General features: G+C 46.1%; 1 pseudogene; it reads right to left on the minus strand.

Annotated features, from left to right (window-relative positions):
- Positions 1-19,600: 19,600 nt before the first annotated feature.
- LOC147980636 (small nucleolar RNA Z247) lies at positions 19,601-19,739 on the minus strand (annotated as a pseudogene).
- Between the last annotated feature and the right edge of the window lie 52,350 nt (positions 19,740-72,089).

A 72,089-nucleotide genomic window follows, 5' to 3' on the forward strand; every position in this document is an offset into this window, starting at 1 on the left:
CCACAATCTTAATTCTAAAATATGCTAGAACTAGGATCTACGCAAGGGTGCCAGCCCAGCCAGCTTCCAGCCAGGCACCATGCATGCACGCGCTCGAATCCACTGACCACTGCCCGTTTGCTTCGTGCCGAGGTTTAGAGTAGTACTCCTTCCATTTCATAATATAGTGATTCCTCTATCCACATGTTTCAACTTTGACAGTAAATTTAACTACCAAGACCGATTGCGGTGGGAGCAAAAATTATATCAGTGAATTCATATTTGAAAGAAGTTTTCAATTATATAATTTTTTCTCCCGCCACAGTTGGTCTCGTTGATTAAATTTAAGGTCAAAGTTGGACTTCAGAAAGCGTGGGCGCATTATATTTTGGAATGGAGGCTGCAGGTCACCAGGACGGACAGGGAGTGAGTGGCGAAAGCGACTGGACATCCAGTTGATGAGAAGCCGAGCAGTAGAGGAAAACGGATAACGGAGCTGTTAAGAATAGAATAGTTGCTTATTGATTAAGTTAATTAGGATTAAGTTAATTGTTACATAGGTTGCTTGGTTCTCAAGTAACATGTACTTCCTTGACTCTCAAGGCAACTATGTAATTCCTTAACTCTCAAATAACTATGTGTTTACTTGATCGCCAAACACCATATGTACTTCCGCCTGAATATAAATAGTCCACTTCTATCATCAATAAAGACTGATGGATTATGATTTGCTCCTTCTCTCTCATTTTACTTTCACACGTTATCAGCACTTTGCACTAACCGAGAGCGATTAGGCCAACGACAGGAAAAGACGGGCAGCGCAGCGGCGCTCGCGCATCTAGGGCATCGCGCAACTCTCGGCCGTGGGCTGCACCGGCGCTATCCGGCGTTTTTGCGGTGAAGCAGCAAACCCCAACGCGGATGGCGACATCAGTCGCGGTAGCGCTCGCGTCTGTCGTTTGCGCCTGTACGCGCAGCGTCGACTCGCATCCTCGCGACCTCGAACTCAAGGCGTGGCCCTCGATGGCGCTCGGCGAGACATCGGCAGAGAAAAAGACGAACAAATAGAAAGAAGGAACATGAGAATTGGCACCCACGATCGATGGATTGAAAATCCAAACCAAGAAACGGAAGCACCCACATGGTATTTCTTTAGTTCGTCATGTTCATACCTCTAAATTACTTTGGACGCGGAACTGCGCGCTTGTTCATATAGTGCGGCGGTCCAAGCAGCCATGGCCTTCGGCCTCGACATGGATGCGCTTCCACGCGTGATGGGCGGCTCCCGCGGAGCGACCAGCCATGACGCGGTTCCTCTCCTGTACCAGGCTGCGGCGCGAAGAGCTTCTACCGGCAAGGCGGCACCCTCCGGCCGGCGATGCCTCCAGGCGCGGTCGCGGAGGCCGTCGATGTCCGGCTCGCCGTAGGCGGCGTGCCGTCGTTCTGCAATCGGCGGCGACGGCTGGGTGAATCCCTAGCCGCACAGGAGAATTGGGGATTCTTATCCTCTTCGCTATTGTTTGATTAAGTCCTCAGACTTTATCTTGACTACGTATAAGTCCCTGTAAATTATGATACGGCCCTCAGGCTTACTATTTTCAGGATTTTAAACTTCAGGTTACTATTATTCACTTTTTAAGTCTCGGTTTTTTCAACACACGTTCAGACTAGACCATAGGTCCTATCCAAATGACATAAAAAATAATTATACATCAATTTGCATCATGTAAAGATACCTTTTGAAGCTCACATTTCTTCACATATTACATGAATGTGTATAATTTTGTATTTACATGTATTACCTCAGTAATACTATTGCAAACAGAATATTTTGCTTATATCAAAGATCTTATTCCTACGGAATTTAAGACATCATCTATGTTTTTACCCCTAGCATTACATGCGATTTGTGACAACAACTACGATTTTGCAATAGAAATCAATTTTCTTGCAAATCTGAATGAAATTCTAATAAGAATTATAAATTGTCATACTTAATATGACAAGCTCAAAGTTTATTTGTGAATCACAAGATAATGATGACATCTACTGCACAATTTGCAGATTATTCATCAATACTGTGAGGTCTACGTCTTGTCATTTTAACAAGATGACTACCTTCAATGTGCTCTTCCAAATATATTAATGTAACTACCCAAAATTTATTCGAGAATCACAAGGTATTGGTGGCATCTACTGTGAACTTTTGCAGATTATCCACTACTATTGTGAGGTCTGCATCATGTCATCCTGACATCTGACTACCTTCAAAGTGATTTTCTTAAATATAGCATAGCATAAGGTAATAGAGATATGAACATCTATTGACAAAAGTCAGATTATGTTTTCTATTACTGTGAGATCTACACCATATTGGTCATATTGGTGATTATCTTCAAGTGTTATCCTATATAAATTGAGGTCTGCACATATGGTTAAAAAGCATCACATATGGTTAAAAAGCATCAGCTATTCCAAGATTTGCTCTTCTGAAGCAATTGTTGTTGTTCACTAAAATGATTTACTATCATAGTAAATTCATGTATGATCATTAGATATTGCATGTATTATCTACCAAATATCAGTTATCCAAGCCTCATTCTGCTTGAATAAGTCTTAGAGAATTACGCAAATATATGCATACCCTGATAATTACCTTCTATTACATTGGTTAAATACATGGCAGTTGAGCCTATGATATGTCACTATTTCTAATAGTAGTGTCGCCCATCAATCAAGATGGATACCATAATTTATAGCAACAAATAAGTGTCTCAACACTGTTGCAAGGTCCACATCTTATTGTGGTTATACTGTCATAGTGACTAACCAATGATAAACATGAAAAGTTTGTTTTGGCAGTGATTCCGAAGTCACATATTTTCTCAAGAGTGAAGTCCAAAACATTAGCAATGATTTCATCACATGTGTTGTATTGAAGGATACACCCAGGTTCACCAAGGATCAGCTTGGCCATATGATTGTTCTCAAACAAATCATTTTATCCATAGATATTAAATAAAATAAATGCATGAGTATTTTCATGTAACGCATGCTTGACATTTCCAAATGCAACAAATTCATGATTAGGTGGGAGTATTTATTTTAAGATGATTCATGACATCAGTCATTCCACATGTGGCATTGCTGCCACCATAACCCCACGTTGGAAAAATGACATGGCTATTCTAGCCAAATATGTACATATGCATTTTATATGTCACAAACATCACATAGTTCTCAAACTAAGTACATAATGGATGAATATTTATTCATCTCAAATATTTTCCTTTAGAGAAAAATGTTACTATGAGCACACAACACATGATCACCCATTTGTCTACCACTGCTCACAATTCTGTCACTTAATCAACTTCAAGTTGAAATCCTGTGATCAAATATTTCCATATGCAGATCTAGTCGAGATGCCTTAATACACTTTATGTCCTCTTATGATGGTACTATAATTTTACATGATGAAGAAACATAGAATTTCTTAAAATCATCAGATTCACCCAACAGGTGATATACCATTATTTGAAATATTTGCTGGTACTGAGAATACTATGCAAGACAATGGTCACAAACTAGAACCATGAGGAATACGAAGTAAAGTGGAGGATAATAGACAACCAAAGACAAAATTACCTCTTAATAGGGAATATATCGTTTTCAAACTATCACAAAGACAACTCTCAAGTTTGTCAAATGTGTGGTTATATAACTATTGTACCTATGATTACCAAACCCTCAAACATATGGTCGAACCACACCACAAAGTTATTAAAAGGCCAATAAGTTCAATGGGATAAATTTGAAAATTTGCAAATAACAACCAGATTCTGGTAAAGGATTGTTCTCAGAATCTTCATCAGAAGGAGGACCACAATCTAGTGCAAAAAATGGAGGATAAACTCATTTGCACTCAAGAATATTGGAGACCTCGGGTAATCTCCTAATTATCCCAACATATTATTAGCATATACTTGTACTACTGCATGTAGTAAAATTTCCAATATCATATCCATTGGATACAATATTCGATAAATTTGTATGTATGTTTCAATTCGTACTCAATATTGTTGCGTACACAATGATTTTCTAAGTATTAATGAATTAAATATTATGCTTGATAGCCTTAGTCATCCTGGTTTGGAGATGATTAGAAAATTATTTGACAATTCTGTTGGTCACAACTTAACAAGTTGCAAAATATTCCCCATATCATCAAATTATATGTGCACCACATGTGCCATAGGGGAATCTGTTTTAAGGAACTCTCACCTTAAAATTCTAAATGAGCCAATTATTCTTTCTTGAACACATTCAAAAGATATATGTGGAATGTTGAACCATTATCTGGGGTAATTTAGACACTTCATGGTACTCATATACACACTCATAAAATGTTTTAAGTGTGTGTTATCACACACAATCATGATCTTACCCGATAAATTGCTTAACTTATCAAAGTAAGAGCAAATTCTCCTGAACAAAGGATAAAACCATTTGAATGGACAATGTCATTGAACTCATTTCACGAGAATTTTCTGATTGCATTTAGTACCCTATGTACATACCCAGAATGGTTTAACTAAATTTCTTATCAAAGGTAGTAAATGAATTACATGACCACTTTTAAAGAATTGTAAATTTACCAGCCTGTTGCTGAACACATACGGCCTTACACACCGTAAGTATGATCTAAATCATACCAACTACATATCATACTACTTCCCCCTTGTAGTAACTATGTGGAAATCAACAAAGTATTTCACATCTGTGATAATTCGGTTACATACCGATATCACCACTCCAGCGTACATCAATGGGCACTCACAGAAAATTAGGGATCTATGTGAGGAATATCAATTTATCCGTCAATCAAAATTATTCATAGCCCGTATGCTGATTGCATCAGCAATAAGGATATTTTCCGGCATTAGGGGGAGATAAGTACCACAAAGAATGCCGAGAAATAAATTAGAAATGTTATTGACATTCAATCCTTATATCCACATACTCAAAGAATCTGAACTAGAAAGTTTAGAGAATCATATATTTGCAACACATTGCAAATCTGCCACATACATTTACTGATGACAAGGTGTCACTAAATTCTAAATTCCTGCATTAAAGTATCGGAAAGAGTGGAGGTACCTGATAAACCACTCTTCTCCCCAAATGAGAGCAATAGGGGGAGAAAATCTGATAAGACGAGATATAACTTCTCATATACTTCCGCGGAAACAGAGGAAATCAAATCCTCAACCAGTAAATGTAATTCAACATCAACTTGAAAGACACCTCACTGGATGCTCATAATCCAAAGCCCGACATAAATGTGCACACATGTTTTGGTGCCGGGACATCGAAACACCTTGACTCCATTTGGCCCAAGGAGTTAAAATGGAACAAATATTTTATCCACAAACTTCAATGATTCCATCAGAATCATATAAACTAAAGACTACATTTGTCGACATATATTTCTTCTCAATATTGCTAAAACCTTTTGGGCCCTGAACCAAAATCCATGGTAGAGTGCCTCTTGCATTCATATTGGTTCACATAAAAGGAAGCAAGTAATGAAGAATAGCACTCGCTATGCAAACAAGTGGTATTTACCGCAATAATACCTACTCCTCATAAGTATCTTCCGTATGGAATATTAAAAACTTCTCATTCATAAACAAAGTCAATGAGGCGGTGAGAAAGCGAGCCTTGTAGCAAAAGGGTTCATGCAGAGACCCGACATCGATTATGATGTAACATACCCTCTTGGTATGAGTGGAATTATGTTTCGATACTAAATATCATTGGCAATAAAAATATAATATTATCCATGCAGTTAATGGATGCAGTGACTACATACTCATATGAGTCACTCATTTCGGAAATCTCTATTGAAGTCCCTGAAGGGCTTATACTTCCGAATCCAAAAGTAAATTGCAACAAGTTTTGTGTAATACTTCATAAGTCACTCTATGACTTGAAATAGTCGGAAATCATATGGTACTACTGACTAAATGAGTTCCTTCTTCAAAAGGATTACTCGAATAATGATGATTATTTACATGTTTAATAAAGGAATCCCAAATTTAATTTCCTTTCATCACCTCAATGTATATTGACGACCTGTCTATACAAGACCTAAACATGCACAAAATTATCTCAAGACGGGAAATTTGGATTAAACCAAATTTAGCTTAAGTTTACAACTTGAGCATTCTCTCAAGAATACATATCAGTCTACATATATCCAAAACATATATGAGAAGTTTAATATGGATATATCATACCAACAAAAGGTATATGGTCCATATAAGAAATATTAGCTTATATCTCAAGCTCACAATAAGTCTTGGATATTTCCATCAGGAAATACAAGATATGACCATGATATAATATAATGATATTGGCTTTTTCTCTGATCCCGACAATGCCATATCAATGACTGAATTTGCGGGAATAGCCTTCATATGGAAGTCATCTAAATGGGTTTTAATGGCTATTTCCAGTTATCATTCTGACATAATTGCTTTATCTAAAAGCATTGCAAAATATGCATAGTTTAGCAGAATGATTAACCACGCTCAAATCATATGGTTGAGATTCATCAGAATCACATAACTTGATTTATCAAGGCGCTACCACTTGTGTTACTCAAAGACTACAGGTTATATGAAGAGCTATATCGTAAATTACATTGCTCGAAAATTACTTATCCTCGCGAATTATAGAAAGTGAGTAAACTATATGAAAACAACATACTTTGAAAACCCTACAGATTATTCATAATGTTATGATCATATAAATGGAATTTGTATTACACATTCTCCATGTTTGCAAAGTTCAGGGGGAGTAATTTCCCAAAATCTATAACCTATTAACAATCCTAAGATTGCATATATTGTACTCTTTTTCCCTTCATGAGTTTTCCCTAATGGTTTCTCATAAAGGTTTTTAACGAGACACTATAAACACAAGTGCCTGTATATGTCATACATTTTCTCCTTATATTTTTTCCCAATGGGTTTTAAAGGAGTTTTCAATGGCATATCATATCACACTTTTTTCCCTTATGAGTTTTCTATCAAAGTTTCTCATAATGGGTTTTAATGAGGCAATATCTTATCAAAGATTATACGCCATGCTTTCTATTTTCCCTATCAGGGTTTTTAAAGAAAGTACTCAAGATATATTAATTGTTCTCTAAACTCATCGATGATTTTTCACCTTCTTCAAAGGTTTTTCTCATATGAGTTATCAAGAGACAATAATCATTATATGTTGCATCGTTTTCTCCTTATTATTTTTCCTACTGGGTTTAAAGGAGTTTTAGCAACATATCTGCACTATTCTCCTCATATTTTTCCCACAGGTTTTTGGAGGAGACATTCAAGATTGTTCAAAGAATTTGTCAAGATGATGGATGTACCAAAGAAGAGGCGTTGTACAAGGGGGAGTGTTAAGAATAGAATAGTTGCTTATTGATTAAGCTAATTAGGATTAAGTTAATTGTTAGATAGGTTGCTTGGTTCTCAATTAACCATGTACTTTCTTGGCTCTCAAGGCAACTATATAATTTCTTGGCTCTCAAGTAACTATGTGTTTACTTGACCGCCAAACACCATGTGTACTTCCGCCTGGGTATAAATAGCCCACTTCTATCATCAATAAAGACTGATGGATTATCATTTGCTCCTCTCTCTCTCGTTTTACTTTCACAGGAGCAATCCAAGCGCGGGGGGCGGGGGGGCAGGTGGTCACTGGTGATGTGGCCGGCACCACTGGGCACGTAGAGTATATGCTGAAAGTTTTCCCGCTCGCTCGTGTTGCTTGGGAAGGACGGTGCCGATGGAGATGCACGGCAGCCAGGTTACAGCACGCGCGAAAGCTCGACGCACAGCCCGTGGCTCGTCCCATGCGTAAACTTGACCAACAGAATGTACGCAGTTGGCTCCAACACATGATTGAATCGAATCCGTACCATCATGTGCATGTGTGTGGATGTTTTTTTAGAGTGAATTCCGGTTTTTACCCCCTCTTTTGACAATTATGACACTAATTACTCCATTTAGCGGGATTTCATCCGTTTTACCTCATTTAGCAAAAATGTTGCCACCATTTACCCCGTTTAAAATTTTATGAGTTTACTGACCTATGGGTCCCAATTGTAAGGTCCAGCTAGTGCCAAATCGATGGGGTTTTTCCTTCTGGTTTGGATCGCCATAGCTTATACCGACCAGCCAGGCTCGATATGATCGCAAACAGCTCAGGGAACATATACTAACACTCTACCGGTTAACATACTCCCTCCGTCCATGAATAAGTGTACATCTAGCTTTTGTTTTAAGTCAAAGTTTTAAAACTTTGACCATCTTTCTAGGAAAAAGTAAAAGCATTTATGACACCAAATTAGTATCACTAGATTCGTTTTGAAATGTACTTTGATAATCTATCAATTTGATGTCATATATGTTACTATTATTTTCTATAAAGTTGGTCAAAATTTTAAAACTTTGACTTAGAACAAAAGCTAGATGTACACTTATTCACGGACGGAGGGAGTATTTGCTAATATGGGAAAGCAAAGTTCTAAAACATCATTTACATAGTTCATTCTTGACTAGGTATTCAGATATGTACATGCATTAAAGTTAGTGAAGCAATATATTTACACCATTGTTAATCTAATCCACAGAATCATGCATACTTAAGGTTGTATATGATAATACTGAAGAAAAACATACTACCTCCATTCCACAATGTAGTGTACATGGTTTTTTTCTTAAAGTCAAAGATCACAAAGTTTGACCATCGTTGAGAAAAATATCTACAATAGAAATACAAAATAAATATAATATGAAAGTCGATCTTGTGTTTTCTGTAGTGAGATGAATTGAAAATATAAATATAGATACTTTTTCTCTATAAACTTGATTAAAGTTGACGAAATTTGACTTACAAAAAAATTTATATGCACTAAATTATGAAACAAAGGGATTACATAATTTCAGATTATACCAGTAACAATTTTTTCTTTAATTTATTCAATAGGAACATGTTGTAGGTGGTTTTTTTTTCTGATGGTTTTTTTCCTATGTGGCATGCCCTGGACCTTACAATTGACATCCATCGGTTAGAACCATTGAAAAAAATAGCGTGCTATAGCATCGCTATAGCGTATTAAGAATTGTCTCGCTAAATATATCGGTATACAACATCTCACTAATAGCACGCTATAGCATGATATAGCACGCTAATAGCACATTTTGAGGTCGCCGCTATTTTACTATAGCGCGCTATTTTTTTTCATTGGTCAGAACACTCATAAAATTGTAAACAGGATAAATTCTGACAATAATTTTGCTAAATAGGGTAAAACAGATGAAATCCGGCTAAATAGGGTAATTAGTGTCAAAAATGTCAAACTAGGGGGTAAAAACTGGAATTCACTCTTTTTTTAATATATGGTTTGTGCATGTATTGTATAGTCCGATCCACCTCCTAATCACTGTATAGTTGAAGTTGTAGTCCACCTTGCACTCCATATATACGTGCGCTATGCACCGATCAATACATCGAGTTGCATTGCCAAAATATTCGTTTCCAACATGGTATCATACCTACGATCCTAACCCTAATTCCTGCCACCACCGCCGCAATCCCATCGCCGCCGCCGCCTCCGCCACGTCGTGCTGCCGCCGCCGCGCCTCCTCGCCGCCGCCCCCCTGTGTGTCGCCGCCGCCTCGCGCTTCCGCCCGCAACCCGCAGCGTCGCCACCCGCGCCGCGCCGCCATCCCTCCCGCCGCGCCGCTTCACCACGCGGCGCCGCTCTCCCCTCTCGGCCATGGCCTCCCCCGGTTCCACCGGTACCACCCGCAGCCGCCGCACCAACCCCTTCGGCGGTCCCGATCCCATCGTCATCCGTGATCTCAATATCCTCGCTCGGGTTCCCGCCGTCCTCGATCAACTCACCTCCACCTACTATGTCTGGAAGACGTACTTCTCCTTTGTGTTCCGTGAGTACAATCTCCGGGATCACATCGATGACTCCGTGGACTCCCGCTTTATGGAGGACGATGAGGAGTGGACGTCCATCGACGCCACTCTTATCCGCTGGTTCTACACCACCATCTCGACGCCACCCTTTGCGGCGAAAGTCGGATTCTGTTGCCACTCTCACCGCATTCTACTCCTATGTCTCCACGCAGTTTGGTCGCCCCATTCATGCATTGCAAACAGACAACGGGAAGGAGTTCGATAATCTTGCAATCCGCAACCTTCTCGCCACACACGGCACGATTTTTCGTCTCACTTGCTCGTACACTTCGCAACAAAATGGCCGCGCTGAGCGCGTGCTTCGCACTCTTAATGACTGTGTTCGCACCCTCCCCTTTCACGCCAACGTGCCACCACGTTTCTGGCCTGACACGCTCGCCACCGCATCACTACTCCTCAACATCCGTCCCTGTCGCACTCGCGGGAATTTTGCTCCTCATCATCTTTCGTTCGGCACGCCACCTTCCTACACCGAGCTTCGCATTTTCGGTTGCTTGTGCTACCCTAGCATCGCTTCCACTACTTCTCATAAGCTCGCACCACGGTCCGTGGCCTGTATTTTTCTTGGCTATCCCCCCAACACCAAAGGCTACCGCTGCTATGATCCTATCTCACATCGGGTCATCACTTCCCGACACGTTTACTTTGATGAGATGGTTTTTCCATTTCAGCAGGTACCTTCGGATGTTGCGGCCTTGCCCGCTCCTGGTGATGGCCGCTCGGGCGCTTCTCTCGGGCCGCCTCATGGCTTTGAGGCTGCCCCCCGTGCCCCGGGTCGAGTTCCTCCCCGGCCGGTTTTCCTTAGGGGCTGCACCCCTCCCGGCGCCTGTGATGCCCCCTGCACCACCATCGGCGTGGGCCTCCTCGGCGCCCCCCGCGCCCTCGCCGGCGGCCTCGCCCGCGGCGGCCTTCCCCGCGCCCTTGCCGTGGCCTCGCCCGCGGCGGCCTCACCCGCCGTCTCACCCGCGGCATTAGTGGCGGCGGGCTCTTCTTCGTCCTAGCCCGTCGCCCCGGACTCGCTGCCCCGCCCGATGACTCGCTCTCGGGCCGGTACCTTCCGCCCGAGTACGCGGTACACCAGCGATGAGTATCTTCTCGCCGCTTCCATCTCCGAGCCGTCCCCTCTCCCATCGTCAGCTCGAGCCGCCCTTCGGGACCCTCATTGGCTCGCTGCGATGCAGGAAGAGTTTGATGCGCTCCAACGGAACCGCACCTGGCAGCTTGTCCCGTGGCCACCTCGTGCCAACATCATCACGGGCAAGTGGGTCTTTCGGCATAAGACTCGTCCCGACGGGACTCTCGAGTGCTACAAAGCTCGCTGGGTGGTTGGAGGCTTTCGACAACATGCGGGCATGGACTTCACCGACACTTTTGCTCCGGTTGTTAAACCGGGCATGATCCGCACCGTGCTTCAGCTGGCCGTCTCCCGAGCCTGGCCCGTGCATCAGTTGGACGTCTCCAACGCCTTCTTGCACGGCCACCTCGCCGAGCAGGTGTTCTGTGAGCAGCCAACCGGCTTCGTCGACGCCACACATCCGGACCATGTGTGCTTGCTCTCCCGTTCTCTTTACGGGTTGAAGCAGGCGCCTCGGGCCTGGTACTAGCGCATCGCTGCCTTCCTACAGACGCTCGGATTTACATCGACCCGCTCCGACGCGTCCCTCTTCGTGTACCATCACGGGGTTGACACGACCTACTTGTTGCTCTACGTCGACGACATCATCCTGACGGCTTCCCCTGTCGCGCTTCTCCAGCGGCTTACTGCTCGTCTTCACGATGAGTTTGCCCTGAAGGACTTGGGGCCCCTCCACTACTTCCTCGGCATTGAGGTGGTTCGACGGCCAGATGGGTTCTTTCTGCATCAGCAGCGTTACGCCCCTGAGCTTCTCGATTGTGCCGGCATGCTTAACTGCAAGCCTGCTCCCACGCCTGTTGACACCAAGGCCAGAGTTTCAGCTCTGGAGGGCTCTCTCGCATCCGACGCGGCCTTCTATCGCTCCATTGTGGGTGCTTTGCAGTACCTCACTCTGACGCTCCCCGACTTGCAGTATGTCGTTCAGCAGGTCTGTCTTCACATGCATGCTCCGCGTGACTCTCACTGGACCTTGGTGAAGCGTATCCCCCGTTACATACGTGGCACTATGTCCATGGGACTTACACTGACAGCCTCCGCCTCTACCGACCTCGTCGCCTACTCTGATGCGGACTGGGCTGGCTGCCCGGACACACGGCGCTCCACTTCGGGTACTGTGTCTACCTTGGGTCGTCTCTGATCTCTTGGTCCTCCAAGCGACAGCCCACAGTCTCTCGCTCGAGTGTCGAGGCAGAGTATCGGGCAGTGGCTAACGCCGTTGCCGAATGCTCTTGGCTTCGTCAGCTGCTCCAGGAGTTGCTTTGTGATGTTCACAAGGCCACACTCGTCTACTGCGACAACGTCTTCGCCGTGTACCTCTCCGTCAACCCGGTCCATCATCGACGAACGAAGCACATTGAGCTCGACATACAATTTGTTCGTGAGCAGGTGGCCCTTGGGCGCATCTGGGTCCTCCACGTCCCGACGGCGCAACAGTTTGCCGATGTTATGACAAAAGGACTGCCTACTTCTGTTTTCGAGGAGTTCAGGTCCAGTCTTTGCGTCTCCGGCGACGCTTCGACTGCGCGCGGGGGGGGGGGGGGTGTTGAATATATGGTTTGTGCATGTATATTGTATAGCCCGGCCCACCTCCTAGTCATTGTATAGTTGAGGTTGTGGCCCCCCTTGTACTCCATATATTCGTGCGCTATGCACCGATCAATACATCGAGTTGCATTGCCAAAATATTTGTTTTCAACATTTTTGTTTACAACAACACGCTAATTTTATTAGCTTAAGATGAAACATCAACATAATACAAACATAATGAGCACACATCTAGTTACTGCATAGCTATGATGCATGATCAATGCACGAACACAAAAGACACGCTCGCAAATAGCAACGGTACGTAAGACCAAAACTATACGCATGCGAGGAATAAAAAAAACAAAACGATCAGATCCACCGTGGATATACTCCGGTTCTTCTAGTTCCACTTCACGAAAATCTCCGGTCAAGTTTCTACGCGGTGGCAGCCAGGAATCATGCATGCGTGCATGCACGCACCAGAGTCGCTCGAACGCTGGGCGTGCCCGTGTTTCGACTATGGACACTGGAGACTGGCCGATCCAATGGACGGACACCATTGCCCCAGGTATTCTTTTGTCCGCGCCAAGCGGCCTACCGTGCACGGCTCTGGGGAACGCGACGACGCCCACCGGCCCCGGGTCCGGCGTCCGACCTACGCACAGCCCACAGGAGTCGTCGGCCGCGTGGGCGGAGAAGCGAGGTGCAGTGCATGCATGCGCATCTACCGCTGGCATGCATATGTGTCGTGTACCAGCTAACTGAGGATAAATTTGATATGAATGGAACGATGCAAAAACCTAACAGCATATTCTGCTGCTCAACTTAGCATCTCTTTCCGGGTAAACTGCTTTTGATCGACAGTGAAGCCCCGATTAGCACTGTTGTGCGGTGCCACTTTTCGGCAGCATTGTTGTGCGGTGCACGTATGCATGACCTCATTGAGACTGCGTCACGTACACAGGTCTCGTTTACTGCAACGTTTGTACATTAGTTATCCCGATTAGCTCAACTCGAACCTCTTCATGCAAGGCACATCTGAGATGCCACTCGCTTAATTGACAAGTGGAGCATCTTCTGATCACAAACTTCAGCGGACCAGAAATTGGATCTAAGTTAACGATCAAACGCTAGAGTGTCTGTGCCTCTCGCCGGCTCCACCGCAGGTCTCCCTCGTTTTCGGTGGTCCTAGGCCCATGGGGCGTGATGGATTCTGCCAAAGAGCCGGAGGGAGGATTCCGTTGTTAGTCGTTTCTTTGAGATTTGTTAGGGTTTGTGTCATATTCAGAAAGGCGAGATGGTGGCGGCTTCCAGAAAATGGAATAAATGTCTCCCTGTCTAGTCCTCATTTCAATGGTGCGTCTAGCATCGTTGGTGGACGTGTGGAGGTGTGTCTCCGACGGATTTATTCTTGGTGAATTTGCTCGGATCTCGTTGTTGTACGTCTATGTTCGTGTGTCTTCGAGTTGGATCCTTTCGATCTACGTTATTCTTCATCGGCGGCTGTTGTTGTTCTGGTGCGCTGGTCCTATGGGGTCTTAACACGACGACTTCCTGACTGTCTACTACTCCCTTCGTTCCAAATTACTCGTCGCAGAAATGAATGTATCTAGAACTAAAATACATCTAGATACATCCATACTTGCGACAAGTAATTCGGAACGAAGGGAGTGCAACAAGTTGTGCCCAACTCCGGAAAGGGATGGGCGATGACGGCGGCGCGTCTTTAGCTTACTTCAGTGCTTGTAGTCGTCGCTAGGTGGTCTACGAATCTGGATGTAATGTTAATTATTTCTGATGTTCGTCGTACTATCATGATTAACGATGAATAGATCGGAAGTTTTTTTCCAAAAAGAAAGTGAAGCATCTTTCGAGTTTTTCAAGCGACGGTGGTTTGGTACGAGATACTCTACGGAGCTTCTCTGCAGATATTATTAACTTTCAGCCAAACCCGTGATCCTAATCATCGTGCGTATCATCCCAAAGATCTAGCTACACTTTGTTGGTCACCAATTACGTTCACCAGGTTATCTGTAGTGGCATTATGTGGCGATGTAATGCGGCTTAGTGGTCTGCTAACAAATTATGCTTGCGGGGATGGATGCTCGTCTGTAAACGCCCCGTGTTACTGGCTTGTTTGAGATCTAGCTCCGATTTTTTAATGACTCGTGCATTCCACATTAGATAGCACGACTATAATATTGAACAAATCTGGAAAGAGCAACCAACTTAGGGATATTATTCTGGTCGTTGAGATGCAGGATATCTCGTACTTACTGATAGTTCGCTACTGAAGGCAGAATCTGGAGTAGATTGATTAGCATCATGCAAAGCTATCAAAAAAAATGATACATCCATCTGCTTTTGACAAACAATTATCTCTTGGCAGCAGTGGTGTTGTATCCGTCAGTGGTATCACTGTCACTTGGCAAACTCGGCTCGTGTCAGTGTGTGACGGCTCTACGTCTTGGAGCATCTCTAGCTTTTCTACTAAAGATGAATAACTTCAAAAAAAAAAAATCTCAACCCCTCAAGTTTTGACGAGTTATAGACTTTTCAAACCTAGTCATCTTTTTCCAAATTCTAAGTTGTCAAAACAAAAAAGTTTGCACAAATAGCCATTTCAAACTAGATTTGATAACTCAGTGATTATTTACACATAATACTTCCACACTAAACATAAAAAGATACTGAAATAAAACTATAAATAGCTACTCCTCGGTTGAAGATGTCGATGACTGGGGCGGACCACCTGCTGCCTCTCCATGCCAAAGTCGTGTTGTTGGCGGTGTCCTCATGCTCAGACTTGATGAGTTCAGCCTGCATTCACGCCCGCACCAGGCACATTCATGCACCCGCGAGGTTATGCTGCTGAACTGCAGGCTAGGCTACTCACGTACGTGCCGAGGCCCGAATTAGGCGTCGTTAGTTGGCGGCCGAGCCTGTGACTGTTACCACGGTATTCAGTTCAGAGTTGGACAAAGTTAAGCAGATTGTTTTGCCGTGGTGATTACCTCCGGCCTCTTCTCTATTTATATTCACGTACATGGTACATGATAGATACAGGTAGTTAGGATTATAACGTGTGCTGGGATTAGATAACAATGACTCACACAACAAACTCAATCTAATCCTAACTATACAACTTGACGTACACGTTTAACATTCCCCCGCAATCTCACCCGGTAGTGACGTTGAGATTGGTGCGCAGGCGCTCGAGCATAGTCTTGGTGAGAGGTTTGGTGAATGCATCAGCTACTTGATCAGCCGAGGCGATGAACCGTACTTCAAGTGCTCCCATGGCCACCTTCTCTCTTACGAAGTGAAAATCAACCTCGATGTGCTTAGTACGAGCATGGAACACCGGATTAGCAGTCAGGTACGTGGCACCGAGGTTGTCACACCATAAGACGGGTGCTCGAGGTTGTGAGACGTGCAGTTCTTTCAACAAGGACTGTATCCAGGTAGCTTCAGCTGTACCATTTGCGAGGGCCTTGTACTCAGCTTCAGTCGATGAACGTGAAACAGTTGGCTGTTTCCTTGCACTCCATGAGACAAGGTTGGGCCCGAAGAAGAGCACAAAACCTCCGGTTGATCGCCGGTCGTCGCTACACCCTGCCCAATCGGCGTCAGTAAACACGCTAATGAGCGTTGATGAGGAGCGTCGAATGGTCAGGCCGGTGGTGACTGTTCCCTTTACAAAACGCAGAATCCGCTTTACAGCTTCCCAGTGCACATCTGTGGGCCGCGACAGGTACTGACAGACCTTGTTCACCACAAAGGAAAGATCTGGTCGAGTCAGAGTTAAGTATTTAAGTGCGCCAACTGTACTGCGGTACCTGAACGCCTCTTCCTCATTCAGACTATGACCCAACTCATGAGACAGCTTCTGATGTGTGCACATAGGAGTAGAAACTGGTTTGCAATTCGCCATATTTGTGCGCTGCAGCAAATCTAGAGCATACTTCTGCTGTGTGAGATTTATTCCCCCTGGATTGCGAACCACTTCAACTCCAAGAAAATAATTCAGAGTACCGAGATCCTTAACAGGAAAAGTGGCAGAGAGCTGGCGAAGAAGAGAATCCATAGCCTGGGAGGACGAGCTGACAATGACAATGTCATCCACGTATACCAGCATATAAATAGTCACACCATCATGCATAAAAATGAAGAGGGAAGTATCAGCGGCAGAGGGAACAAAGCCGAGTTGTTGCAGTCGATCACTGAGACGAGCATACCATGCTCGCGGGGATTGCTTTAAACCATAGATGGACTTGTGGAGCTTGCAGACATGGTGTGGCCGAGACGGATCCTGAAAACCAGGAGGTTGCTGCATGTAGGCGTCCTCTTTGAGAATCCCGTGAAGGAATGCATTGCTTATGTCAACCTGAAGAAGATGCCAGCCTCTGGAGATGGCAAGGGAGAGCACAAGACGAACCGTAGCAGGCTTAACAACAGGGGAGAAAGTCTCAGAATAGTCAATACCATGCTGCTGTGTGAATCCACGAGCGACGAGCCGAGCCTTGAATTTATCCAGCGAGCCATCCGACTTGTGCTTGACCTTAAAAACCCACTTACAGCTGATGATGTTCTGCCCTGGCGGCCGAGGAACGAGAGTCCAGGTGTGATTCTGCTGGAGAGCATCGAACTCAGCATCCATTGCCTGACGCCAATGAGAGTCGGCGAGGGCATCACGATATGTGCGCGGCTCAGCATGAAAGGCGCGACGCCGAGGATCATATCTCACGGTGCCGTCGGACGGGACCAGTGTCTTGACAATGTTGTCACGGAGCCGGGTCTTCATTGGATGTGTCGTAGCATCAGGAACAGCTGCAACCGGAGACGACGCGGCTGGAGACGGCGTCGCTGCCGGAGCGTCCAAGTCCAGCGGACAGGTAGGCAAGCTCGCGTGGGGACTCGGCGGAGACGAGCACGCAGGAGAGCTCGCTCCAGGCGAGCGTGCGGAGGGGTCCCTCACAGAGGAGGCGAGCGGACCGTCGCGGGAGCCCTGCCCAGGCGTGGACGCGGCCGGGGATGCAGGTGACGAAGATGCCGGGCTACCGGGGCCAGGCAAGGGAGGCTCATCTGCATGGCGAGGCGCGGACGTGCATGGCGACGTCAGTGTTGAGGAGCTGCTGGGTGGCGTCCGATCTACACAGGTCTCATAGCTGCTCGAGGCAGGGTTAGTCAACAGGGAAAAATCATATTTTCTCATGCGATCATCAACAACAGCAGGCTCAGAAACAGGAAACAGTGAAGATGATGGCGTAGGTAAAAGTGGAGCCGAACTGGATGTAGCAAATGGATATACGTTCTCATCGAACACAACATCACGTGAGATGTAGATGCGCCCACTCGACCGATCCAAACATTTATAGCCTTTGTGCATTGAGCTATAGCCAAGGAAAACACACTGCCTAGATCGGAACTCAAGTTTTCTATTGTTATAAGGGCGCAAATTAGGCCAACAGGCACATCCAAATGCGCGAAGAAAAGTATAGTCTGGGCGCTCATTTAAAGGACTGCTGATGGGTGTAGCATTTTGGAGAACTCGAGTAGGCATGCGATTAATAAGGTAACACGCGGTGAGAAATGCTTCGTCCCAAAAGCGCACAGGAAGTGAGGAGTGGGCGAGCAAGGCAATGCCCGTCTCGACAATGTGCCGATGCTTGCGTTCGGCAATCCCATTTTGTTGGGACGTGTGTGGGCAAGAGACACGATGGTGTATACCCTCACGCTGAAAATACCGAGATAAGCGGTGGTATTCACCACCCCAGTCGGATTGAACAGCTCGAATTTTAGTGTTAAGCATATGCTCGACATGTTTCTGGAAATTGTAGAATGCTTGTTCTACATCAGATTTGCGTTTGAGCAAAAAAATCCAGGTGAACCGGCTGAAATCATCTAAAAAACTCACATAATACTTAAACCCGCCGACAGAGGTAATGGCAGGCCCCCATACATCGGAATGAATAAGTTCAAGAGGAGTATGAGTTACATGAGTTGAATCTCGAAAAGGTAATTGATGAACTTTCGCACGTTGACATGCGTCACAAACACCAGACTCGGAAGGTGCACAAGCAAATTTATTTGATCTAAGAACAGACTCAATGACGTCTTTGGACGGATGACCTAATCTTTGATGCCAATGTTCGATGGAGAGCTTGACACCAGAGAGAGCACGATGACTGGACACAAAGGAAGTGGACTTGAGGCTTGGCACTGGGTAGAGACCTCCACGGCATCTACCTTGCAGAAGAACCCTCTTCGTTGCTCGGTCCTTCAAATAAAAAAATTTAGGATGGAATTCGGCAAAGGCATCATTATCAGAAACAAGCTTGTTTACGGAAAGAAGGTGTTTGCTAACATGTGGGACGTGCAAAACATTACGTAAGTATAGAGGTCTAGATGAGCCAGCAATAGTTGAATGACCAACATGAGAAATATGCAGACCTGCACCGTTGGCGACGTGAACCTGGTCCTTGCCGCCGTAATGCTCCTGGAACGAGAGACGATCGAGGTCGCTCGTCAGATGGTCCGTCGCACCGGTGTCCGCGTACCAGTGAGAATCGACGGAGTATGAGCCAGTGTTGGCCGAGTTGCCGGAACGCTCCCTGTTGTCCTCCGGCTGGAAGGCATGGTTGAAGCGATTGCGGCAGTGAAGGGCGTCATGGCCAAACTTGCTGCACACCTGACACTTCAAGTTGGAGCGGCCGTTGCCGCGGCCACGCCCGCCGCGGCCACGCCCCTGTCCGCCGCCTTGTCCGCCATGTCCGCCGCCTTGTCCGCCATGTCCACCGCGTGCACCATTGCCGCCGCGGTCATTGCCACGAGCAGCAGCGTTGGCGGAAGGATCGATTTCACCTGACGAGTTCTGCTGCTCTAGGCGAAGTTCAGCGCTAAGGAGGTACGCATAGAAACTGTTGAGACTTACTGGATCATCCCGCGCCGTGATCGACGCGATGAGGGGCTCGAACTCGGAGCCCAGCCCGGCGAGCATGTAGCCGAGCACTTCATCGTCAGTGAGGGGCTTGCCGATGGAAGCCATTGCATCAGCGAACCCCTTCATCTTGCGGTAGTAGTGGAGGCAGAAAGGTCCTTCTTCTTCAGGTTGGAAAGCTGATACCTGAGCTGCATGATGCGGGCGCGATTCTGCGAAGCGAACATGTCGTGCAGTGCAGTCCAAACGGCGGCGGAGGTCGTCAGCTGGGTCATCTGGCCGAGGATGTCCTCGGTCATGGACCCGAGGAGGGCGATCATGACAAGCTGGTCCTGCTGGTGCCAACGAAGAAACTCTGGATTGGCCACATCGACGGCTGCATCACCAGTTCCTTCCTTGATGGTGTGCGGCGGGGCTGCGTTGGTGCCGGCAACATAGCCGAACAGGCCGTTTGCAGCAAGGGCGGGGACGGCTTGGGTCTTCCATAGCAGGAAATTCTCGCGTGTAAGGCGCGGAGTGATCAGGCTACCGAGCGAGGTGACTGAGATTGGAGCGGAAGTGGAGGAGCCGACGGACAGGGTGCCGGCGTTGAGGGTGGTGAGGGCGCCAGCGGTGCCGGAGGGGGAAGCAGGGGTGGTGCCCGTCATGGTGGAAGAAGGGAGATTGGATCTTTGGCTCTGTATACCAAGTTAAGCAGATTGTTTTGCCGTGGTGATTACCTCCGGCCTCTTCTCTATTTATATTTACGTACATGGTACAGGATAGATACAGGTAGTTAGGATTACAACGTGTGCTGGGATTAGATAACAATGACTCGCACAACAAACTCAATCTAATCCTAACTATACAACTTGACGTACACGTTTAACAGACAATACAACAAATGAAATGAGAGACCCATCGATTTCAGCAACAGAACAAGTAGTAATAGATATCACAAATTCCATTAGCATCATCAAAGTGGAGTGTATTACACATTGCTAGCTACTCCGAACACGAAACTCCATCTCCGTCTCTTCAGTTTAACTGCCGAGCAAGCGAGATCTAAGCAGCAAACCCGCAGAGCTACATACCTCAAAAACAAGCAGAAAGTGGGACTGGGAATGGAAAACTCGAACGAAACCAGCAAGCACCTAACTAAAACCACTCTGCTTCAACTTGCACACAATACCTTTGCATAACAAGCACCACACCACTCTTCTAGCTAGATTGATCGAGAAACTGCTGCTCGGCCTGGCCGGCCATCTCATCTTCTGAAGCTGTTCCTAGCGCCCGGCACCACGAGGCTGCCCAGCGTCTTGGCTATTTGCACCTTGAGCTGGCCCCTCTTGAGCGGAGGCCTCTTCTCCTTGTTGCTGGAGCTGTTGCAGGGGTGCCCGTACTCCATTGCTGCTCTCTTCCTCCTCCTCTCCGCGCTTGAGATTATGGTGGTTTGCGTTGCTGGGGAGGCGAGAGAGCTGGTTTGAGGATGGTGTGCGAGGCCGAGCTTATTTATAGCGCAAGTTTTCAGGCACGTTGTGCTAGATTGCGCCGCGTTCTTCTTTACTAGGAGTAGTAATTTAACTCCCTATCTCTGCTGGGGTCCAGGAACAAGTTGACTCGCTTTATTTGGAGTCACACGTGGGTTAGAATTTGCTTCTGTACTCTGTAGTGAGTGGGATTAGGGTCACTTATTCTCACTCCGGCTCTCACTATCACACTCATTGAGGAGGGGAGAGGGTACCTTGGACGCATCCGTGAAAGAGAGAGTTGCAATGATAGCCTGACCAGGAAGATTAGTGACAGTTTAATCTCGTGACACTCCCGATCTAGATTTACTACTAACCCCGGTCCAAAAAGTAGGTTTATTACTATTTTTTCTAATTATATATTTCTAAACTTATAACTTTTTTTAAAGAAAAAGAGGTTAAACCCTGGCCTGTGCATCAAGCGATGCATACAGCCATCTTTATTAATTATTCCACAAAAATCTAACAAAAATATAATCAAGCGACCCGAAGCCATCATTCACACATACAATAATATGGAGTATTCTCACTCTCAATATCTATAACCTATGCCGTCGCCGACCTATCCAAATAACGTATCAGAATGAACAACCGGTGCAGCAAACCTACACCACATGCACATGTTTTAGAAGCCGCCTTCATCATCGAACCGTTGTCCCATCTTCAGGTGAGTGATTTGCATCATCCTTGCCAGTCCGACCATCCGTCGACGCCACCACGGCGCCAACGTCACCACCGCCCTGCGCTCATCCATCCCGACGCGGAGACTCTGGAAGATCTGTCGTGCGTGGCACCTGCCGTACATGCATGACACAACGTAACACCTGTCGGCCAGCCATGACTTGATATCTCCACTGAAGCTCTGTTCAAGACGAAGCCGCTCCAACTCCTGCCTCCGTCTTCCAGCGCTGCTCAACAAACGATGCTCCCAAGAGAGAAACCACACCGTAGTGCCGCCATCGTCCGATCTGGAAGACCAGATCATAGGGTTTCCCCGGAAGCAACACGACTGGGTCGACAGGAGTTACACGATGATGCCTTCATCAAGGTAGCGACACAGACCGCCCCCATCGCCTGCTGTCGGTTAGGTATTCGCCGGCAACTATGCATGTCTCCCCAACTCACAGCCGGGACTAGACGACGAATCTCGAGATCCGACCACCCAGCCTCAGACCGACCATCCCCGACGGGGGAGATGACCACCACCGCCGGCTACACCGGTCAGAGTAGATTTGACCGGTGGTGCCGCCAAGCAGTCCGCCAGGCCCTCCACGCCGCCGCTAATCCGAAGCGGGATGGTACGCCATCGCAGCATAGCCAGCCACCGCTGCGACCGCATCGCGCCGCCGCCCGTGACCGGGCTGCCCGACGCACCTGCAGCCGACGTCGCCCGAGGCAGGGCCGGCCACCACAGCCATCGTCGTCGCTTCGATGGATCGCCTGCGCCTCCACACGTGTAAGGGCCCCGTACCACCGCTAAGACGCGGAAGAGAGGGAGTCCCCCGCCACCACCGTCGACCCCTGGGTGTAGCCCGGCGACGAACCCCGGTGGCGACGGGGGGAGTGGAGGGGGAGTGCGTGTTGGGGATCGTAGCAGAAATTTAAAATTTTCTACGCATCACCAAGATCAATCTATGGAGTAATCTAGCAACGAGGGGAAGGGGAGTGCATCTACATACCCTTGTAGATCGCTAAGCGAAAGCGTTGCAAGAACGAGAATGAAGGAGTCGTACTCGCAGTGATTCAGATCACGGTTGATTCCGATCTAAGCGCCGAACAACGGCGCCTCCGCGTTCAACACACGTGCAGCCCGGTGACGACTCCTGCGCCTTGATCCAGCAAGGGGAGAAGGAGAGGTTGGGGAAGACTCCATCCAGCAGCAGCACGGCGGCGTGGTGGTGGTGGAGGAGCGCGGGACTCCAGCAGAGCTTCGCCAAGCACTACGTGTTGGGGATCATAGCAGAAATTTAAAATTTTCTACGCATCACCAAGATCAATCTATGGAGTAATCTAGCAACGAGGGGAAGGAGAGTGCATCTACATACCCTTGTAGATCGCTAAGCGGAAGCGTTCAAGTGAACGGGGTTGATGGAGTCGTACTCGTCGTAATCCAAATCACCGATGATCCTAGTGCCGAACGGACGGCACCTCCGTGTTCAACACACGTACAGCCCGGTGACGTCTCCTACGCCTTGATCCAGCAAGGGGAGAAGGAGAGGTTGGGGAAGACTCGATCCAGCAGCAGCACGACGGCGTGGTGGTGGTGGAGGAGCGCGGGACTCCAGCAGGGCTTCGCCAAGCACTACGAGAGACGAGGAGGGAGAGGGGTAGGGCTGTGCCAACTGGGGAGGAACTTCATGTGTTGGGCTGCCCCTTTGCCTCCACTATATATAAGGGGAGAGGGAGGGCTGCGCCCCCACCTAGGGTTTCCACCCTAGGGGTGGCAGCAGCCCCAATCCCCATCTGGCGTGGCGGCCAAGTGGAGGGGGAGAGGGAGGCGCACCAGGCATGGGCCTTAGGGCCCATCTGCCCTTAGGGTTTGCCCCCTCTTCCCCTTAGGCGCATGGGCCTTGGTGGGGAGGCGCCCCAGCCCACTTAGGGGCTGGTCCCTTCTCACACTTGGCCCATGTATGCCTCCGGGGCTGGTGGCCCCTCCCGGTGGACCCCCGGACCCCTCCGGTGATCCCGGTACACTACCGGTGATGCCCGGAACACTTCCGGTGGCCAAAACCATACTTCCTATATATCAATCTTTACCTCCGGACCATTCCGGAACTCCTCGTGACGTCCGGGATCTCATCCGGGACTCCAAAAAACATTCGCTAACCGCGTACATACTTTCCCTATAACCCTAGCGTCATCGAACCTTAAGTGTGTAGACCCTACGGGTTCGGGAGTCATGCAGACATGGCCGAGACAACTCTCCGGTCAATAACCAACAACGGGATCTGGATACCCATGTTGGCTCCCACATGCTCCACGATGATCTCATCGGATGAACCACGATGTCGAGGATTTAATCAATCCCGTATACAATTCCCTTTGTCTATCGGTACGATACTTGCCTGAGATTCGATCGTCGGTATCCCGATACCTTGTTCAATCTCGTTACCGGCAAGTCTCTTTACTCGTTCCGTAACACATCATCCTGTGATCAACTTCTTGATCACATTGTGCACATTATGATGATGTTCTACCGAGTGGGCCCAGAGATACCTCTCCGTTTACACGGAGTGACAAATCCCAGTCTCGATTCGTGCCAACCCAACAGACACTTTCGGAGATACCTGTAGTGTACCTTTATAGCCTCCCAGTTATGTTGTGACGTTTAGCACACCCAAAGCATTCCTACGGTATCCGGGAGTTGCACAATCTCATGGTCTAAGGAAATGATACTTGACATTAGAAAAGCTTTAGCATACGAACTACACGATCTTTGTGCTAGGCCTAGGATTGGTCTTGTCCATCACATCATTCTCCTAATGATGTGTTCCAGTTATCAACGATATCTAATGTCCATGGTCAGGAAACCATAACCATCTATTGATCAACGAGCTAGTCAACTAGAGGCTTACTAGGGACATGGTGTTCTCTATGTATCCACACATGTATTTGAGTTTCCTATCAATACAATTCTAGCATGGATAATAAACGATTATCATGAACAATGAAATATAATAATAATAACTAATTTATTATTGCCTCTAGGGCATATTTCCAACAGTCTCCCACTTGCACTAGAGTTAATAATCTAGTTCACATCGCCATGTGATTAACACTCACAGGTCACATCGCCATGTGACCAACATCCAAGAGTCTACTAGACTCAATGATCTAGTTCACATCACTATGTGATAAACACTCAAAGAGTTCTGGGTTTGATCATGTTATGCTTATGAGAGAGGTTGTAGTCAACGGGTCTTGCCATATTCAGATCCCTATGTATTTCGCAAAACTTTATATCGTAGATGCTGCTACCACGTTCCACTTGGAGCTATTCCAAATTATTGCACCATTATACGTATCCGGTATCTCTACTCAGAGCTATCCGGATAGGTGTTAAGCTTGCATCGACGTAACTCTTTATGTCGAACTCTTTATCACCTCCATAACCGAGAAACATTTCCTTATTCCTCTAAGGATAATTTTGACTGCTATCTGGTGATCCAAACCTAGATCACCTTTGTACCCTCTTGCCAGACATGTGGCAAGGCACACATCAGGCGCAGTACTCAGCATGGCATACCGTATAGGGCCTATGACAAGAGCATAGGGGACGACCTTCGTCCTTCCTCTTTCTTCTGCCGTGGTCAATCTTTGAGTCTTACTCAACTTCACACCTTACAACTCAGGTAAGAACCCCTTCTTTGACTGATCTATTTTGAACTCCTTCAAAAACATGTCAAGGTGTGCGTTCTTTGAAAGTACCATCAGGCGTCTTGATCTATCTCTATAGATCTTGATGCCCAATATGTAAGCAGCTTTATCCAGGCCTTCCTTTGAAAAACACTCTTCAAACAACCGTTTATGCTTTCCAGAAATTCTAAATTATTTCGGATCAACAATATGTCATCCACATATACTTATCAGAAATGTTGTAGTGCTCCCACTCACTTTCTTGTAAATACAAGTTTCTAGCAAACATTGTATAAACCTAAAAGCTATGATCACTCTATCAAAATATATATTCCGATTCCGAGATGCTTGCTCTAGTCCATAGAAGGATTGCTGGAGCCAGCATACCTTTTAGCATCCTTAGGATCAACAAAACTTTTTATTGTATCACATACAACTTTTCTTACGAAAACTGGTAAGAAAACTTGTTTTGACATCCATCTGTAAGATTTCATAATCGAAAAATACAGCTAATGCTAACATGATTCCGATGGACTTAAGCATCGCTACGGGTGAGAAATTCTCATCGTAGTCAACTCCTTGAACTTGTGAAAAGACTCTTTCCCACAAGTCGAGCTTCATAGACGGTAACATTACCGCCCACGTCCGTCTTCTTCTTAAAGATCCATTTATCTCAATGGCTCGCTGATCATCGGGCAAGTCCACCAAAGTCCATACTCTGTTCTGATACATGGATCCTATCTTGGATTTCATGGCTTCTAACCATTTGTCGAAATACGGGCCCACCATCGCTTCTCCATAGCTCGTAGGTTCATTGTTGTCTAACAACATGATATCTAAGACAGGATTACCGTACCACTCAGGAGTAGTACATATCCTTGTCGGCCTACGAGGTTCGATAGCAACTTGATCCGAAGCTTCATGATCACTATCATTAACTTCCTCTTCAACAGACGTAGGCACCACAGAAAACATATTTCTGTGTTGCATCACTCTCTGGTTGAAGTAAAGGTTCGACAACCTCATCAAGTTCTATCTTCCTCCCACTCAATTCTTTCGAGAGAAACTCCTCGAGAAAGGACCCGTTCCTAGCGACAAACAATTTGCCCTCGGATCTGAGATAGAAGGTGTACCCAACTGTCACCTTTGGGTATCCTATGAAGATGTGTTTGTCCGCTTTGGTTTCGAGCTTCTCCGGCTGAAGCCTTAAGCATCGCAGCCCCAAACATTAAGAAACGACAACTTTGGTTTCTTGCCAAACCAATGTTCATACAACGTCGTCTCAACGGACTTATATGGTGTCCTATCTAAAGTGAATGTAGCTGTCTCTAATGCATAACCTCAAAATAATAGCGGTAGATCGGTAAGATACATCATAGATCGCACCATATCTCATAAGGTTCGATTATGACGTCCGGACACACCATTACGCTGTGGTGTTCCAGGTGGCTTCAACTGCGAAACAATTCCATAATTTCTTAAGTGATTGCCAAACTCATAACTCAGAAAATCCTCTTTTGATTAGATCATAGGAACATGATCTTCTTTGTTATGATGATTCTTAACTTCATTCTGAAATCGCTTGAACTTTTCAAACGTTTCAGACTTGTGCTTCATTAAGTAGATATACCTATATCTACCCAAATCGTCAGTGAAGATGAGAAAATAGCGATATCCACCGCACGCTTCAATTCTCATTGGATCACACGCATCAGCATGCATGATTTCCAACAAGTCACTTGCCCGTTTCATTATACCTGAAAACGGGGTCTTAGTCATTCTGCCCATGAGGCATGGCTCGCATGTGTCAAGTGATTCAAAATCAAGTGACTCCAAACATCCATCGACATGGAGTTTCTTCATGCATCTTACGCCAATATGACCTAAGCGGCAGTGCCACGAGAAAGTGGTACTATCATTATTAACTCTACATCTTTTGGCGTGAACATGTGTATTACCACGACCGAGATTCAATGAACCATTCACATAGGGTGCATGACCATGAAAGGTATCATTCATGTAAACATAATTACCATTATTCTCTAACTTAAATGAATGACCGTATTGCAGTGAACATGATCTAATCATATTCATGCTCAACGTAGACACCTGATAACATCTATCTAGGTTCAATACTAATCCCGAAGGCAGATGGAGCGTGCAATGGTGATCTCATCAACTTTGAAACACTTCCAACACACATCGTCACCTCGCTCTTAGCCAGTCTCCGTTTAGTCCGTAGCTTTTGCTTCAAGTTACCAATAATAGTAACTGAACCGGTATCCAATACCCAGGTGCTACCAGGAGTACTAGTGAGGTACACATTAATAACACGTATATACTTTGTTGAAGTTGCCAGCCTTCTTATCTACCATGCATTTGGGGTAATTCCGCTACCAGTGACCGTTCCCCTTACAATAGAAGCACTTAGTCTCGGGTTTGGTTCAACCTTGGGTTCCTTCACTGGAGTGGCAACTGGTTTGCCATCCATGAAGTTTCCCTTCTAGCCCTTGCCCTTCTTGAAACCAGTGGTCTTGTTAAACCCTTGATGCTCCTTCTTGATTTCTACCTTTTGCGGTCTTAAGCACCGCGAACAGCTCCGGGATCAACTCCATCCCTTGCATGTCATAGTTCATCACGAAGATCTAGTAGCTTAGTGATAGTGGCTAGAGAACTCTATCAATCACTATCTTATCTGGAAGTTTAACTCCCACCTGATTTAAGTGATTGTAGCACCCAGATATTCTGAGCACATGCTCACTAGCTGAGCTATTCTCCTCCATCTTGTTGGCAAAAGAACTTGTCAGAGGTCTCATACCTCTCAACACGGGCATGAGCCTGAAATCCCAATTTCAGCTCTTGGAACATCTCATATGTCTTATGGTGTTCAAAACGTCATTGGAATCCCGATTCTAAGCCGTAAAGTATGGTGCACTAAACTATTAAGTAGTCATCAGGATGTGTCTGTCAGGTGTTCACAACATCCACAGACGATGTTGTAGGGGTTTGCACATCGAGCGGTGCATCAAAGACGTAAGCCTTCTGTGTAGCAGTGAGGACACTCCTCGGACTACGGACCCAGTCCGCATCATTGCTTACAATATCTTTCAACTTGGTCTTTCTCTAGGAACGTATTGAAACAGGGAGCTACAACGTGAGCTATTTATCTACAACATATTTGCAAAGACAATTTAGACTATGTTCATGATAATTGAGTTCATCTAATCAAATTATTTAATGAACTCCCACTCAGATAGACATCCCTCTAGTCATCTAAGTGAAACATGATCCAAATCGACTAGGCCGTGTCCGATCATCACGTGAGACGGACAAGTCATCAACGGTGAACATCTCATGTTGATTGTATCTTCTATACGACTCATGTTCGACCTTTCGGTCTTCCGTGTTCCGAGGCCATGTCTGTACATGCTAGGCTCGTCAAGTCAACCTAAGTGTTTCGCATGTGTCCCGAGGCCATGTCTGTACATGCTAGGCTCGTCAACACCCGTTGTATTCGAACGTTAGAATCTATCACACCCGATCATCACGTGGTGCTTCAAAACAACGACCTTCGCAACGGTGCACAGTTAGGGGGAACACTTTTCTTGAAATTTTAGTGAGGGATCATCTTATTTAAGCTACCGTCGTTCTAAGCAAATAAGATGTAAAACATGATAAACATCACATGTAATCAAATAGTGACATGATATGGCCAATATCATTTTGCTCCTTTTGATCTCCATCTTCGGGGCTCCATGATCATCGTTGTCACCGGCATGACACCATGATCTCCATCATCATGATCTCCATCATCATGTCTTCTTGAAGTTGTCTCGTCATCTATTACTTCTACTACTATGGCTAACGCTTTAGCAATAAAGTAAAGTAATTACATGACGTTTAAGTTGACACGCAGGTCATAAATAAATTAAGACAACTCCTATGGCTCCTGCCGGTGGTCATACTCATCGACATGCAAGTCGTGATTCCTATTACAAGAACATGATCAATCTCATACATCACATATATCATTCATCACATCCTTTTGGCCATATCACATCACACGGCATATGCTGCAAAAACAAGTTAGACGTCCTCTAATTGTTGTTGCAAGTTTTTACGTGGCTGCTATAGATTTCTAGCAAGAACGTTTCTTACCTACGCGAAAACCACAACATGATATGCCAATTTCTATTTACCCTTCATAAGGACCCTTTTCATCGGATCCGATCCGACTAAAGTGGGAGAGACAGACACCCGCTAGCTGAAGGAAATATGCCCTAGAGGCAATAATAAAGTTATTATTTATTTCCTTATATCATGATAAAAGTTTATTATTCATGCTAGAATTGTATTAACCGGAAACATAATACATGTGTGAATACATATACAAACAGAGTGTCACTAGTATGCCTCTACTTGACTAGCTCGTTAATCAAAGATGGTTATGTTTCCTAACCATGGACAAAGAGTTGTCATTTGATTAACGGGATCACATCATTAGTTGAATGATCTGATTGACATGACCCATTCCATTAGCTTAGCACCCGATCATTTAGTATGTTGCTATTGCTTTCTTCATGACTTATACATGTTCCTATGACTATGAGATTATGCAACTCCCGTTTGTCGGAGGAACACTTTGTGTGCTACCAAACGTCACAACGTAAATGGGTGATTATAAAGGTGCTCTACAGGTGCCTCCAAAGGTACATGTTGGGTTAGCGTATTTCGAGATTAGGATTTGTCACTCCGATTGTCGGAGAGGTATCTCTGAGCCCTCTCGGTAATGCACATCACATAAGCCTTGCAAGCATTGCAACTAATGAGTTAGTTGCGAAATAATGTATTACGGAACGAGTAAAGAGACTTGCCGGTAACGAGATTGAACTAGGTATTGAGATACCGACAATCGAATCTCGGGCAAGTAACATACCGATGACAAAGGGAACAACGTATGTTGTTATACGGTCTGACCGATAAAGATCTTCCTAGAATATGTAGGAGCCAATATGGGCATCCAGGTCCCGCTATTGGTTATTGACCGGAGACGTGTCTCGGTCATGTCTACATTGTTCTCGAACCGTAGGGTCCGCACGCTTAACGTTACGATGATAGTTTCATTATGAGTTCATACATTTTGATGTACCGAAGTTTGTTCGGAGTCCCGGATGTGATCATGGACATGACGAGGAGTCTCGAAATGGTCGAGACATAAAGATCGATATATTGGAAGCCTATATTTGGATATCAGAATCGTTCCGGGTGAAATCGGGATTTTATCAGAGTACCGGGGGGGTTACCGGAACCCCCCGGGGGTTATTGGGCCTACATGGGCCTTAAGGGAGAATAGGAAAGGAGGCAAGAGGTGGCCGCGCGCCCCTCCCCTTCCTAGTCCGAAAAGGACAAGGGAAGGAGGGCGGCGCCCCCCCCCCTTTCCTTTCCCTCTTCCTCCTCTTTCCCCTTCTCCTTATCCAACTAGGAAAGAAGGGAGTCCTACTCCCAGTGGGAGTAGGACTCCCCCTTGGCGCGCCCCTCCTTGGCCGGCCGCCCCCTCCCCTTGGCTCCTTTATATACGGGGGCAGGGGGCACCCTAGAACACACAAGTTGATCTTCCTGATCGTTCCTTAGCCGTGTGCGGTTCCCCCCTCCACGATATTACACCTCGGTCATGTTGTAGCAGTGCTTAGGCGACGCCCTGCGACAGTTGAACATCAAGATCGTCACCACGCCGTCGTGCTGACGGAACTCATCCCCGAAGCTTTGCTGGATCGGAGCCCGGGGATCGTCATCGAGCTGAACGTGTGCCAAGAACTCGGAGGTGCCGGAGTAATGGTGCTTGGATCGGTCGGACCGTGAAGACGTACGACTACATCAACCACGTTGTGCTAACGCTTCCGTTGTCGATCTACAAGGGTACGTAGATCACACTCTCCCCTCTCGTTGCTATGCATCACCATGATCTTGCGTGTGCGTAGGAATTTTTTTGAAATTACTACGTTCCCCAACAGTGGCATCTGAGCCTAGGTTTTATATGTTGATGTTATATGCACGAGTAGAACACAAGTGAGTTGTGGGCGATATAAGTCATACTGCTTACCAACATGTCATATTTTGGTTCAGCGGTATTGTTGGACGAAGCGGCCCGGACCGACATTACGCGTACGCTTACGCGAGACCGGTTCTCCCGACGTGCTTTGCACATAGGTGGCTTGCGGGTGACAGTTTCTCCAACTTTAGTTGAACCGAGTGTGGCTACGCCCGGTCCTTGCGAAGGTTAAAACAGCACCAACTTGACAAACTATCGTTGTGGTTTTGATGCGTAGGTAAGATTGGTTCTTGCTTAAGCCCGTAGCAGCCACGTAAAACTTGCAACAACAAAGTAGAGGACGTCTAACTTGTTTTTGCAGGGCATGTTGTGATGTGATATGGTCAAGACATGATGCTAAATTCTATTGTATGAGATGATCATGTTTTGTAACCGAGTTATCGGCAACTGGCAGGAGCCATATGGTTGTCGCTTTATTGTATGCAATGCAATCGCGCTGTAATGCTTTACTTTATCACTAAGCGGTAGCGATAGTCGTGGAAGCATAAGATTGGCGAGACGACAACGATGCTACGATGGAGATCAAGGTGTCGCGCCGGTGACGATGGTGTTCACGACGGTGCTTCGAAGATGGAGATCACAAGCACAAGATGATGATGGCCATATCATATCACTTATATTGATTGCATGTGATGTTTATCTTTTATGCATCTTATCTTGCTTTGATTGACGGTAGCATTATAAGATGATCTCTCACTAATTATCAAGAAGTGTTCTCCCTGAGTATGCACCGTTGCGAAAGTTCTTCGTGCTGAGACACCACGTGATGATCAGGTGTGATAGGCTCTACGTTCAAATACAACGGGTGCAAAACAGTTGCACACGCGGAATACTCAAGTTATACTTGACGAGCCAAGCATATACAGATATGGCCTCGGAACACGGAGATCGAAAGGTCGAGCGTGAATCATATAGTAGATATGATCAACATAGCGATGTTCACCAATGAAACTACTCCATCTCACGTGATGATCGGAGATGGTTTAGTTGATTTGGATCACGTAATCACTTAGAGGATTAGAGGGATGTCTATCTAAGTGGGAGTTCTTAAGTAATATGATTAAATTGAACTTAAATTTATCATGAACTTAGTCCTGGTAGTATTTTGCAAATTATTTTATAGATCAATAGCTCGCGTTGTTGCTTCCCTGTGTTTATTTTGATATGTTCCTAGAGAAAATTGTGTTGAAAGATGTTAGTAGCAATGATGCGGATTGGATCCGTGATCTGAGGTTTATCCTCATTGCTGCACAGAAGAATTATGTCCTTGATGCACCGCTAGGTGACAGACCTACTGCAGGAGCAGATACAGACGTTATGAACGTTTGGCTAGCTCAATATGATGACTACTTGATAGTTTAGTGCACCATACTTAAATGGCTTAGAATCGGGACTTCAAAGACGTTTTAAACGTCATGGACCATATGAGATGTTCCAGGAGTTGAAGTTAATATTTCAAGCAAATACCCGAGTTGAGAGATATGAAGTCTCAAACAAGTTCTATAGCTAAAAGATGGAGGAGAATCGCTCAACTAGTGAGCATGTGCTCAGATTGTCTGGGTACTACAATCGCTTGAATCAAGTGGGAGTTAATCTTCCAGATAAGATAGTGATTGACAGAATTCTCTAGTCACCATCACCAAGTTAGTAGAACTTCGTCATGAACTATAATATGCAAGGGATAACGGAAACAACTCCCAAGCTCTTCGTGATGCTGAAATCAACGAAGGTAGAAATCAAGAAAACATCAAGTGTTGATGGTTGACAAGACCACTAGTTTCAAGAAAAGGGCAAAGGGAAGAAGGGGAACTTCAAGAAGAACGGCAAGCAAGTTGTTGCTCAAGTGAAGAAGCCCAAGTCTGATCCTAAGCCTGGGACTAAGTGCTTCTACTGCAAAGGGACTGGTCACTGGAAGCAGAACTACCCCAAGTGATTGGCGGACAAGAAGGATGGCAAAGTGAACATAAGTATATTTGATATACATGTTATTGATGTGTACTTTACTAGTGTTTATAGCAACCCCTCAGTAATAGATACTAGTCCAGTTACTAAGATTAGTAACTCGAAATGGGAGTTGCAGAATAAACAGAGACTAGTTAAGGGTGAAGTGACGATGTGTGCTGGAAGTGGTTCCAAGATTGATATGATCATCATCGCACACTCCCTATACTTTTGGGATTAGTGTTGAACCTAAATAAGTGTTATTTGGTGTTTGCGTTGAGCATGAATATGATTTGATCATGTTTATTGTAATACGGTTATTCATTTAAGTAAGAGAATAAATTGTTGTTCTGTTTACATGAATAAAACCTTATATGGTTACACACCCAATGAAAATAGTTCATTGGATCTCGATCGAAGTAATACACATAATCATAATATTGAAACCAAAAGATGCAAAGTTAATAATGATAGTGCAACTTATTTGTGGCACTGCTGTTTACGTCATATTGGTGTAAAGCACATGAAGAAACTCCATGCTGATGGACTTTTGGAATCACTTGATTATGAATCAGTTGATGCTTGCGAACCATGCCTCATGGGCAAGATGACTAAGACTCCGTTCTTTGGAACAATGGAGCGAGCAACAAATTTTTTGGAAATCATACATACTGATGTATGTGGTCCAATGAATATTGAGACTCGCGACAGGTATCATTATTTTCTGATCTTCACAGATGATTTGAGCAGATATGAGTATATCTACTTGATGAAACATAAGTCTGAAACATTTGAAAAGTTCAAAGAATTTCAAAGTGAAGTGGAAAATCATCGTAACAAGAAAATAAAGTTTCTACGATCTGGTCGTGGAGAAGAGTATTTGAGTTATGAGTTTGGTCTTCAGTTAAAACAATGTGAAATAGTTTCACTACTCACGCCACCTGGAACACCACAGCATAATGGTGTGTCCGAACGTCATAACCGTACTTTATTAGATATGATGCGACCTATGATGTCTCTTACCAATCTACCACTATCGTTTTGGGGTTATGCATTAAAGACAGCTGCATTCACGTTTAAAAGGGCACCATCTAAGTCCGTTGAGACGAGACAATCTGAATTGTGGTTTGGCAAGAAACCAAAGTTGTCGTTTCTTAAAGTTTGGGATTGTGATGCTTATATGAAAAAGTTTCATCCTGATAAGCTCAAACCCAAATCGGAGAAATATGTCTTCATAGGACACCCAAAGGAGACTATTGGGTACACCTTCTATCACAGATCCGAAGGCAAGACATTCGTTGCTAAGAATGGATCCTTTCCAGAGAAGGAGTTTCTCTCGAAATAAGTGAGTGGGAGGAAAGTAGAACTTGACGAGGTAACTGTACCTGCTCCCTTATTGGAAAGTAGTGCATCATAGAAAACTGTTTCTGTGACACCTACACCAATTAGTGAGGAAGCTAATGATAATGATCATGAAACCTCAGGACAAGATACTATTGAACCTCGTAGATCAACCAGAGTGAGATCCGCGCCAGAGTGGTACGGTAATCCTGTTCTGGAAGTCATGCTGCTAGATCATGATGAACCTACGAACTATGAAGAAGCGATGGTGAGCCCAGATTCCGCAAAATGGCTTGAAGCCATGAAATCTGAGATGGGATCCATGTATGAGAACAAAGTGCGGACTTTGGTTGACTTGCCCAATGATCGGCAAGCAATTGAGAATAAATGGATCTTCAAGAAGAAGACTGACGCCGACGGTAATATTACTGTCTACAAAGCTCGACTTGTCGCAAAAGGGTTTCGGCAAGTTCAAGGGATTGACTACGATGAGACCTTCTCACCCGTAGCGATGCTTAAGTCTGTCCGAATCATGTTAGCAATTGCCGCATTTTATGATTATGAAATTTGGCAGATGGATGTCAAAACTGCATTCCTGAATGGATTTCTGGAAGAAGAGTTGTATATGATGCAACCAGAAGGTTTTGTCGATCCAAAGGGAGCTAACAAAGTGTGCAAGCTCCAGTGATCCATTTGGTTTTATACACACTTTCGGAGAAGCCTGTATTTACAAGAAAGTGAGTGGGAGCTCTGTAGCATTTCTGATATTATATGTGGATGACATATTACTGATTGGAAATGATATAGAATTTCTGGATAGCATAAAGGGATACTTGAATAAGAGTTTTTCAATGAAAGACCTCGGTGAAGCTGCTTACATATTAGGCATTAAGATCTATAGAGATAGATCAAGACGCTTAATTGGACTTTCACAAAGCACATACCTTGACAAAGTTTTGAAGAAGTTCAAAATAGATCAAGCAAAGAAAGGGTTCTTGCCTGTGTTACAAGGTATGAAATTGAGTAAGACTCAAAGCCCGACCACGGCAGAAGATAGAAAGAGAATGAAAGTCATTCCCTATGCCTCAGCCATAGGTTCTATAAAGTATGCCATGCTGTGTACCAGATCTATTGTATACCCTACACTGATTTTGGCAAGGGAGTACAATAGTGATCTAGGAGTAGATCACTGGACAGCGGTCAAAATTATCCTTAGTGGAATAAGGATATGTTTCTCGATTATGGAGGTGACAAAAGGTTCGTCGTAAAGAGTTACATCGATGCAAGTTTTGACACTGATCTAGATAACTTTAAGTCTCAATCTGGATACATATTGAAAGTGGGAGCAATTAGCTAGAGTAGCTCCGTGCAGAGCATTGTTGACATAGATATTTGCAAAATACATAGGGATCTGAATATGGCAGACCCGTTGACTAAAATTCTCTCACAAGCAAAACATGATCACACCTTAGTACTCTTTGGGTGTTAATCACATAGCGATGTGAACTAGATTACTGAATCTAGTAAACCCTTTGGGTGTTGGTCACATGGCGATGTGAACTATGGGTGTTAATCACATGATGATGTGAACTATCGATGTTAATCACATGGTGATGTGATCTAGATTATTGACTCTAGTGCAAGTGGGAGACTGAAGGAAATATGCCCTAGAGGCAATAATAAAGTTATTATTTATTTCCTTATATCATGATAAAAGTTTATTATTCATGCTAGAATTGTATTAACCGGAAACATAATACATGTGTGAATACATATACAAACAGAGTGTCACTAGTATGCCTCTACTTGACTAGCTTGTTAATCAAAGATGGTTATGTTTCCTAACCATGGACAAAGAGTTGTCATTTGATTAACGGGATCACATCATTAGTTGAATGATCTGATTGACATGACCCATTCCATTAGCTTAGCACCCGATCGTTTAGTATGTTGCTATTGCTTTCTTCATGACTTATACATGTTCCTATGACTATGAGATTATGCAACTCCCGTTTGCCGGAGGAACACTTTGTGTGCTACCAAACGTCACAACGTAAATGGGTGATTATAAAGGTGCTCTACAGGTGCCTCCAAAGGTACATGTTGGGTTAGCGTATTTCGAGATTAGGATTTGTCACTCCGATTGTCGGAGAGGTATCTCTGGGCCCTCTCGGTAATGCACATCACATAAGCCTTGCAAGCATTGCAACTAATGAGTTAGTTGCGAAATAATGTATTACGGAACGAGTAAAGAGACTTGCCGGTAACGAGATTGAACTAGGTATTGAGATACCGACAATCGAATCTCGGGCAAGTAACATACCGATGACAAAGGGAACAACGTATGTTGTTATACGGTCTGACCGATAAAGATCTTCCTAGAATATGTAGGAGCCAATATGGGCATCCAGGTCCCGCTATTGGTTATTGACCGGAGACGTGTCTCGGTCATGTCTACATTGTTCTCGAACCGTAGGGTCCGCACGCTTAACGTTACGATGATAGTTTCATTATGAGTTTATACATTTTGATGTACCGAAGTTTGTTCGGAGTCCCGGATGTGATCATGGACATGACGAGGAGTCTCGAAATGGTCGAGACATAAAGATCGATATATTGGAAGCCTATATTTGGATATCAGAATCGTTCCGGGTGAAATCGGGATTTTATCAGAGTACCGGGGGGGTTACCGGAACCCCCCGGGGGTTATTGGGCCTACATGGGCCTTAAGGGAGAAGAGGAAAGGAGGCAAGAGGTGGCCGCGCGCCCCTCCCCTTCCTAGTCCGAAAAGGACAAGGGAAGGAGGGCGGCGCCCCCCCCCCCTTTCCTTTCCCTCTTCCTCCTCTTTCCCCTTCTCCTTATCCAACTAGGAAAGAAGGGAGTCCTACTCCCAGTGGGAGTAGGACTCCCCCTTGGCGCGCCCCTCCTTGGCCGGCCGCCCCCTCCCCTTGGCTCCTTTATATACGGGGGAAGGGGGCACCCTAGAACACACAAGTTGATCTTCCTGATCGTTCCTTAGCCGTGTGCGGTTCCCCCCTCCACGATATTACACCTCGGTCATATTGTAGCAGTGCTTAGGCGAAGCCCTGCGACAGTTGAACATCAAGATCGTCACCACGCCGTCGTGCTGACGGAACTCATCCCCGAAGCTTTGCTGGATCGGAGCCCGGGGATCATCATCGAGCTGAACGTGTGCCAAGAACTCGGAGGTGCCGGAGTAATGGTGCTTGGATCGGTCGGACCGTGAAGACGTACGACTACATCAACCACGTTGTGCTAACGCTTCCGTTGTCGATCTACAAGGGTACGTAGATCACACTCTCCCCTCTCGTTGCTATGCATCACCATGATCTTGCGTGTGCGTAGGAATTTTTTTGAAATTACTACGTTCCCCAACAGTGGCATCTGAGCCTAGGTTTTATATGTTGATGTTATATGCACGAGTAGAACACAAGTGAGTTGTGGGCGATATAAGTCATACTGCTTACCAGCATGTCATATTTTGGTTCAGCGGTATTGTTGGACGAAGCGGCCCGGACCGACATTACGCGTACGCTTACGCGAGACCGGTTCTCCCGACGTGCTTTGCACATAGGTGGCTTGCGGGTGACAGTTTCTCCAACTTTAGTTGAACCGAGTGTGGCTACGCCCGGTCCTTGCGAAGGTTAAAACAGCACCAACTTGACAAACTATCGTTGTGGTTTTGATGCGTAGGTAAGATTGGTTCTTGCTTAAGCCCGTAGCAGCCACGTAAAACTTGCAACAACAAAGTAGAGGACGTCTAACTTGTTTTTGCAGGGCATGTTGTGATGTGATATGGTCAAGACATGATGCTAAATTCTATTGTATGAGATGATCATGTTTTGTAACCGAGTTATCGGCAACTGGCAGGAGCCATATGGTTGTCGCTTTATTGTATGCAATGCAATCGCGCTGTAATGCTTTACTTTATCACTAAGCGGTAGCGATAGTCGTGGAAGCATAAGATTGGCGAGACGACAACGATGCTACGATGGAGATCAAGGTGTCGCGCCGGTGACGATGGTGTTCACGACGGTGCTTCGAAGATGGAGATCACAAGCACAAGATGATGATGGCCATATCATATCACTTATATTGATTGCATGTGATGTTTATCTTTTATGCATCTTATCTTGCTTTGATTGACGGTAGCATTATAAGATGATCTCTCACTAATTATCAAGAAGTGTTCTCCCTGAGTATGCACCGTTGCGAAAGTTCTTCGTGCTGAGACACCACGTGATGATCAGGTGTGATAGGCTCTACGTTCAAATACAACGGGTGCAAAACAGTTGCACACGCGGAATACTCAAGTTATACTTGACGAGCCAAGCATATACAGATATGGCCTCGGAACACGGAGATCGAAAGGTCGAGCGTGAATCATATAGTAGATATGATCAACATAGCGATGTTCACCAATGAAACTACTCCATCTCACGTGATGATCGGAGATGGTTTAGTTGATTTGGATCACGTAATCACTTAGAGGATTAGAGGGATGTCTATCTAAGTGGGAGTTCTTAAGTAATATGATTAAATTGAACTTAAATTTATCATGAACTTAGTCCTGGTAGTATTTTGCAAATTATTTTATAGATCAATAGCTCGCGTTGTTGCTTCCCTGTGTTTATTTTGATATGTTCCTAGAGAAAATTGTGTTGAAAGATGTTAGTAGCAATGATGCGGATTGGATCCGTGATCTGAGGTTTATCCTCATTGCTGCACAGAAGAATTATGTCCTTGATGCACCGCTAGGTGACAGACCTACTGCAGGAGCAGATACAGACGTTATGAACGTTTGGCTAGCTCAATATGATGACTACTTGATAGTTTAGTGCACCATACTTAAATGGCTTAGAATCGGGACTTCAAAGACGTTTTAAACGTCATGGACCATATGAGATGTTCCAGGAGTTGAAGTTAATATTTCAAGCAAATACCCGAGTTGAGAGATATGAAGTCTCAAACAAGTTCTATAGCTAAAAGATGGAGGAGAATCGCTCAACTAGTGAGCATGTGCTCAGATTGTCTGGGTACTACAATCGCTTGAATCAAGTGGGAGTTAATCTTCCAGATAAGATAGTGATTGACAGAATTCTCTAGTCACCATCACCAAGTTAGTAGAACTTCGTCATGAACTATAATATGCAAGGGATAACGGAAACAACTCCCAAGCTCTTCGTGATGCTGAAATCAACGAAGGTAGAAATCAAGAAAACATCAAGTGTTGATGGTTGACAAGACCACTAGTTTCAAGAAAAGGGCAAAGGGAAGAAGGGGAACTTCAAGAAGAACGGCAAGCAAGTTGTTGCTCAAGTGAAGAAGCCCAAGTCTGATCCTAAGCCTGGAACTAAGTGCTTCTACTGCAAAGGGACTGGTCACTGGAAGCAGAACTACCCCAAGTGATTGGCGGACAAGAAGGATGGCAAAGTGAACATAAGTATATTTGATATACATGTTATTGATGTGTACTTTACTAGTGTTTATAGCAACCCCTCAGTAATAGATACTAGTCCAGTTACTAAGATTAGTAACTCGAAATGGGAGTTGCAGAATAAACAGAGACTAGTTAAGGGTGAAGTGACGATGTGTGCTGGAAGTGGTTCCAAGATTGATATGATCATCATCGCACACTCCCTATACTTTTGGGATTAGTGTTGAACCTAAATAAGTGTTATTTGGTGTTTGCGTTGAGCATGAATATGATTTGATCATGTTTATTGTAATATGGTTATTCATTTAAGTAAGAGAATAAATTGTTGTTCTGTTTACATGAATAAAACCTTATATGGTTACACACCCAATGAAAATAGTTCATTGGATCTCGATCGTAGTAATACACATAATCATAATATTGAAACCAAAAGATGCAAAGTTAATAATGATAGTGCAACTTATTTGTGGCACTACTGTTTACGTCATATTGGTGTAAAGCACATGAAGAAACTCCATGCTGATGGACTTTTGGAATCACTTGATTATGAATCAGTTGATGCTTGCGAACCATGCCTCATGGGCAAGATGACTAAGACTCCGTTCTTTGGAACAATGGAGCGAGCAACAAATTTGTTGGAAATCATACATACTGATGTATGTGGTCCAATGAATATTGAGACTCGCGACAGGTATCATTATTTTCTGATCTTCACAGATGATTTGAGCAGATATGAGTATATCTACTTGATGAAACATAAGTCTGAAACATTTGAAAAGTTCAAAGAATTTCAAAGTGAAGTGGAAAATCATCGTAACAAGAAAATAAAGTTTCTACGATCTGGTCGTGGAGAAGAGTATTTGAGTTATGAGTTTGGTCTTCAGTTAAAACAATGTGAAATAGTTTCACTACTCACGCCACCTGGAACACCACAGCATAATGGTGTGTCCGAACGTCATAACCGTACTTTATTAGATATGATGCGACCTATGATGTCTCTTACCAATCTACCACTATCGTTTTGGGGTTATGCATTAAAGACAGCTGCATTCACGTTTAAAAGGGCACCATCTAAGTCCGTTGAGACGAGACAATCTGAATTGTGGTTTGGCAAGAAACCAAAGTTGTCGTTTCTTAAAGTTTGGGATTGTGATGCTTATATGAAAAAGTTTCATCCTGATAAGCTCAAACCCAAATCGGAGAAATATGTCTTCATAGGACACCCAAAGGAGACTATTGGGTACACCTTCTATCACAGATCCGAAGGCAAGACATTCGTTGCTAAGAATGGATCCTTTCCAGAGAAGGAGTTTCTCTCGAAATAAGTGAGTGGGAGGAAAGTAGAACTTGACGAGGTAACTGTACCTGCTCCCTTATTGGAAAGTAGTGCATCATAGAAAACTGTTTCTGTGACACCTACACCAATTAGTGAGGAAGCTAATGATAATGATCATGAAACCTCAGGACAAGATACTATTGAACCTCGTAGATCAACCAGAGTGAGATCCGCGCCAGAGTGGTACGGTAATCCTGTTCTGGAAGTCATGCTGCTAGATCATGATGAACCTACGAACTATGAAGAAGCGATGGTGAGCCCAGATTCCGCAAAATGGCTTGAAGCCATGAAATCTGAGATGGGATCCATGTATGAGAACAAAGTGCGGACTTTGGTTGACTTGCCCAATGATCGGCAAGCAATTGAGAATAAATGGATCTTCAAGAAGAAGACTGACGCCGACGGTAATATTACTGTCTACAAAGCTCGACTTGTCGCAAAAGGGTTTCGGCAAGTTCAAGGGATTGACTACGATGAGACCTTCTCACCCGTAGCGATGCTTAAGTCTGTCCGAATCATGTTAGCAATTGCCGCATTTTATGATTATGAAATTTGGCAGATGGATGTCAAAACTGCATTCCTGAATGGATTTCTGGAAGAAGAGTTGTATATGATGCAACCAGAAGGTTTTGTCGATCCAAAGGGAGCTAACAAAGTGTGCAAGCTCCAGTGATCCATTTGGTTTTATACACACTTTCGGAGAAGCCTGTATTTACAAGAAAGTGAGTGGGAGCTCTGTAGCATTTCTGATATTATATGTGGATGACATATTACTGATTGGAAATGATATAGAATTTCTGGATAGCATAAAGGGATACTTGAATAAGAGTTTTTCAATGAAAGACCTCGGTGAAGCTGCTTACATATTAGGCATTAAGATCTATAGAGATAGATCAAGACGCTTAATTGGACTTTCACAAAGCACATACCTTGACAAAGTTTTGAAGAAGTTCAAAATAGATCAAGCAAAGAAAGGGTTCTTGCCTGTGTTACAAGGTATGAAATTGAGTAAGACTCAAAGCCCGACCACGGCAGAAGATAGAAAGAGAATGAAAGTCATTCCCTATGCCTCAGCCATAGGTTCTATAAAGTATGCCATGCTGTGTACCAGATCTATTGTATACCCTACACTGATTTTGGCAAGGGAGTACAATAGTGATCTAGGAGTAGATCACTGGACAGCGGTCAAAATTATCCTTAGTGGAATAAGGATATGTTTCTCGATTATGGAGGTGACAAAAGGTTCGTCGTAAAGAGTTACATCGATGCAAGTTTTGACACTGATCTAGATAACTTTAAGTCTCAATCTGGATACATATTGAAAGTGGGAGCAATTAGCTAGAGTAGCTCCGTGCAGAGCATTGTTGACATAGATATTTGCAAAATACATAGGGATCTGAATATGGCAGACCCGTTGACTAAAATTCTCTCACAAGCAAAACATGATCACACCTTAGTACTCTTTGGGTGTTAATCACATAGCGATGTGAACTAGATTACTGAATCTAGTAAACCCTTTGGGTGTTGGTCACATGGCGATGTGAACTATGGGTGTTAATCACATGATGATGTGAACTATCGATGTTAATCACATGGTGATGTGATCTAGATTATTGACTCTAGTGCAAGTGGGAGACTGAAGGAAATATGCCCTAGAGGCAATAATAAAGTTATTATTTATTTCCTTATATCATGATAAAAGTTTATTATTCATGCTAGAATTGTATTAACCGGAAACATAATACATGTGTGAATACATATACAAACAGAGTGTCACTAGTATGCCTCTACTTGACTAGCTTGTTAATCAAAGATGGTTATGTTTCCTAACCATGGACAAAGAGTTGTCATTTGATTAACGGGATCACATCATTAGTTGAATGATCTGATTGACATGACCCATTCCATTAGCTTAGCACCCGATCGTTTAGTATGTTGCTATTGCTTTCTTCATGACTTATACATGTTCCTATGACTATGAGATTATGCAACTCCCGTTTGCCGGAGGAACACTTTGTGTGCTACCAAACGTCACAACGTAAATGGGTGATTATAAAGGTGCTCTACAGGTGCCTCCAAAGGTACATGTTGGGTTAGCGTATTTCGAGATTAGGATTTGTCACTCCGATTGTCGGAGAGGTATCTCTGGGCCCTCTCGGTAATGCACATCACATAAGCCTTGCAAGCATTGCAACTAATGAGTTAGTTGCGAAATGATGTATTACGGAACGAGTAAAGAGACTTGCCGGTAACGAGATTGAACTAGGTATTGAGATACCGACAATCGAATCTCGGGAAAGTAACATACCGATGACAAAGGAAACAACGTATGTTGTTATACGGTCTGACCGATAAAGATCTTCCTAGAATATGTAGGAGCCAATATGGGCATCCAGGTCCCGCTATTGGTTATTGACCGGAGACGTGTCTCGGTCATGTCTACATTGTTCTCGAACCGTAGGGTCCGCACGCTTAACGTTACGATGATAGTTTCATTATGAGTTTATACATTTTGATGTACCGAAGTTTGTTCGGAGTCCTGGATGTGAATATGGACATGACGAGGAGTCTCGAAATGGTCGAGAGATAAAGATAGGTATATTGGAAGCCTATATTTGGATATCGGAATCGTTCCGGGTGAAATCGGGATTTTACCGGAGTACTGGGGGGTTACCGGAACCCCCTGGGGGGTTATTGGGCCTACATGGGCCTTAAGGGAGAAGAGGAAAGGAGGCAAGAGGTGGCCGCGCGCCCCTCCCCTTCCTAGTCCGAATAGGACAAGGGAAGGAGGGCGCCCCCCCCCTTTCCTTTCCCTCTTCCTCCTCTTTCCCCTTCTCCTTATCCAACTAGGAAAGAAGGGAGTCCTACTCCCAGTGGGAGTAGGACTCCCCCTTGGCGCGCCCCTCCTTGGCCGGCCGCCCCCTCCCCTTGGCTCCTTTATATACGGGGGCAGGGGGCACCCTAGAACACACAAGTTGATCTTCCTGATCGTTCCTTAGCCGTGTGCGGTTCCCCCCTCCATGATTTTACACCTCGGTCATATTGTAGCAGTGCTTAGGCGAAGCCCTGCGACAGTTGAACATCAAGATCGTCACCACGCCGTCGTGCTGACGGAACTCATCCCCGAAGCTTTGCTGGATCGGAGCCCGGGGATCGTCATCGAGCTGAACGTGTGCCAAGAACTCGGAGGTGCCGGAGTAACGGTGCTGATCGGTCGGACCGTGAAGACGTACGACTACATCAACCTGAAAGTGCAACTATCCCTGGGTGGTTTTGGTAATTCATAACAACATATAGCTCATTGAGCTAATGCTATTCCAAGATGATTATTTCAGGAAAGCTCAATGATTGGCATGGCATGGATGTGAAAGTGGAACCCTCAAAATGCTAAGGAAAAAGGATTGGCTCAAGCTCAAAATCTCAAGACTCTTCATTTTTAGTGATCCAAGATCACATTGAGTCTTTAGGAAAGCCAATACTATCAAGGAGGGATGAGGTGTTGCTTAATGAGCCTCTTGCTTCATGTGCTTAGTGATATGCTCCAAAAACCCTCAACTACTTTCCCATATCCACATTTGACCTAAACCCTAAGCCAAACTCGGTCCTACCGATTCTTCCTATCCGGCGCCACCGAGTTTCACTTGTCATAAGCCACTGCCAAACCCTAGCAATTCGGTTCTACCGATAGGGATCTCGGTCTCACCGAGATGGGATTGCAAACTCTCTGTTTCCCTTTCGTAACTTTTCGGTCTCACCGAAAGAGCGAATCGGTCCCATCGAGATTGCAATGTAAATTCAGTGTTTCCCCTTTGTAACTTTTCGGTCTCACCGAAAGAGCAAATCGGTCCCACCGAGTTTGCCTGACCAACTCTCTGGTTAGCTAATTACCAAATTCTGTCTCACGGAGTTTGTGTAATCGGTCTCACCGAGATTACGTTATGCCCAAACCCTAACCATATCGGTCCTACCGAGTTGCATGTCAGTCCCACCGAAAATCTCTAACGGTTACTAGGTTTACATTTTCGGTCCGACCGAGTTTATTGATTCGGTCCCACCGAGATTGGAAAACTGTGTGTAACGGTTGGATTTTGTGTGGAGGCTATATATACCCCTCCACCTCCTCTTCATTCGAAGAGAGAGCTATCAAAACACATACACCATTCCAACTCATATGTTTTGAGAGAGAACAACCTACTCATGTGTTGAGACCAAGAAATTCCATTCCTACCATATGAATCTTGATCTCTAGCCTCTCCAAGTTGCTTTCCACTCAAATCTTCTTTCCACCAAATCTAAATCCTATGAGAGAGAGTTGAGTGTTGGGGAGACTATCATTTGAAGCACAAGAGCAAGGAGTTCATTACCTACACACCATTTGTTACTTCTTGGAGAGTGGTGTCTCCTAGATTGGCTAGGTGTCACTTGGGAGCCTCCGACAAGATTGTGGAGTTGAACCAAGGAGTTTGTAAGGGCAAGGAGATCGCCTACTTCATGAAGATCTACCGCTAGTGAGGCAAGTCCTGTGTGGGCGATGGCCATGGTGGGATAGACAAGGTTGCTTCTTCGTGGACCCTTTGTGGGTGGTTGCTTCTTCGTGGACCCTTCATGGGTGGAGCCCTGTGTGGACTCGCGCAACCGTTACCCTTTATGGGTGGAGCCCTGTGTGGACTCTCGCAACCGTTACCCTTTGTGGGTTGAAGTCTCCATCAACATGGATGTAGGATAGCACCACCTATCCGAACCACGGGAAAAACATCCGTGTCTCCAATTGCGTTTGAATTCTCCAAACCCTTCCCTTTACATTCTTGCAAGTTGCATGCTTTACTTTCCGCTGCCAATATACTCTTTGCATGCTTGCTTGAATCGTGTGATGATTGCTTGACTTGTCCTAAAATAGCTAAAATCTGCCAAGAACTAACATTGGGAAAAGGTTAAGTTTTTATCTGGTCAAGTAGTCTAATCACCCCCCCTCTAGACATACTTTCGATCCTACAAGTGGTATCAGAGCTTTGGTCTCCATTTGCCTTGATCTCCATAGCTTTTGGTGGTCATAGCCTTGGTTTCACAACCTGGGAGAGTATGGCGTCTACCGAGGGAAATTATCACCGTAGAGGTCCCTACTTTGATGGTACTAATTTTGCTAGTTGGAAGCATAAAATGACAATGCATATTCTTGGACATAACCCCGCCGTTTGGGCTATTGTGTGTGTTGGTTTGCAAGGTGACTTCTTTGATGGGAGAGAACCAAACCGTGAAGCTACCGCGGATGAGTTGAAGATGTTGCAATACAATGCTCAAGCTTGTGATATTCTCTTCAACGGATTGTGCCCCGAAGAATTCAACAAAATCAGCCGTCTTGAGAATGCGAAGGAAATTTGGGACACTTTGATTGATATGCACGAAGGTACCGACTCCGTCAAGGAATCCAAGTTGGATGTGCTTCAAAGTCAACTTGACAAGTTCAAGATGAAGGATGGTGAAGGTGTCGCTGAAATGTACTCTAGGCTTGCTCTCATCACAAATGAGATTGCCGGCTTAGGAAGTGAAGAGATGACCGACAGATTCATCATCAAGAAGATTCTAAGAGCCTTGGATGGAAAATATGATACCGTGTGCACATTGATCCAAATGATGCCCAATTACAAAGATCTCAAGCCAATGGAGGTGATTGGAAGAATTGTTGCTCATGAGATGTCACTTAAGGATAAAGAGGAACTTCACAACAAATCAAGTGGTGCCTATAAAGCCTCATGTGAAGCCCCTTCATCATCAAGTGAGAAACAAGACTTCAATGAAGAATTGAGCTTCATGGTGAAGAACTTCAACAAGTTCTACAAGAGTAGAAGCAAAGATAGAAGCTTCAAGTCAAGGTCCTACAATGACAAAAGATCTTCTAGTCGAGAGCGAAACTGCTACAGTTGTGGAAGACCCGGACACTATTCCAATGAGTGTACGGCTCCCTACAAGAGAAGAGAAGATTCTCCAAAAAGAAGAAGCAAAGAATCACCACCAAGAGAGAGGAGGAGTAGAGATGATCGTTATGAACGAAGATACTCACGGAGAAGCAAGGATTCAGAAAGGAAGGAAAAATCATCAAGGAGCTACACAAGACGAAGACATCAAGCTCATGTTGGTGAATGGGTATCCGGCTCCGACTCCGACAGCCACTCCGAGAGAAGTTATCACTCCAACTCCGAAGATACTCAAGATGAAGGTGTTGCCGGTCTAGCACTTGTGTCAACCAACTCCTACGACATATTTGACTCACCAAATGAAGGAATTGGAAGATGCTTCATGGCCAAAGGTCCTAAGGTAACACACCCCGAGTATGTTGATTTCAATAGTGATGAAGATGACTTGTTAGGTGATGATTTGCTTGTTGACAACTCTAGTGATGAATACTATGATGAAACGTCAATTAAACATGCTAATCAAGATAAAACGAATGACAATGATAAGGAGAAGATTGAGGCTCTAACTAAAGAACTAAACACTCTTAAGTTAGCTCATGAAACTATCTTCGAAGATCATCGAGAACTTTTAAGAGCTCATGAGAAATTACGCTTTGAAAAGCTCAATCTTGAGCAAGAGCATGAGTTCTTAAAAGCAATCAATGATGATCTCCGCAAGAAAAGCTCTTCTTACATTGCCAAGCGTTTACTCTTATCCACTTACATGCCTCAAGTCAAGTCTAGTAACAAGAACAAGAAAGATTCTTCCTCTAGCAGTAACAATGATCATGCTAAATCCAATATTGTTGCTCTAGTAGTTCTCTTGATTCCACTAATGATTCTCTTAGCCAAGTTACACTTGAGCAAGAAAATAGTTTATTGAAGGGAATTATAGGCCGGGAGTAAGCAATTCGAGGAAATTGTGCGCAAGCAAGGAATGCACCGGAAGAATCAAGGTGTTGGTTTTGAACGAAAGTTCAATGCCAATGGAGTTGAGTGGGAAGAAGATCAATACCCCAAGACAAAGTTTGTTCCTCAACAAGAGAAGTATACTTCTTTCAAGGGAACACAAGCTCAAGATGATCTTCCACCACAAGACTACAAGCAAAAAGGCAAGGACAAGCTTCAAGAGGAAATTGATGCATTTGAAGAAGCTCCTAAGACCTTAGTCAAGTGGATTCCCAAGACTACTTCAAGTTCCACTTCATCAAGTACGACTACAACTCCAAGGATTCCCATCAAGATGGTGTGGATCCAAAAGAAGAAGAACTAGAGAGTTCTTGAGGTTGACTCCGCCAACATACTTCACTCTTATCATTTTGGCAAGAACAAGTGCAATCAACTTCCACATCTTGCACTAGTTCAAGGAGTCACAAACCCTCTTGTTGGTAAGACAAGGGACAAGGTAACCTAAAAGTTTTCATGGACATCATCTTGTGTGTGCATCACTCTATGTCTATGGATATCCTTGTTTGTTCCTTGTGGGACTAACCCATGTAGGTATTGAAAGTGCAATTCACTCAAATGGATAGCTCCAAGTGATCTACATCAACATTGAGCGTCCACATCTTCAACATCTACATGAAGTCATCATCGACAAAACCTAAGGTTAGTTCATCCCTCTTAGGGGGGGATATCACATCTAGGGGGAGCTTTACTCTAAGACTTGAGCTAAAGCAACTCTAAAGATGTGAACACAACAATGCTTTATGTAAAAGTGGTAACCCCACTTGAGCTTAAACGATGAGTATGACCTATGATCAAGTGCTCTCACTTGACTCCTAAGTCAATATACTCATATATAGATGACCTTGTCATCACAAATTGCTTGATAGATGCTAGAATTGGTTGTGCATGTCTTGCCACATATTTCATTTGCCATCTTATTGTGTGAGCATGCTGGTTGCATATTTTTCTCATTCGAGGACATCCACTTGTTGTTTTGATTGTTTGGTTTTATTTTCCTTTGCCAAGTGGATGGACAAGAATGCCTAAGTACCTCCTCTAGCTATCTATGCTTTTCTCGTCTCAAACTCTATTCATGCTGCATCACAAAATTTGATCAAGTCAGATTCGAACCACTCTGTGTGAGGAGCGCTCGGAGTCCCCGATTCGTCATAGACTTAAACTTCCAAAACCTCTTTATGATTCTCGGTATGACCGATACCCCACTTTCGGTCCTACCGAGATCATTAAGTTGATCTAGGTTTTCGATCTCGGTGCAACCGATTTGAACATTTCGGTCCCACCGAGTTTCAGTAACTGCCTGCAGTTATGAATCTCGGTGCCACCGAGTTGTTCCACTCGGTCACACCGACAGGGTCGGGCTATATATAGTCACGGGCAAAATTTGGAAATTTCTCCGAACCCCTTCGCCCGCGCGATAGCCTGCTCTGCCAACGTGGTCTCCGGATCGTCTTCTCGCCGCCAGCCGCCTCCAGTCGCTGGTCTCCGTCGCCGTCAACGGGAATTCTGCCCCGCCGTTGCCGCCGTAGCGAGTCTCCGCCGAACTAGGGTATGGACTCGATCACAGTGCTATTCCCCGTCCGATTCCTAGCACATTGTGTTCTTCATGATTCTTGCCACGATTGAAACACTCCTATCCAGTCAATACGCCCATAGATTAGCTTTGATTCGAAAATTTTAGGGTTAGGTTTCCACCGAAACCATCTCGGACCCACCGAGTTGAAAAACTCGGTCCCACCGATTTGGCTTATGCCATTGCACAAGTGAGACTCGGTCTGACCGAGAATTACTTATCGGTGTGACCGATTTTGGAACTCTGTGAAACCCTAGCAGTCTCGGTGCCACCGAACTGTGACTCGGTCCTACCGAGTTCACTAGTTTAGGTTCCAAAACTGCTTCGGTATCACCGAGTTTGAAAATCGGTAGATCCGAGATGATTTCAGTGGGAAACTAAAACCAAGTTTTTGGATCATTTTTTTTGCAAAAATCTCTGCATTTTGTGATGCTCATCTATTCTACCTCATCTATAAACTGTTCACAGGGTCAGTAGTCAGAATTTGCAGCATGTCTGATCAAAGTGACAGCCAGAACATGTCAGAGCAGCAGGTGCACATGAGTGAGGGCACTAGTCCCTCCAGCTCTTCAGATGAGGGCAGCAGGAGCACCCCTAGCAACTTGCCAAAAGCTGCCACCAGACAGAGGAAGAAGAGAACTTCAGACTCCGAAGATGAAGATTATGTGGCAGAGGAAGAGGCCACATCAAAGAGAGTTGAGCCAGCTCAAGGCACAAAGCCAGGGCTGAAAATCAAAAGGCCAGCAGGCAGGCAGCCCATGTCAAAGACAAGAGCTTTAACTGAGAAGTCTGCACCCAAAGAGCTAGTTGCTGCTGAGGGAAAGAAAAGAAAGGAAAGGGTCAAGAAGACCGTAGCCAGAGTGCTTGGAAAGGCTTCCATCATGGAAGAGGAAGAGGAAGAAGAGGTAGCTACACCAGCACCCAAGGCACCCAAGCTGATGGGTGATGCCATAAGATCAGGGGCTACTGCATCTAAGCCCAAAGCTGCCTCCAAGCCAAAACCAAAGAGGAATACAAGGAGCATTCCTGCAGCTGAGAAGAACAAGGCCCCAGTGCCTGAGACTGTTGCTGAAGAAGAGGATGAAGAGCAAGTTCTGAGAAAGCTCAAGCCCAAGATCCCAGACCACAACGATGCTCATCCTGTGGCTGAGGACATGAAGCTCAGGAGAGATTCAGGGCTGAGGAAGTGGAGAGAAGCAGACCGTATGCTTCAAGGAGAAGGACTGCTGTGGATTACAGATTTCACACCAAGGAACAGCAGGACTTCTATGAGACAGTGCTGCTAGATAAGAAGCCCATTGTTTGTGACATGAGATGGGTCGACTGGACCTACATGAAGGAAAATGAGGAACACTACCCTGGAGTATATGACAGCTTTAGTGCATGTGGAGTTGCTGACTTTGTTGGGCAGAAGCTTACAAAGTGGAACGAGGAGCTTATAATGCAGTTCTACTCCACAGCACATTTTTATTCAGATGGGAGGATCACATGGATGTCTGAGGGTACAAGGTACCAATCCACAGTTGCTGAGTGGGCACAGATCATTAATGCCCCAGAGGAGCATGATGATGATTTGGAAATATATGCCAATAAGAAGATGGATCATAACTCAATGTCCAACATGTACAAGGAAATTCCCAATGAAGCTCTTGACACCTTCAAATTTGGGTCTGTGCATTACCTTCTGTCAGGGCTGCCAACTATCAATTGGATCTTGAGGCACACCTTATTGCCCAAGTCTGGAAATCACAAGATGATCAGAGGCCATGCTATCAACTTGCTACATGTATTTGATGTGCCTCAGAAGTTCAAGGTGATGAGCCTCATAGTGGAAACTATCAAAAGGACTGTAGCAGATCGGAAGAGGAGTTGCGGATATGCCCCTTAGATCCAGGAGCTCATTAACTCCAAGATGGGCACGGGCATATATTTATTGGACAAGGAACACCTGCCCATCCGTCCAGATTTTGAGGACAATCAAGTTGTCATGACTGAGAACGAGCCATCATCTGCCCAAGCATACGCAAAGAAGGAGAAGGCAAGGAAGGAGAAAGCTGCCAAGATGCCAACTCAAGAGGAGGCATCTGAGTATTTCTTGAAGACCAAACAAGAGCAGCTTGGTTACCTGATTGCATCCACCCTGCGGATTGAGCAAGGACTAGCCACCCTAACTCAAAACCAGTCAAGCCTAGAGAGAATCATGGAACAAAAGTTCTATGACTTGGATGTCAAGGTAACAGAGATTCAGTCTGCAGTGGAGCAGCTCCAAGATGATATGCAGGAGAGGAGAGGCAGGACTACCACTCATGCCTTTGCCAGAGTGCCACGAGGTCCGAGGTCGTCTGCCATGCCAGTTGCTGACACAAGAGCCACCACCTCAGCACCAGCTACAGCCTCAGTTCCACCAGCTCCAGCATCTACTTCAGCTCCAACTCCAGCGTCTACTTCAGCGTCTACAGAAGCCTTCGTCCTTGGAGTGATCCGGACTCCACCACCACCAGAAGATCAAGCCTGAGCGTCGATCTAGTACTATGCATTTTCTAGGAACTTTTTGGTAACTTGTTGCCAAAGGGGGAGAAAAATGTATAGATCATAGGCTTCGAGAGAGAGAGTGTTGCTTTTCTCTCTTGCTTTATTTGGTGGTTTTTCAAACTTGTTTGCTGGTTTTTCAAACTTGTTTGCTTTTGAGTGCTTGAGATACTACGTCATTATTTGTGAGACATTGATGATCATGTGTTTGATCATAAGCTACACTTAATGCTTGCTTAATGCTATTATCTTATCTATCTTATGTGATCTTTCACTATCCTTGGTGATGAGTGCATGTATTTCATTCTTATCATTTTAAGCGCTCCGCCAAGATGTATGTGACATGGAAGAGTAACCCATGACTCTAACTCCTTCTGCATTTGCAGTCCAAAGCAAATTTTAAATATGCACAAATTTAGGGGGAGCTCTTACTTATCACATACTTCTCAAAGCGACGATATATTTCATGCTTATTATCATTTGTCGAAGCTTTGATCTATATGTTGTCATCAATTACCAAAAAGGGGGAGATTGAAAGTGCAACTATCCCTAGGTGGTTTTGGTAATTCATAACAACATATAGCTCATTGAGCTAATGCTATTCCAAGATGATTATTTCAAGAAAGCTCAATGATTGGCATGGCATGGATGTGAAAGTGGAACCCTCAAAATGCTAAGGAAAAAGGATTGGCTCAAGCTCAAAAGCTCAAGACTCTTCATTTTTAGTGATCCAAGATCACATTGAGTCTTTAGGAAAGCCAATACTATCAAGGAGGGATGAGGTGTTGCTTAATGAGCCTCTTGCTTCATGTGCTTAGTGATATGCTCCAAAAACCCTCAACTACTTTCCCATATCCACATTTGACCTAAACCCTAAGCCAAACTCGGTCCTACCGATTCTTCCTATCCGGCGCCACCGAGTTTCACTTGTCATAAGCCACTGCCAAACCCTAGCAATTCGGTTCTACCGATAGGGATCTCGGTCTCACCGAGATGGGATTGCAAACTCTCTGTTTCCCTTTCGTAACTTTTCGGTCTCACCGAAAGAGCGAATCGGTCCCACCGAGATTGCAATGTAAATTCAGTGTTTCCCCTTTGTAACTTTTCGGTCTCACCGAAAGAGCAAATCGGTCCCACCGAGTTTGCCTGACCAACTCTCTGGTTAGCTAATTACCAAATTCGGTCTCACCGAGTTTGTGTAATCGGTCTCACCGAGATTACGTTATGACCAAACCCTAACCATATCGGTCCTACCGAGTTGCATGTCAGTCCCACCGAAAATCTCTAACGGTCACTAGGTTTACATTTTCGGTCCGACCGAGTTTATTGATTCGGTCCCACCGAGATTGGAAAACTATGTGTAACGGTTGGATTTTGTGTGGAGGCTATATATACCCCTCCACCTCCTCTTCATTCGAAGAGAGAGCTATCAGAACACATACACCATTCCAACTCATATGTTCTGAGAGAGAACAACCTACTCATGTGTTGAGACCAAGAAATTCCATTCCTACCATATGAATCTTGATCTCTAGCCTCTCCAAGTTGCTTTCCACTCAAATCTTCTTTCCACCAAATCCAAATCCTATGAGAGAGAGTTGAGTGTTGGGGAGACTATCATTTGAAGCACAAGAGCAAGGAGTTCAATACCTACACACCATTTGTTACTTCTTGGAGAGTGGTGTCTCCTAGATTGGCTAGGTGTCACTTGGGAGCCTCTGACAAGATTGTGGAGTTGAACCAAGGAGTTTGTAAGGGCAAGGAGATCGCCTACTTCATGAAGATCTATCGCTAGTGAGGCAAGTCCTGTGTGGGCGATGGCCATGGTGGGATAGACAAGGTTGCTTCTTCATGGACCCTTTGTGGGTGGTTGCTTCTTCGTGGACCCTTCGTGGGTGGAGCCCTGTGTGGACTCGCGCAACCATTACCCTTTGTGGGTGGAGCCCTGTGTGGACTCTCGCAACCGTTACCCTTTGTGGGTTGAAGTCTCCATCAACGTGGATGTAGGATAGCACCACCTATCCGAACCACGGGAAAAACATCCGTGTCTCCAATTGCGTTTGAATTCTCCGAACCCTTCCCTTTACATTCTTGCAAGTTGCATGCTTTACTTTCCGCTGCCAATATACTCTTTGCATGCTTGCTTGAATCGTGTGATGATTGCTTGACTTGTCCTAAAATAGCTAAAATCTGCCAAGAACTAAAATTGGGAAAAGGTTAAGTTTTTATCTGGTCAAGTAGTCTAATCACCCCCCTCTAGACATACTTTCGATCCTACACAACCACGTTGTGCTAACGCTTCCGTTGTCGATCTACAAGGGTACGTAGATCACACTCTCCCCTCTCGTTGCTATGCATCACCATGATCTTGCGTGTGCGTAGGAAAATTTTTGAAATTACTACGTACCCCAACACTAGCCACCTTATGCAACTAGTGCATGTCAGTCGGTGGAACCTGTCTCACGTAAGAGTACGTGTAAGGTCGGTCCGGGCCGCTTCATCCCACGATGCCGCTGAATCAAGATAAGACTAGTAACGGCAAGTAAATTGACAAAATCGACGCCCACAACAACTTGTGTTCTACTCGTGCATAGAAACTACGCATAGACCTAGCTCATGATGCCACTGTTGGGGATCGTAGCAGAAATTTAAAATTTTCTACGCATCACCAAGATCAATCTATGAGTAATCTAGCAACGAGGGGAAGGGGAGTGCATCTACATACCCTTGTAGATCACTAAGCGGAAGCGTTGCAAGAACGCGGATGAAGGAGTCGTACTCGCAGCGATTCAGATCGCGGTTGATTCCGATCTAAGCGCCGAACAACGGCGTCTCCGTGTTCAACACACGTGCAGCCCGGTGACGTCTCCTACGCCTTGATCCAGCAAGGGGAGAAGGAGAGGTTGGGGAAGACTCCATCCAGCAGTAGCACGACGGCGTGGTGGTGGTGGAGGAGTGCGGGACTCCAGCAGGGCTTCGCCAAGCACTACGAGAGACGAGGAGGGAGAGGAGTAGGGCTGCGCCAACAGGGAGATCGAATCGTGTGTGTTGCAGCCCCAATCCCTCAAGTATATATAGGGGAAGGGGAGGGGCTGCGCCCCCATCTAGGGTTCCATCCCTAGGGGTGGCGGCAGCCCCAAAACCCATCTAGGGTTGCGGCCAAGGGAGGAGAGAGGGGGGCGCACCTAGGGTGGGCCTTAAGGCCCATCTGGACCTAGGGTTTGCCCCCTCCCACTCTCCCTTGCACCTTGGGCCTTGGTGGGGGGGCGCACCAGCCCACCTGGGGCTGGTCCCCTCCCACACTTGGCCCACGCAGCCTTCTAGGGCTGGTGGCCCCACTTGGTGGACCCCTGGGACCCTCCCGGTGGTCCCGATACGTTACCGACAGCACCCGAAACTTTTCCGGTGACCAAAACGGGACTTCCCATATATAAATCTTTACCTCTAGACCATTCCGGAACTCCTCGTGACGTCCGGGATCTCATCCGGGACTCCGAACAACATTCGGTAACCGCGTACATACTTTCCCTATAACCCTAGCGTCATCGAACCTTAAGTGTGTAGACCCTACAGGCTCGGGAGTCATGCAGACATGGCCGAGACAACTCTCTGGTCAATAACCAACAGCGGGATCTGGATACCCATGTTGGCTCCCACATGTTCCATGATGATCTCATCGAATGAACCACGATGTCAAGGATTCAATCAATCCCGTATACAATTCCCTTTGTCTATCGGTACGATACTTGCCCGAGATTCGATCATCGGCATCCCGATACCTTGTTCAATCTCGTTACCGGCAAGTCTCTTTACTCGTTCCATAACACATCATCCTGTGATCAACTCCTTGGTCACATTGTGCACATTATGATAATGTCCTACCGAGTGGGCCCAGAGATACCTCTCCGTTATATTGAGTGACAAATCCCAGTCTCGATTCGTGCCAACCCAACAGACACTTTCGGAGATACCTGTAGTGAACCTTTATAGCCACCCAGTTACGTTGTGACGTTTGGCACACCTAAAGCACTCCTACGGTATCCGGGAGTTGCACAATCTCATGGTCTAAGGAAATGATACTTGACATTAGAAAAGCTTTAGCAAACGAACTACACGATCTTTGTGCTAGGCTTAGGATTGGGTCTTGTCCATCACATCATTCTCCTAATGATGTGATCCCGTTATCAACGACATCCAATGTCCATGGTCAGGAAACCGTAACCATCTATTGATCAACGAGCTAGTCAACTAGAGGCTTACTAGGAACATGGTGTTGTCTATGTATCCACACATGTATCTGAGTTTCCTATCAATACAATTCTAGCATGGATAATAAACGATTATCATGAACAATGAAATATGATATAATAATAACTAATTTATTATTGCCTCTAGGGCATATTTCCAACAGTGCGCGCCCCCGACGGCTAGGGTTTGGGCGCCGCCCGAGTCGCCCTAGAGGGGACGACGCGGGGGAGTCAGGGTTCGTTTGTAGAGCAAACATAGAGCACACATAAAATTGATTACCAGAATTACCCTGATCTATGTTTTTATTTGAGACCTCTAGAAAATTGACAAGTTATGTAGGAACTTTCTATGGCACATGAGCAAGGATCAACCAAGACATGACTGTTTGGTTGCTTGAGAACAAGTTATTTTGCCAAAATCAGATCCATGATGAATGGGCACTCCAGTTCTTGTAGTTTCACTTCACGGAAATCTCTCAAGTTCTTCTAGTTCCACTTTACGAAAATCTCTCCAAGTCAAGTTTCTACGCGGAAGTGCCAGCCAGGCATTATGCATGCACGCACAACAGTCGATCGACGCTGGACGTGCATCTACATTTGGGCGTTTAAAACCCGCTTCATACATTCGGATGGGCCGCGCGGTCACTGATCTGTCATGAAATTTCAATCCAGATAGGCTTCTTAAACGGAAGGGAATTGGATTATGATTTTTCGAGCCGGGATATAGCGGTTGACGGCGACGTTAGGAAGTCTGGAGATGCCGGCGGGGGCCTTAAATGCTCGGGCTGACCGGCACCCCTCATATCCAGCCCAAATATGGTGCGAATATGGGGGCGTCCAGGTGCGCCCGGGCACGCACGCCATGTCGGACCCGACAGCCCGACCCTACCGCCAATTGCATCAAATCCACCTAACCCTTCCTCGTCCTCCCGCCGCCCTCCAAGCTTTCCCGCGCCCGATCCCTCGCCCTCCTCCACCCTTGCTCCCCATCCTCACCCAGCCTGTCCCCGACCGCCGCGACGGAGACACAGTCCGCCTTGTCCGTTGGCGTCGCTTCGCCAGCTTCGTCTTGCAAGGCGGAGAACGTTGTCCGAAAATTGCGGCGACGTCGGCAGCGAGAGGAGACGGCGGCGGCTTCGTGGGGGGGTTCGGACATGGTCGAGCAGCAGTTTCCCCCGTCGTTCACGGAACCTTGCACCCCTTCCATCCGAGCACCGACGCGGATTACGCCGTCCGACCCCGTTCGGACAGAGGATAATTCGATGGCCCGTTGGGCCATTCCGGAGAGCTTTCCGCCGATGTAGATGCCGGCGATCGACGTATGTGACCCGCCGCTGCTTGTTCAGCTGCGGATGAGCATGGGCACCGGCGGCGCTCGGGCTACCCTCGACATGTTCGACGAATGACAGAATAAGAGTTGGTACACTACTGGAATCAGGGAATTTGTCATCAGCCGGTTCTTTGACGTCTGCTAGCTGACGGCAAAGAAGGTCTTTGTCGTCTGCTTACAAAAAACAGACGACAAAGAATTGGCTGATGGCAAAGATATTATTTACCATCAGCCAGTTCTTTGCCGTGGCTAACGGCTTTTTTACCGTCCACCATCTTTGTCGTCTGCCACTGACGGCAAAATGTCTTTGCCATCCGCTGTGGGAAAGCAGACGACAAAGAAGCTCTTTGCCAGAGTTTACAATGCCAGACATGTTTGCCGTCCGCGGCTGACGGCAAAGACCTTTGCCGTCCTCTGACTGGTCCTTGGCAGACGGCAAAACAACTGATTCCTGTAGTGGTACATTTTCTTTACTCCTGTCCGATCAAATTTTTGCATGGACTACTAGTTTATTTGCACATGATCATTGCTTGCAAACCATGATCATGTAGGAGGCGTTCTTGTCGAACATGATCAATGGCAATGAAGATCTGACCAAAATGGAGTATGAATTAGAGGGCATCACCACATTTGAAGTTGGGGCAACATCTGATCCCAATCCGAGTAAGAAAGAGAAGAAGATCAAGACGACGAAGGCAATAGGTCCCTCATTCTCAAGATTTGAGGACATCTTGTTGGTCAAATCTTGGTTGGCCACAACAATGGATCCAATATGCGGCACTGAGCAAAAGGAAAACACGTATTGGGAGAAGATTTGGAAGGAGTATCACAAACAAAAAGAGTACGTGGAGCCGCATCCTATCGTGATCACCCGCAATGTGGCATGTCTCCAACATCGATTGGGGGTCATTCAAGGGAAAGTGAACGTGTACGTGGGCTACTACTTACAAGTGACCAAACACCCTCAAAGTGGGATGGGAGTGGCAACTCACGTAAGCTCAATTGCTTCATCTTGTTGTCATTTGCATATTCTTCTCGTGTTTGCGTTTTCGTGCTCATACATATGTTGTTTTCTAGACGGCGGTGGCGGCCACTTTGTATCACGAGGTGGAAAAGAAGTTGTTTGCTTTTAGCCATTGTTGGATCATATTGAATGGCAAGCCGAAGTGGAACTAAGTGGTGGCCGATCTCAAGTCCGGTAAGAAGAGGATTGATGGCTCAAGCTCCCACCAATCAATTGGGTTGGACGATGAAGATGACGATGTTGTCATCACAAATGGAAGAGCCACCGTGCCAAAGGATTACCGACAAGTCATGGGAAACAAGTGGGAGAAGGCACGGACCTCCCGTGACTCCGCGGCTACAAAAATATCGTCTACATGGATGGGCATTTTTCGGTAAGGGAAACAAGAAAGAGAAGAAGCACAAGCTCATGCTGGATGTGCAAAAGAAAAGGATGAAGTGGGACCGAAAGAGGGCGAAGAAAAAGCTCTAAATTGAGAGGGAAAAGATTGAGTTGGAGAAGCATGAGGTGACGATCAAATGAAAACTCAAGAAGGCCAAGACATTTGACGAGATTGAGCTTGAGAAATAGAGGTTGCACCTCACACGGGACACGAAGGTTGCGAAGATCATATTAGTGAACGAAATTTTTTTGAAAGAGTATGCGAAGAAGTGGCTTGCGGACAAAAATGAGATCAACAGAAGTCGTCGCCGGCGTGAGCGGAGACGCGAGGTGCATGTGCATCTACCGCCTCGCACCAGCCGTGTGGCATGCATACATATGCGGTGTACCGGCTCACTGAGGATAAAATGGACACAAATGGAACGGTGCACAAACCGAACAACATATTCTCTGCTCAACTGCTTTTGATCAACTGCTTTTCGGGTCAACTGCTTTTTTTTTGCCGGGTCAACTGCTTTTGATCGACAGTGGTCTTGAACGGAACATCTCAGAAACCGGGAACGAACCCAAATTAAAGGCGGGAAAGCCCTGCCATTTTTCGGCAGCATTGTTGTGCGGTGCACGTATGGATGACCTCATTGAGACTACGTCACTTACTCAGGTTGAAAGGCCGGGAATGAACGAAGGGGTTAAGTTGCTCTTTTTCTCCGACGAGTTCTGAACTTCTTTTTCTTCAGTTCAGAGATTTTTTTTAGGCATTCTGTCTAGAGATTCTGGGCAATTAAGCTAGCATATCTACCATGGTGTTACCATTTGATCGGCCACGATTGAGTTGATGACGGAGAATGCCGATCTATACATGCATCCGGTATGCTCGCACGCAATGCCAAAAATGTGTGGCTGAATGAATCATGCATATGTCTGAACTATGCCATCGTTGCTGCAACGTCTGTGCATTAGTAATCCCGATTAGCTCAACTCGAACCTCTTAATGTAAGGCACATCTGAGATGCCACTCACTTAATTGACAAGTGGAGCATCTTCCGAGCTTCTAAGTGCCGGTGGTTTGGTACGTACGAGATACTCTACCGAGCTTCTCTGCAGATATTATTACCGCTGATCGGGCTAACTTTCAGCCTAACTCGTGATCTTAATCATCGTGCGTATCACCCCAAAGATCTAGCTACACTTTGTTAATCGCTGATTATTTCGCCGGGCTATCTGTAGTGGCATTATGTGGCGATGTGATGCTGCTTAGTGGTCTGCTAACAAATTATGCTTGCGGGGATGGATGCTAGTCTGTAAACGCCCCGTGTTACTGGCTTGTTTGAGATCTAGCTCCGAATTTTTAACGACCCGATTGTGCATTCCACATTAGATAGCACGACTATAATATTGAACAAATCTGGAAAGATCAACTTTGGGATCTTATTCTAGCTGTTGAGATGCATGATATCTCGTACTTACTGATAGTTTGCTAGGGAAGGCCGAATCTGGAGTAGATTGATTAGAATCACGCAAAGCCATCTAAAAAATGACACGTTGATTTGCTTTTGACAAACAGTTATCTTGTAAATGGTATCACTGACACTTGGCAAACCCCGCTCATGTCAGTGTGTCATGGCTCTGCGTCATAGAGCATCTCTAACTCTTCTACTAAAAATGAACTACTCAAACAGAAAAGATTGCAAAAATAATCATTTCAAACTAGATTTGGATAACTTAGTTATTATTTGTACATAACACTTCCACGTTAAACATAAAAATTACTGAAATAAGCTAATTATCACTTTGTTAACATAAATTAAAAGCTAAACGAGCTAAATATTTACTCCTCATCGGAGGAGATGCTGATGACCGGCACCTTGCTGGAGCCAAATGCCTCGGCATCATGGGTGCCGCTCTTAATCCATGACATGGGCTTGCCATCAGAGTCGTCAGAGCCGAGCCCGCAAACATTGCCACCCAGTCCTCCCTCCGTCGTCGCCAAAGCCACGTGGTTGGTGGTGTCCTTGCCCATACTTGATCGACAACTTGATCAAGAGACGCTCCTTGAGCGCGGGGGGTCGGTCTAGATGGTGGCACCATCGACGCACGCCACCTCGAGTTCCACCTCAATGGTGTGGTGCTCCATCTCCTCGGCGAGCGCGTGATTGGCCACCTCCCACGAGTGCACATAACCTTCTCGTCGGCTCCCTCCCCCCTCTGACGAGGAGCTCGAGTCAACCGGTTCCACGGCCTCAAATACGACCACGTCGATGGAGATCTCGATCCGACACTACACCTACAACTGCGCTGGGGCATGGGCATCCTCCCAAAAATAGCGAAAATGCTTCGGGTGGGTGTGGGCCACCCCAGTGGTGATTTGCGCAGTCGCGGCGACAATTTGGTCTATGACAGGCTCGATTTGTGCTCAAATAGGACGACAACAACTAGGATTTGGGGAGGAAGCGGGGTCTAGTGACGCTTTTTTATTGCAGGACGAGCGTTGTTTGGACTGCACAAGAGCAGTTGCACCATGAATACTAGTGAGAGAGAAGATAGAAGGGTTAAGTAGAATGAGGGGGAACTGCTCAAATTTGAGCTACTTAATTTTTTGAGAAGATATGGAGGTAGAAAAGGGCTAGATTAGGTGAGAGCAGCGTTGTAGACAACGAGCTCTAGTGAGGTTTTTTTTTAAAAAAAGAATCAAAATATATTGTTTTTTTTATTTTTTTTCTATTATTTCTACAAATACATATACATGTTCTTCAAGCATGTGTAAAGTTTCCTTAACTAATGTGATTATTGGCATGAGACACAAAAAAGACAAATATCTGGTCCAAATACAACAAATAAATTTTTTATTTTAATATATGTATTTGTCTATTTTGTGTACATTGCAAGTGAACATATAGTTCATGAAATGTGTACATATATTATCTGTCTATTTTTCAGATTCTTTTATGTTATGGAAATAATATTTTCGCTGAAAAAATAAATAAAAGGCTCCGTGGAGCTCGGCCAGCAGATATGCACTTTTTCGTAGATGAGGTCGAGGTCTAACTCTTGAAACCAGAATTTTTTGAAGAGTTATACTGCCTTTTTAATGAAAGGCTAAAGATTTTTCATGTTTCCGGGCTGCTGGACTGCAGGCTATGCTGCTCATGTACTCCTGCTAATTGAAGAGTCTGTCTGGCCTGACTATTTGCATGGCAGACGGCGGGGAGGTTTCCATCTCCACGTCCACGGGGGAGCCGAGCCCAGCAAACATGCGCGCGCCAGACAAAGTGACAATGGGACACGTACAGTCCTTCTCCGCAATGTGTTAAGTTCAGAGTTGGACAATACAAATGAAATGAGAGACCCATCGATCACATAAACAGAAGAGGCAATAGATATCTCAGTTACAAAATTCATTATCATCATCAAAGTGGAGTGTAATACACATTGCTGGCTGCTCCGAGGACGAAGCTTCACCCGTGAACAGCATAATTGCCGAAGATGCGAGATCTAAGCAGCAGCAAACCCACCGAGCTAACCTCAAAAGCGAGCAGAAAAGGCGGGGGCTGGGAAGAGGAAAACGGAAACTCGAACGAAACCAGCAAGCGCCTAACTACAACCACAAAATACCCATGCATATCAAGCACCACACCACACTTCTAGCTAGATTGATTGAGAAACTGCTGCTCGGCCTTGCCGGCCATGGCCATCTCATCTTCTGAAGCTGTTCCTGACGCCCGGCACCACGAGGCTGCCCAGCGTCTTGGCTATTTGCACCTTCAGCTGGCCCCTCTTGAGCGGAGGCCTCTTCTCCTTGTTGCTGGAGCTGTTGCAGAGGTGCCCGTACTCCATTGCTGCTCTCTTCCTCCTCCTCTCCGCGCTTGAGATTATGGTGGTTTGCGTTGCTGGGGAGGCGAGAGAGCTGGTTTGAGGATGGAGTGTGCGAGGCCGAGCTTATTTATAGCGCAAGTTTTCAGGCACGTTGTGCTAGATTGCGCCGCGTTCTTCTTTACTAGGAGTAATTTAACTCCCTATCTCTGCTGGGGTTCGGGAATAAGTTGACTCGCTTTAGTTGGAGTCACACGTGGGTTAGTATTTGCTTCTGATGTGAGTGGGATTAGAGTCACTTGTTCTCACTCCGGCTCTCACTATCACACTCATTGAGGAGGGGAGAGGGTACCTTGGACGCATCCGTGAAAGAGAGACTTGCAATGATAGCCTGAACAGCAAGATTAGTGACAGTTTAATCTCGTGACACTGGTGATCTAGATTTACTACTAACCCCGGTCCAAAAAGTAGGTCTCTTAGTATTTTTTTTTCTAGTTATATATTTCTAAGTTTATAACCATTTACAACAAAAAATTATTAGCAAAGCAAACATAAAGTTGATTACCAGAATTACCCTGAAATATGTTTTTATTTGAGACCTTCAGAAAATTGACAAGTTATGTAGGAACTTTCTATGGCATAAGAGCAAGGATCAACCAAGAGCTGACTGTTTTGTGGCTTGAGAACAAGTTATTTTGCCAAAGGAGAATTGGGCCTTGGTATTCGTGATCAATGCTTTGTATGCTGGCTGAAGTTTCTGACCAAGGTTATGCAAGGTTCTTCGGTTCTGTGCTTCAAATGGCTTCAGTCCAGGTATTTTGCCAGGAGTGTCACTCAATAATCAAGGACTTTTGACACTGCTTTGTGGCGCTCGCTTCTACCGTTCATACCTGTAAACATTCCACCAGAGCTCTTTTATGGTACCAAGGGTTGTTAGATATCTGTACCGGTGAAAACGGATCAGCAGTATCGCTAGTACTGCGTGTTTCTCGTCCATCGGTATACGCGCATGCAGTTCATTATTCGGTGACTCTGCATCTCCGGCAGACGTCCCCGGACGCTCGTCTTCCCTTCGACCGTCTGCCTGCCGGCTGGGCCACCTCCCCTTAATCCGTCGTGATCGTGGATTGATGCTTCCGCGGTTATGACGTTATGGCCCGTCGTCGTGCGCCCCATCCTCACCCTAGCATCACGCTTATTGTGCCTTGTGCATGGCGGCAGCGCATGCCAACCCACCCTGCGCCGCGGACGAGCTCGCCGCCGTTGACGACGAGGCCAGGATGTGCAAGATGTGCCAGTCTTCTGATGCCCGAAGAGCTGCGTCTAGGTGAGTGCCGGAGCGTGGCGGAACCTCTACTTTGGCCGCATCTCGCGGGACGTGGAGCTGCTCATCTGCCTTTGCTGTGAGGTCGACAACCACGTCGTGTGCTAGAATGCTCACCCAAGCATGGCTCAACCTGCTTGTGTCGTGGTCATTCAGAAGTATTGGCCCACCAGAGCAATTCCCTTTATGATCAACGGTGGGATCACACATATACTGCTCCCTACCCAGTAGCAGTATAGGGTACCGTAAAAACCCTCTTCCATTGTCTGGACATTGGGGCATTGGGCAATGGGCGTTTGATTTCTTTCTGGTCCGATTCTTGGTGCCCTTTGGGCAGATGGCTTCTCCAAGTCTGGTAACATTTGCTTTGGATAAATGCTGCTATGTGGCATCGCGGTTTGATTATGGCTGGAACGAAAAAAGTAGAGCTCTCGCGATCACGTCCTCCCCCCCCCCCCTCCCCCGGGCGACCGGCCGCGCCCGCGGTGGGGTGGCCACGCGGCGCCCGCTCGACCCAGATCTGGGCCCTTTGGGCCCCATCTAGGTCTGGGCGGGGTGACGACGGGGCGGGTCTGCGGCGTGACTTCCGGGAGGCGGGGGAGCGGCGATGGACAGTGGGGTGCTGGCGCCGCCCTGCTCCAGTGTGGCTGGCGGGGCTTAGCGGGCCCGATTCAGTCCTAGCCGGGCCAGGGGTGGCCTGATATGCCTTGCTGCTGCGTCCGGACGGCAACCGCGACAGTGCTGGGGGCACGAACCTCCCGCACGACGGCGGTGGAGGTGGTTCCCTCCCACGCGGCTTCGGTGCTGCTACTCCTATCGCCCATCGCTCCTCTCCTCGTCCTGTTGGGCTCGTGGTGGTGATCTCAGTGAGGCGGCGTGGGTGGCGTCGTGACTGCGGTAGCGCATGCTGGTGGGCGGCAAGTTGGCTGGTTGGCTTCGGTCCGGTTGGGCGGTAGGGTATGGAGTGCGGGAGAAATCCTTGCCGGTTCTTCCGGCTCCGATGCGGTGACGCCTGCGGGTGCCACCATTCCTTCCTGAAGGGTGTCGGTGGTCTCCATCTCCCACTCTCCTCCGCGTGTCGGGGGAAACCCTGGTACACGCTCGGGCAGCAGCGTCGTTAGTTCCTTTTTGGAGGTGTTGCTTGGTACGCGGAGGATCAGAGTCTTGGATCGTGGTGGGTCGATTTCGGAGGGTGCAACGGTAGCGGGTTATCCGTGCTTTGTCGAGCTGCCAGTGTTGGCATTGTTTCTTCTTCTTTTTTTTGGGAGGGGGGGAGGCATGATGTGTTGCTCACCCCAACATTTGCTTTGTATTCGGTGTTGGTTGCTTTGAAATACAAAGTGAGAAAACCCTTTTTCGGTATTATGGCTGGAACATAGTGCTGCATCCTGATCTTTCCAGTGCTGCAACAACTGAGCTTCAGATTTTGAACAATGCACTTGACAGTTCTGTAGTTTCCCGATTCCCGACAATGAAGACTGGAGAGCTGCTGTATTTTCCGATAAACAGATATCCACAAGCCAATCTTACAAACCACTCGGAGCAACTAGAATCGGACCCCATATCCGCCCCAACTGAGCGGACGCGAAATTGTCACCCAGCTGCAGCTGGTAAATCCGGCCTAAACGTTCAGACTGACCGACACCCCCATATCCGACCCATATATGGGACGGATATGGGGATGCTCGGGCGCATCTAGACACTCCAGTCATGTAGGACTGACCATTTAGGCCCGCGCAATTCTCCTGTATCCCCCACTCTTTGCTCGCAAAGAAACTACGGAGAGTAATCGCCATGCCGCATTTGTGAGTGCGTTGTAAAAAACTCTAAACTCCACTCTTCCTTATTTAATTGAAGAGGCAAATCTTTTACCTCTGTTTAGAAAAACAATGAAACATGTGCAGTCCTCCCCAATGTGTTAAGTTCAGAGTTGGACAATAAATATGAAATGGGAGACCCATCGATCTCAGAAACAGAACAGGCAATAGATATGTCAGTTACAAAATTCGTTATCATCATCAAAGTAATACACATTGCTGGCTACTCCGAATAGGAAGCTCCATGTCCGTTTCTTCTCCCGTGAATAGCATAATTGCCGAGGATGCGAGATCTAAGCAGCAGCAAACCCACCGAGCTACATACCTCAAAAGCGAGCAGACAGGAGGCTGGGAAGGGGAAAACTCGAACGAAACCAGCGAGCACCTAACTAAAACCACTCTGCTTCAACTTGCACACAATACCTATGCATATCAAGCACCACACCACACTTCTAGCTTGGCTGGCCATCAGCCATCTCATCTTCTGAAGCTGTTCCTGGCGATCGGCACCACGAGGCTGCCCAGGGTCTTGGCTATTTGCACCTTGAGCTGGCCCCTCTTGAGCGGAGGCCTCTTCTCCTTGTTGCTGGAGCTGTTGCAAGGGTGCCCGTACTCCATTGCTCCTCCTCTCTGCGCTCGAGATTCAAGTGGTGGTTTGTGTTGCTGGGAAGGCGAGAGAGCTGGTTTGAGGATGGAGTGTGCAAGGCCGAGCTTATTTATAGCGCAAGTTTTCTGGCACGTTCTGCTAGATTGCGCCGCGTTCTTCTTCATTAATAAACTCGCCATGGGGTCCGGGAACAAGTTGACTCGCTTTATTTGGAGTCACACGTGAGGTTAGTATTTGCTTCTGATGTGAGTGGAGCGGAGCAGAGTCACTTTCAGTCTTGGCTCTCACTATCGCACTCATTGAGGAGGGGAGGGGATAGCTTGGAAGCATCCGTGAAAGAGAGACTTGCAATGATAGGGGCAGTTTAATCTCGTGGTCGTGGACAGTTCCATCTAGATTTACTACCAACCCCGGTCCAAAACGTAGGTTTTTCAGTAAAAAAATATCTAGTTCGATCTTTCTAAGTGTAACCAATTTATATAACAAAATATTATTAGCATAGCAAAAGTTGAAGTGATTACCATAATTACCCAAAAATATACGTATATTTATTTGAGACAAACGTTTGCATATAACTTGATGGTCAAAGTGGACAAAAGGAGACCGCAAGAAAATTGACAAGTCGCGTAGAAACTTTCTATGGCACAAGAGCAGGATCAACTAAGAGCCGACTGTTTGTTTGGTCTTGAGAAAGTTATTTTGCCAAAGGAGAATGGGGCCTTGGCATTCGTGACCAGTGTATTGTCCACAATGCTTTCTTTGCTGGCTCAAGTTTCTGATCAAGGTTATGCAAGGCTCTTGGTTTCTGAGCTTCAAATGGCTTCAGTCAAGGTATTTTGCCACGAGTATCACTCAAAATCCAGGACTTGCAACACTGCTTTGTGGCGCTCGCTTCTGCTGTTCATACATTACCTGTAAACATTCCACTGTCTGCACAGCACATCGGGGCATTGGGTAATGGGCGCTAGATTTCTTTCTGGTCCTGTTCTTGGTGCCCTCTGGGCAGACTTGAGGTTGCCATTTTCTTTGAATAAATGCTGCTCTGTGGCGCAGTTTGATTATGGGATATTTCCACTGCTGCAACAACTGAGCTTCAGATTTCGAACAATGCACTCCACAGTTATGTAGTTCCCTCTGACAAGAATGGAGACTGCAGAGCTGCTCGCCCTTCAGAGGTACTTCCTTCATTTCAAAATATAGTGCGCCCACGTTTTCTGAGGTCAAACTTTGACCATAAATTTAACGAACGAGACCGACTGCGGCGGGAGAAAAAATTACATAATTAAAAACTTCTTTCGAATACGAATTCACTGATATAAAATTCCGCCGCAATCGGTCTTGCTAGTTAAATTTACGGTTAAAGTTGAAGCACGGAGATAAATGAAGCACTACATTGTGAAATGGAGGGAGTAGTATAATCTGCTAGCCTTCGAAGTGGATTTGGTCTTCTGTCATCCCTATCTTTTTTTGGTCGGCCTTCAAACATCGTCTCAACACCAGAGAATATATGTTTAAGAATTAAGAAGCACCTAGGAACATCAAATCTTCTCCCCGTGATGATGCCGGCCGCGGGCGCACTATATTTTGGAATGGAGGGAGTAGCACTCTCAGGATAAGGTATGGACCTATTGTCAATTTGTTACCGCTAAGGGGCCCTGCCTTTGATCAGTAACAACTGCCGGACGCACGCGCGAGGCTGGTAAGAAACACGCGTCAGGCAAATTGACAATGTGGCATGTACCGTCCGCAGTACACCCATTATGCCGGTCTATTCATTCAGTTCAGAGACGTCAGAGTTGGACAAATCAAATGGAGTGAGAGCGGGGAGACGCATCAATCTCAGAATCAGAACTGTAATTCCCATTAGAAGCTACAGTACATTCTGAACAAGCATGGATCTGCAATCTCCGTACATGTCTTCACTCGAGGACAACGTAAAAATTGTCGATCGAGGAAGCGAGATCTAATCAGCAAACCTCAAAGCGAGCAGGGGCTAGGTGGAACCGTGGAAGGGGGGAAACTGGAGACAAATTAGAAGCACACCTAACTAAAACAACTCTTCTTCAACCTGCGCAAACCCTACACTGTACACATCAACCACCAGAATCACACCATGCTGCTAGATTGGTCGAGAAGGTGCTTGCTTGCTTGTCGCGGCCAGTCAAGCCATCATCTTCTGAAGCTGAAGCCGCTCTTGACGCCCGGCGCCACGAGGCTGCCGAGAGTCCTGGCGATCTGCAGCTTGAACTGGCCTCTCTTGAGCGGAGGCCTCTTCTCCTTGCTGCTGCTGCAGCTGCTGCAGGGGTACCCGTACTCCATTGCTCCTCTCTTTGCTTGAAGATTCAAGTGGTGGCGAGAGCTGGTTTGTGGATGGAGAGTGAGCAAGGCGGAGCTGATTTATAGTGCGGGTTTTTTAGGCACGTTCCGTTAGTTAGATTGCGCATGCTTCTTTGTTTACTGGTACTCCCTGCATCTGCATCTGCTGGGGGGCCGGGAGTAATAAGTTTGCTGGACACAGCTTCGATGCCTTAAAGGCACATGCCTTTGGGTCATTGACACGTGGGCCAGCCATATGTCGGGTTCATATGTCATAGACACAAAGTTAGATGCCTTAAGGCACCGAAGCATCGTCCAAGTTTGCTTTGTTTGTAGTCGTGTGGGGTAAAACTTGCTTCCGTGGTGGGTGCGTGCAGAGTCACTTGTCACTCTCGGCTCTCACTATAACACTCATTGAGGAGGGAGGGAAGCATCCGTGAAGGGATTTGGAGCGGTTAATCTCGTGGCAATTAGATTAGACGGCCGGCTGCATGTGGAGCCAGATGCACGCTAGATTCTGCAGCGCGTCTTTCCCGGACTAAATCCATTGTTTAGTGCTAAGTGGACGTGCTTTTGGGTTAAGTAATGCAACTGTGCCGTTAGGTGGAGCTGAAGAATCTAAAGCAGATCTAGCATTATTATGCTACAAGTGGTTACACGAAACTAAAGTGATGGGAACGATGTATCTGGCCAAGGGTTTGTTGCTGGTGACAAAACAAAACATGTCAAGGGAAAGAGAAAATCCAGATTAATCATTGACTTCGACCGTGTCACGTGGTTGGTAGTACGGCCTCTTTTGGCAGTACATCGAGGAAACCTAAGATCTTACATTTAAATTTGGTTACAAGAGGATGGCGGAGCCCCAAACCGGGAGATGGCGGAGCCTGGGCCACCTGCCCGAGCTCCCCATCCACCCCAGTCCTCCGGCCATCAGGAGACACCGGCGCCCCAGGAAGGCTGTCCTCCCTGGGCGCCCCAAGAGGATGGGGCCCCGAGCCCCCTCCGAAAAGCTGAACCACCGCCTCTATCGCCGGCCTGGCTATAGGAGAGGAAGGTGCCGAGGCCACCTGCCCCGGACCCCCTCCCGAAGAAGCAATCTCCACCACCGAGACCTCGTCCATCACGCACTTTGACTGAGGATCATGAACGAGCATGTGGGAGGGGACCTCCTCCTCCTCACACCTGACCGGAAGTGGCAAAACCTCCAGAACTGGACTCACAGCATCCTCAAAAGCCAGAACAGGTAGTATGTGCTCAAACACCTCATCGGACTCCACCCGCTCACTCCAGAGCCTCGGAGGTGCAGAAGCAGGCTCGAAAGACCCGAATCTGAGATTAGTCGTAGGCACCGAAGAGGGTGGTGCCGTCCCATCCCCTGACGTCTGAGAAACAACTCCCATTGCAGTGGACGACTCTCGTCCAGTATCATCAACTGGTGCCTCCTTAAGTGTTACCAATTGCTCGTGTACACGCCCCTCGTCCCCCTCGTGTCGCCCCCGCGAGCGACCCAGGGGGAACCCTAGCCGCGGTCCTCTTGCCCCTCCTCCCGCCTCCACCTCTCCTCGCCGCCGTCCGCAGCGCCGCCGGGCAAAGCTTTGCCAGCTGGGCGGCGGCAGGGCGTCTCTCCCTCTTGTCTATCACGGCTGGCGCGGGGCAGCCAGATCAAACGGGGCGCCGGACTAGCGCGGGGTTGGGCGGCGCGGCGCGGTGGGTTTCTTGGCGACGTCGTGCGTGGCGCGGCGGCGGCCTGCTCGCGGCGTGGTGACGGCTGCGTGGTTGGAAATATCGGTGGTCGTGGGTGCTGCCGGGTTCAGATCGGATCCAATCTGGGTCTTGGGCTTGAACGCCGTCAGCCGCCGCGGGGTGGTGGTCGTCGTCGCTGACCACGCCGGATCGCTGGATTCGGCGCTTGGAGATCTACGATGGATTCTTCTCGATCCTCCTTCATGGTGGGTTGGACCCCATGGCTCTTTCATCTCTGATGGTTCCGGTTCGTGGTCCATTGCCGGATCCGGAGCCGGCGGAGTTTTGGTGGTGTAGAGAGATGATTTGCAATACAATAATCGTTGTATTGATGGGGTGCTGGTGCACGTATATATATTACAAGGGAAGGCCTCTACCTCAACTATACAAGACTAGGAGGTGGGCCACAACTCCAATACACGTGCAATACAAAACACATACTCAACATCCCCCCGCAGTCGAAGCGTCGCCGGAGACACAGAGACAGGACCGAAACTCCTCGAAGACGGGAGTAGGCAATCCCTTAGTCATCACATCAGCAAACTGTTGCGACGTCGGCACGTGGAAAACTCGAACACGGCCAAGGGCAACCTGCTCGCGCACGAAGTGAATGTCGAGCTCAATATGCTTCGTCCGTCGATGGTGCACCGGGTTGGCGGAGAGGTAGACCGCGCTGACGTTATCGCAGTAGACAAGAGTGGCCTTGTGAACATCACAAAGCAACTCTTGGAGCAGCTGACGTATCCAAGAGCACTCGGCCACGGCGCGATACT

Source organism: Triticum urartu, chromosome 3A (genome assembly GCF_056163025.1).
Source record: "Triticum urartu cultivar PI428250 chromosome 3A, HENAU_Tu73, whole genome shotgun sequence".
Classification (NCBI taxonomy): Eukaryota; Viridiplantae; Streptophyta; class Magnoliopsida; order Poales; family Poaceae; genus Triticum; species Triticum urartu.